The sequence below is a fragment of the Nicotiana tabacum genome, chromosome 11 (genome assembly GCF_000715075.1).
Source record: "Nicotiana tabacum cultivar K326 chromosome 11, ASM71507v2, whole genome shotgun sequence".
In the NCBI taxonomy this organism is placed as follows: Eukaryota; Viridiplantae; Streptophyta; class Magnoliopsida; order Solanales; family Solanaceae; genus Nicotiana; species Nicotiana tabacum.
The window spans coordinates 157,828,616-157,900,704 of record NC_134090.1 but is presented as its reverse complement, the minus strand read 5'-3'; the positions used below and the strand labels follow the sequence as shown (position 1 = coordinate 157,900,704).

At 41.7% G+C, this 72,089-nt stretch overlaps 1 long non-coding RNA gene and 1 other non-coding gene across 8 annotated transcripts; both read right to left on the bottom strand.

Moving 5' to 3' along the window:
• Positions 1-53,012: 53,012 nt before the first annotated feature.
• Positions 53,013-58,406, bottom strand: LOC107775649 (uncharacterized). 7 transcript variants are annotated; one of them, XR_012696826.1, is made up of 6 exons: positions 57,975-58,376; positions 57,656-57,688; positions 56,624-56,757; positions 56,185-56,325; positions 54,007-55,026; positions 53,013-53,187 (listed from the first exon to the last, which is right to left on the bottom strand). It is a non-coding gene; the product is annotated as an uncharacterized LOC107775649 (long non-coding RNA). The 7 variants fall into 7 exon arrangements; XR_012696828.1 differs by lacking the exon at positions 53,013-53,187 and having other exon boundaries at positions 53,271-54,084; positions 54,949-55,026; positions 57,975-58,385; XR_012696827.1 differs by lacking the exon at positions 53,013-53,187 and adding an exon at positions 53,271-53,927 and having other exon boundaries at positions 57,975-58,377.
• A 256-nt stretch (positions 58,407-58,662) lies between these two features.
• On the bottom strand, positions 58,663-58,735 carry TRNAK-CUU (transfer RNA lysine (anticodon CUU)). Its single transcript has one exon. It is a non-coding gene; the product is annotated as a tRNA-Lys (tRNA).
• Positions 58,736-72,089: the final 13,354 nt, after the last annotated feature.

Genomic DNA, 72,089 nt, shown 5'->3' with positions numbered 1-72,089 from the left:
TAGTGGGGAGAAATACTTTTCTAATTAGCTAAGTGCTTCTTAGAGCTGGAAAGGGGCTGAGGTTTGGGTATAAATAGGGGTCTGGACAGAATTAGTGGGGGCTGGTTTTTTGGAGAAGAAAAAATCAGTATTCTTTCAGTTTTTTCAGAGAGTCTAGGCTGGATTTTGACATCAGAAATTCAGAGTTTAAGAGTGAAATACAAGTTGAGTTTTTACCCTAAAGAGTTCAATAGGTTGAGAGTTAAATACTGAAAAAGTGAGGTCTTCTTTACTACTGAAAATCAGAATCAGTTTGTTCCTGTTTAATTGAGATTCTGAGTATCTTTATGTGAGAATCTGAAGAACAGAAATCAGAAAATCTACTCTCCTGTCCCATTTCTGAATACATTCTGTTCCTGTCTGTCAATTGCTTGGTATTTTCTGGTTTCACTCCTGAGTTTTTGGAGTGTTGGTGCTGGGTGTTATTTCTGCTGTGTGTTCTGGGCTGAACTGGTTGTGTTCGTGGCTGTTTGAACTCCAAATCTGTTGTTATGCCTGCTGTTTGCTACTACTGACTGCTCCTTCTTCATTGTTGTAAATCCCAGGTACACGTCTCAATACTGCCTTGATGTAGCTGTTGAAATAGAAATGAGATCAGCATGTTCATGTTCTCTATGTGTCGTACACTGATGGCTAGATAAATGTTAGTTAGTGTGTATATTGTTTGAGGCAAATAAGATTTGATGTGTAATAATCTAGACTTTGAACGATATTGGACTGTTAATTTTGAATTAGAATTTGTTCATTCTGAATAGTAGTTTTAGTGTAGTGTATCTTGAATTCATGTGATAATTATTTATTACAGCCTAAAATTGGCTTTGAAATCAGAATGTAGATCATGATAATGTTAAAATCGGGCCTAGTAATTGATTTAGTAGGTGCAACACTTTAGTTTTGACACCAGTGATTTGAGCTTAAGATCAGGGAATAGGCACTTAAATTGGTGAAGTGTGTTTGATAGCTCAACTCAGTCGTTAATCACTCCATTGCCTTCGGAATATTGTGGTAATACATTAGTTAGGCATAACCCAAGCTTAAAATTGGAATCAAAATGATCAGTGTTTGCTAATTTGAGTAGGTGTACCTTGTTCTTACTTATTACAAATTATAGAGGGCACATGGAATAGCTTGAAGCAACTTCAGTAGTATTCGTTTTAATTGAATTAAGCTTGCTTGATACAAAGATCAAGGCCCAACGGCCTATTTCCGGCAGTTTGAGCTTCAGCTCCTCTGATGCGGGCCCCGACCCAATTTTAATTCCCTTCACGTTTGGACCTGGGCTAAGGTCTGTGACTGGCCAATTCTGGGTTACAAACCTGGATGTAATCTCTCTTTGTTGGGCTTATCCTGGAGCCCGATGGATAGACTGTGGTGCAAAATTATCATTTGGTCTAGTAACAAATTAATTAGGACTTTTTCTTTTATTATTAGAGACAAATAGAAATAGCAAATCATAGTCGGTTGTAGGTTTGCCTTTTAAATAATAAATGAGATGAGCCTCGCCGAACAAAAAATACATAAATTGCGGGGCCCTTAATAAATGGTTAAAAATGAGACATTTAGAATTCGGGAGGGGCCGCTTAGTGAGTTTCATGGCCCTCCCCAAAGATAACAACGCGCTAGTCATTTTAGACACGCTTTTAATAATTTACTTTCTTAAACTCGGGTGCACATTTATGTGACCCAAATCCAAATCTCAACGGAGTCGAAATGTGTCAATAAATCACGGGTGCATTGATGTGACGTGGTTCGAGATGTGTTTTCACGACGTTGCAATTCTCGTTTAAAATAATAGTAATAAAAGCGGTAAAAGAGTAAAAATCTACATATAGGTTCAGCATGTATAAAATTAGATAAATAAGCCGAATATGATAGTTGAGCGACCATGCCAGAACCACGGAACCCGGGAATGCCTAACTCCTTCTCTCGGGTTAACAGAATTCCTTATCCGAATTTCTGGTTCGCGGACTATAATACAGAGTCAATATTCTCATCGATTTGGGATTCAACCGGTGACTAGGGACACCATAAATCTCCCAAGTGGCGACTCTGAATTAAACAACAAATCTCGTTTCGATTGTCCTTTAATTGAAAAAACTCCATCTGTGCCCCTGCGGGCGCGGGCCAAAAGGAGGTGTGACAGCTCTGGCGACTCTGCTGGGGATCATAACCCAGAATCTCTAGTTCAGGGTTCAAGAATTCGAGCCTGGAATAATTGTTATTATTTGGTTTCATTTATTATTTGATCTTATTACATGTTTTGGCCTAAATGTGCAAAATGTTGCTTTTATCACTTTGATATTATCTGAACTGTATATAAACTGCTACGAAACCCTTCTCTTCTCACCTCCGGGGATGTGCTTACTGGTTGAGACTCCCTATTCTGTTAGTGTCATACCCTGAAATAAGAAAGAGGCCGGACAAGTTACAAAGCCGGACGATCTCGCGGGTCCCTGGTACATAGCCCCCTCCTCGACTCGAGTTGTCCGCTCGGGTACACAGTCTAGAACAAATACCCAGGTTACGAACCTAGAATAACTCAGCTTCATGCCGGATCCCTAGTAGGAACGTTTGTTTGCATCATGTGTATTTGACTTTGGAGGCTCAACACAGGGGTTGGGTCTGTCTAGGACAAGTGTACCAAAACGACAAAAGACCATCTTGATGCATCCAACTTGCTACCTGTGCATTTGTTTGCTTCGGACTTGCATGCTGACCGGCTTTTGAATACTTTGAGGAAAGAGAGATAGAGGTAGTTGATCGCCTGTTTTGAAAAAAATCAATGTCCAAATAGCGTCGAAACTCTGTCGGATTTTTGAGAAAATGAAAAAAAGGGGGGGTTTGTTTATGAAAAATGGTTTTATTTGCCATTAAAAAGAGGCTTGTTTTCAAAAGAAGTTTATTTTATCTACCCGAACTACGCCGGTTTGATTCTCACAGGGTGTGGGATACGTAGGCAACCCTCATCGGATCCAACATCCCCTTTACAAAAATGTCAAAATTTTAATTTTCGTCATAAATAAGTCGGGTGACGCCGTTTTTGTCAAAATAGCCGAATGTTCCCAAAAGGGACGCCGGAAGGCTGACTTTGCATAAACGACCGCTTGTAGTCATTTTTTGGATTTTTGATCGGTTGACTCACCCAGCCTCAAAATCTTCATTCCCGAAGTGCTAAAAGGCCGTGTTCAGAATCGGATCTTTCTTTTAATCTGTGAAAAATTAAAAAAAAAAGCCAATTGGTTGAGTCAAATAATTTTTTTTGCTTAATCACCTTAAAAATGTGCAGGATGAGCACGATGCAAAATGAACCTTTTTCAATAATGACTAAAATCCCTTTCAAGTTGCGGCTATGGTGGGATGATTTAGGTGGTGTAGGGCAAGATGAGGTCAAGAAATATATAAAAGGTCTTACGGGTTTATTGGAAATCCATCCTCGGGGGATATCATAAGAGCTTTGGTCACCTGCTGGGACCCGGCACACAATATCTTCCACTTCTCCGATTTTGAACTCACTCCAACTTTGGAGGAAATAGCCGGGTACATCGGAAATGCTGAAGTTCCGTTGAGGCAAAAATACTTGGTTGCTCCAAGAGCTGTCACTGTGCATCGGTTTTTAGATTCATTAAAGATACCCAGGACGGTCCATAACCCAGATTTGGCCGCAGGTTTTTGTAATCCGCGCTTCATATACGATAGATACGGTCATGTCGGAGGATTCAACAACCCGGGAAACAAGTTATGCAGCAAAAGTAACCATCAGAAATGGGACGAGCATAGACGAGTGGCTTTTATGATAACCTTTTTGGAACTTTTGGTATTTCCAAGGAAAGACGGAAACATTGATCTGAAAATAGCCGGGGTCGTCAGTACCTTGCTCATTCAAGATGAAAGCACTCTTGCTCCTATGATAGTATCTGATATCTTCCGAGCTCTCACAGCCTGCAAAGCCAGAGGGAACTTTTTCGAGGGGTGTAACTTGTTGCTACAAATATGGATGACTGAGCATCTCTGCCACCGTTCCCAGCTCTTGAGTTATGGTTCCTCGAAGAAAACTTGCATAGAAAAGTTCTACACAAGAATCAAGGGGGTCAGTCTACCCGAAGAAGTTACGGCGTGGACATCATTCTTTCGGACCCTCACCGCCAGCCAAATACAGTGGACACTAGGATGGTTGCCCATTAACGAGGTCATCCATATACCGGCAGCTAGGACCCACTTTATATTGATGGGGCTCAGGAGCATTCAGCCTTACGCGCCATATCGGGTTTTGAGACAACTCGGGAGATGCCAAACAGTGCCACAGGAGGAAGATCTTAGTGCTCAAGTGATTGAGATTAGCCCTGACGGACAGTTCCCTGAAGCAAGAGTCCGTCAGATCTGGAGTGAATGCCAATATTTAAAAGCAGATACTTGCGTACAGGATCAGGCCAAAGGCGAAGTGGCTCCAGGATACCTTGCTTGGTACATGAGAGAACTTGAGCACGAAAGACCGGCTAAAAGACCCCATCTCCAGGAATTCGTCAAGGCATCGCAAGAACAGTGGGATTGGTTGGCTAAAGAGCACGAGTACAGGGTTACAATTGGCAAGTTGGAGAAGCAAGTTATAGATTTGAAATTTGAGAAAGATTTGCATATCGCTGCAGATGAGGGAGAAAAGAGAAAACTAGCTCAGGAAAACGAGGTCCTCAAAAGTCAAATCCAGGAAATGAAAATAGCTACCAGAAACCCGAAGAGAAGTCGGGTTGATGAAAGGCTCATAAACGGTCTAAAGAAGAAAGTCCTCGAGTATCAAGAAGACCGGGAAAAATTTAAAGCTGGTCTAGCGAGAATCCAGGTGAAATGGATAAAGAAGGCAGAAGAGAGAGCACGGTCTATGCAACAAATGAAGGGGGACTACCAAAGGAACATCGCTATATTGAGAGAAACAATATCCACTCTTAAAGAGCGGATCTTCAGACAAGCCCGAGATGCCAGAGCAGATAGGAAGCGCTACTATGATCTAATGGCCCGAATGGAGAAACAGATGAATGAGTTTCAGGATCAACTCCTTTACAACGCTCAAATGCTAGGGACGCGGAATCAACAAATAGAGCGATTGCTTATGGAAAGGGATAGAATCAAGGGAAGAATCGACGATATCAGGCACTACATCACCATAAAGTGCCTAGCTTGTGAGGATATGTCCCGTACCACCTTCTGTGCTTCAATAATAATTTATGTCCACCAGATCATGGAAGATTTGAAAGATCTGCAAAGAGGCCTTGCACCAAAGCCCACGGCGAGGCCGAATGATGCCCCGCGGGCGCCAAAATTCAAAACTCTGAAACATTCATAGTTTGAGTCTGTATTTTCCTCATAGTTTGAGTCTGTTGTCCGTCGGAGTTTGTATTTTCCTTTTTGGCATAAAGTCTGTAGTCTGTATCAAGTCTGTCAATTTCCTTTCAAAAATGTTTTGCCTTGTAATAAAACGTTTTGCTAGTAAAGGTTGAAAAATCCAAAAATGGTGTCTTTATTCTCCGCACTTGTCGCAGAACTACGCACGGTCTGATTCATGCGGGGACATGATACGTAAGCAATCCACATAAGATTCGACCACCATTAAAAAGAAAAAGAGAAAGGCAAAGTGAATAAAAGAAAGGAAAAGAAAGAAATAAAAAGAGAGATAATGAAAGTTTCAGAAACACTTAAACGAGGCACAAACAAAGTAAGCCGGAATGACGCATGCGGTCGAAGCAAAGACATGTTAGAAATGGTTAAACTGTCTAGGAACATTGCATCCCCCAACGTAAAATTGCGATATGTGTTAAACTCTAACGCTAACAAGTTTGTTGTCCTTCTAGAGATTTCAAACTAGTTAGTTTGTTAGAACGTTCTGGCAGATTACCATTACCAAACAAGATCCAAAGGGCCCATACTAAAAAGAATGACTAGTTCAGACCAAAGTGTCGAGGATGAAAGGATGGAGAATCAAATGCTAAAGGAGGAAATGGATAAGATGAGACAGGAGATGAAAGAAATGCAGTTGGCCTTAGCTAGGGTACAAAAAGTGCCTAACCCTCCCGTTACTCCCACTCTCCCACCAGGACACTCGCAGGAATACCCTCCCCCGGCCCTTCGACAAGCTTCCCCAGTCACCAATACTATCAGGGAAGAAATGCCTATGATCCCCAAGCTTCACAACCCAATCAGAACCCTCCTCCACCAAATGTTCCTGTTTTCATGGCACCCCCACCAGCCACGCTGCAAAGATCATCCAGCGAGCCGTTGTTTCAGGCTCACGATAACCAATATTACCCCCCCTGAACCAACCTTCAAAGCACCCGAGCCTCATACTTATAATACTCACTTCAAGATCCCGGTAGAGACTGAAAAGCCAGCTAAGAGCCCAGAGCAAGACGAAGTGCTTCGAAAGTTTAAAAGCCTGGAGCAGTCCTTCAGGAATATCCATGGGTTAGGCAACCAAGTCAGTGTGGCCTAAAAATATCTGTGCCCATTCCCCGACATTCAATTGCCGGCAGGGTTCAAGATGCCAAAGTTTGATCTATACGATAGGCACGGTGATCCAATGGCACATCTGCGAGGTTTTTGCAGTAAGATGAGAGGGCCGGGGGAAAAGACGAGCTGTTGATAGCTCATTTTGGTCAAAGTCTAAGCGGGTCTGCACTGGAATGGTACACAAGACAGGATCCTAGTAGGTGGTACACCTGGGACGATCTGGCACAAACCTTTGCAGTCCACTTCCAATACAACCTTGAGATCGTCCCTGACCGTCTCACATTGCTGAAACTTGAGAAGAAGCCCGGGGAAAGCTTCCGAGAATTTGGGTTCCGCTGGAGAGAGCAGGCGGCAAGAGTTGATCCTCCGATGAGAGAGGGGGAAATGGTGGACTACTTTCTGCAGACTCTGGAGCCAACTTACTTCGGTCACCTGGTGACGTCAGTTGGCAAATCTTTCAACGAAGTAGTAAAAATGGGCGGTATGATTGAAGAGGGACTTAAGTCCAACAAAATCCTGAGCTATTCGGCGATTAAAGCAACCACTCAGGCCATCCAGAGTGGCACGGGAGGAGCGCTCGAAAAGAAGAAAAGGGAAGATGTCGCAACAGTCGAGGCAGGTACTTGGTCCAGATCCAGAGGTCCCCCCTCACTACCAACCTATACCCCATCACTCAAATTACCCACACATTCCATACGCCTTCCACAGCCCTACTACCTACCACAAGAGCCACGTTTCTCTGTCCATCACGCCCAAACTTACACCCAGCCTCCGGCTCGCCCACAATGACGTGCGCTGGCTCCCCAGAATACATATACACCTCCACAAAATATATATCCACTTCCACAAAACACATATCCACCTCCACAAAACACATATCCACCACCAAGGGCCTACAGGAATCCTTTAGGACTAGGTTTCTGTGGGAATCAGACTTTTAGGAATGAAAGGGTGCAGAGGCAGAGAACATTCACTCTGTTGGGAGAAACCTATAATACTTTGTTCCACAAATTGAGGCAGTTAGGCCTATCGAGACCTGTGGAGCCCAAATTGCCAAATCCCCTTCCCAAAAATCTGGACCACTCGGTAAGCTGTGAATATTGTTCGGGGGCTCCCGGGCATGATACTGAGAAGTGTTGGAAGTTGAAGACTGCCGTACAAGATCTTATTGACACAAATAGGATCGAGGTCCAAGAGCCAGAGGCACCTAACATCAATCAGAACCCGTTTCCGGCACACCATGAAGCCCACATGATCGAACTAGTGCACGAAGGAGGGAAGCTCAAGAAGCCCTCACAAACGGTAATGATGATCCGTGCCAGTCCGAAAGAAAAGGCGAACAGTGGAAAAGCGGTAGTGTAGTCGGAAAGGGTAGAAGTCAAGCCAGTGGTGCTGATGGGGAAGAGTTCGTCTGATGTTGCCAAGAATCCAGAGCCGGTCAAAGTAACGGTGCAAGGGATATCAAGCAAGCCAGTAGCCGTGAAGGGGGCATGCATAGGACCAGTTGTTATCAGGCCAGTAATGCAGTTGCCGATAATCAGCGAGAAAGCTGTGCCATGGAGCTACAGTCAAGTAATGGTAATGCATAAGGGGAAGGAAGTTGTAGAGGAAATATGTGAGGCATAGGGGTTAACTCATTCGGGAAGGTGTTTTGCTCCCGCAGAGTTAAGAAGGGCCAATCCAGTAGCGACAAAGAATCTAGTTACCGAGGAAGAGGCGGAAGAATTTTTAAAGAAAATGAAGGCGTAAGATTACTCCATTGTGGAGCAGTTGAGGAAGACCCCGACACAAATCTCATTGTTATCGTTGTTGATCCATTCATACGAGCACCGCCGGATATTGATGAAAATTCTGAACGAAGCCCATGTTCCGGTTAAGATGTCTGTGAACCATCTGGAGAAAATAGCAAACAAGATTTTCGAGGTCAACAAGGTCACTTTTTCAGACGACGAGTTGCCCGTGGAGGGTACAGAACATAATAGAGCCCTTTATTTGACCGTGAAGTGTGAAGACTCGGTAGTCACTCAAGTACTGATTGATAATGGGTCTAGTGTTAATATCTGTCCTTTGACCACGTTGAACAAACTGAAGGTCGATGGTGACAGGATTCACAAGAACATCACCTATGTTCGAGGGTTTGATGGTGGTGGTACAGACACAGTGGGTGACATCATACTTGAATTAACAATTGGTCCAGTCGAGTTCACCATGGAGTTTCAAGTGTTAGATGTGGCAATGTCATATAATCTTTTGTTGGGGCGACCCTGGATCCACGCCGCCAAAGCAGTGCCTTCTACATTACATCAGATGGTCAAATTCGAGTGGGATAGGCAAGAGATCGTAGTACATGGGGAAGACAATGCAAGCGCCGTAAGTGATGCCATCGTACCCTTCATAGAGACTGATGATGATAAGGGACCGTGGGTTTACCAGGTTTTCGATACGGTTTTAGTGGACAAAGTTCCCGAAGGTGAAAGCATCCCACTTCCCAAAATAGCAGCTGCAACTGTCATGGTAGCCTCGGAGATGTTGAAGAACGGGTTTGTGCCAGGCAAAGGTTTAGGGGCTGATCTTCAGGGTATTGTTCAGCCGGTTTCTTTGCCCAAAAATCTGGATACCTTTGGGTTGGGGTTCAAGCCTACATCAGCGGATGTGAGACGGGCCCGCAAGTTGAAGAAAAGAGTCTGGGTCCTTCCCAAGCCAATCTCGCGCCTATCCAGATCATTTGTCAGAGCGGGTATCAGAAAGTTGCCGGTCCCGAAAGTTCTCGGACCATTGATTGGGCCAGATGGAGATTTGAATGAGGGCTTTGAAAGACTGTTCGCCGATGTCAACATGATAGAAGCTGGAGAAGGGTCCAGTAGGTTAGATGTATAGTTTGTGGGCCTAGGGCAAATATCAACAATTGGATGGCTACTCCCCTTCCTACCCGGAGAGAGTCTTGGTAGTGGGCTCTGATTTTTCTTTCTTGTTTTTTTTGGATTATTCCAGGGTTGTAATCCAGTTTTGTTTGTATTCGGCAAAGTGTGAAACTCTGTTATCCCGTATTTTTAAAAAAGTGAAAGCTTTTCTCTTCTTATTTTGTTTTAATTTTGTTTTCTTTTTTTCTCTTTCTGAACAGTTCTCTTTATATTGGTTCTAATGACATGACATGCACAACGGATCTTCAACCTAGTCTAAAAAATCAATCTGATTTTGAATTAATTGTACAAGAGGTCGATTATGATGATGAATCGGAATACGATAAGGATGAAGCCTTCGAAGAGATAAACAGAGAGTTAAGCCAGTTTGAAGAGAAATCCAAGCCCAACTTAAATGACACAGAAGCCATCAATTTAGGGGATGCAGATGATATTAGGGAAACTAAAATAAGCATCCACATTGCACCGAATATCAGGGAAGAACAAATCAAAGCACTTATTGAGTTCAAAGACGCTTTTGCATGGTCGTATGATGACATGCCGGGGTTAAGCACGGATTTAGTGGTTCACAAATTGCCCATTAACCCGGCATACCCTCCCGTCAAGCAGAAATTGAGGAAGTTCAAAACAGACATGAGTGTGAAGATTAAAGAGGAAGTAACCAAGCAGCTGCAAGCAAAGGTTATTTGGGTCACTCGATATCCTGATTGGTTGGCTAATGTGGTGCCAGTGCCGAAGAAAAATGGGAAGATCAGGGTGTGTGTCGATGACCGCAATCTGAACATGGCAAGCCTAAAGGATAACTTTCTATTACCCAATATCCATATCTTGATCGATAATTGTGCCAGACGTGAGATCGGGTCTTTTGTGGATTGCTATGTTGGGTATCATCAGATTCAGATGGATGAAGAAGATGCGGAGAAGAAGGCTTTTATTACGCCGTGGGGGACTTATTGCTACCGGGTAATGCCATTTAGTTTGAAGAATGCTGGGGCAACGTACATGAGACCAATGACTACTGTGTTTCATGACATGATACACAAAGAGATTGAGGTATACGTGGACGATGTGATCATAAAGTCCAAGCATCAGGAAGACCACGTAGCAGACCTAAGAAAGTTTTTCCAAAGACTTCGAAGGTACTATATTAAGCTCAACTCGGCCAAATATGCATTTGGTGTTCCATCTGGAAAGCTGTTGGGATTCATCGTCAGTCGGCGAGGCATTGAGTTGGACCAATCAAAGATCAAATCCATCCAGTATTTGCCACCGCCGAAGAACAAGACAGAAGTAATGAGTCTGTTGGGAAGGTTGAATTATATCAGTAGGTTTATTGCTCAACTCACAGCAACTTGTGAACCCATTTTTCGGCTACTGAAGAAAGATGATACGGTAGAATGGACGGCAGAATGTCAGGAAGCATTTGACCAAATCAAAGGATATTTATCAAATCCACCTGTGTTGGTTCCACCTGAGCCGGGAAGACCGTTAATTCTTTATCTAACGGTCCTGGAAAATTCGTTTGGCTGCGTACTGGGGCAACACGACATTACAGGAAGGAAGGAGCAAGCCATCTATTATCTCAGCAAGAAGTTTATAGGCTATGAGGTTAAGTACACTCAACTCGAGAAGACATGTTGCGCCCTAATTTGGGTGGCCCAAAAATTGAAGCATTATCTGTCATCATATGCTACTTATCTCATTTCACGCTTGGATCCACTGAAGTATATTTTCTAGAAGCCTATGCCCACAGGGAGATTGGCAAAATGGCAGATATTACTCACAGAATTCGACATCGTCTATGTGACGAGGACGGCCATGAAGGCCCAAGCATTGGATGATCACTTGGCTGAGAATCCTGTTGATGAAGAATGCGAGCCCTTGAGGACATATTTTCCTGATAAAGAAGTGATGCATATAGATGAGTTGGAAATGACCAAGGAACCAAGATGGATGCTTATTTCGATGGAGCCGCAAATGCGAATGGAGTTGGAATATGAGCGGTACTTATTTCTGAAACAGGGCATCATTATCCTGTTACGGCTCAGCTGCGTTTCTATTGTACCAACAACATGGCTGAGTATGAGGCATGCATTTTGGGTCTACGGCTAGCTGCAGACATGGATGTCCAGGATTGGTCTTGGGAGACTCGGACCTCCTAGTGCATCAGATTCAGGGTGAATGGGAAACAAGGGATTTGAAGCTCATACCATATCGACAATGTTTGCACGACCTGAGCAAGCGATTTCGATCAGTGGAGTTCAGACACATCCCAAGAGTTCATAATGAGATTGCCGATGCTTTGGCCACCTTAGCATCAATGTTGCACCACCCAGACAAAATTCATGTTGACCCGTTGCATATTCAGGTTCGTGATCAGCATGCTTATTGCAACATGTTAGAGGAAGAACTGGATGGCGAACCATGGTTCTATGATGTCAAGGAATACCTCAGGATGGGGATATACCCTGAGCAGGACACCGGAGATCAAAAGAGAGCCATTCGGCGACTGGCAAATGGATTTTTCCTCAGTGGAGGAGTGTTGTACAAAAGAACACCAGATTTGGGATTGCTGAGATGTGTAGATGTTAGTCAAGCCATGACAGTTATGACAAAGGTACATGCTGGAGTTTGTGGGCCACACATGAGCGGATATGTGTTGGCGAAGAAGATTCTTCGAGCAGGGTACTATTGGCTCACTATGGAGCGTGATTGTATCAATTTCGTGCGAAAATGCCATCAGTGTCAGATACACGGAGATTTGATTCATTCTCCGCCGACAGAATTGCATACAATGTCAGCACCATGGCCATTTGTTGCCTGGGGCATGGATGTCATTGGACCTATTGAGCCGGCAGCTACCAACGGTCATAGGTTCATTCTGGTGACCATCGATTATTTCACTAAGTGGGTTGAAGCTAAAACTTACAAGTCGGTAACCAAGAAGGCAGTGGTAGATTTTGTTCATTCCCATATCATCTGTAGATTTGGGATCCCGAAAGTGATCATCATGGATAATGGTGCTAATCTTAACAGCGGTTTGATGAAAGAAGTATGTCAACAGTTCAAGATTACACACCGTAATTCCACACCATATCGTCCCAAGGCGAATGGAGTGGTCGAGGCGGCCAACAAGAACATAAAGAAGATACTGAGGAAGATGGTAGAAGGGTACAGACAATGGCATGAGAAGTTACCATTGGCATTGTTGGGTTATCGCACTATTGTTCATACTTCAGTAGGTGCAACTCCTTATTTGTTGGTATACGGAACTGAAGTAGTGATACCGGCAGAAGTTGAAATTCTATCCCTTCGGATTGTCGCTGAGGCTAAGATTGATGATGACGAGTGGGTCAAAACCCGTTTGGAGCAGTTGAACTTGATTGATGAAAAGAGATTGGCAGTTGTGTGTCATGGCCATTTATATCAAAAGAGAATGGCTAGAGCATACAACAAAAGGTGCGTCCCCGGAAGTTTGAAGTGGGCCAGCAAGTGCTGAAACGCATCCTCCCACATTAGGCTGAGGCAAAGGGCAAGTTCGCCCCGAATTGGCAAGGGCCATTCATTGTAACCAGAGTGTTGTCCAATGGCGCTTTATGTTTAACAAATATCGAAGGGAAATGTGTCGACATGGCTATCAATTCTGACGCAGTTAAGAGATATTATGTGTGATTTCTTTTAATTGTAATTGTTGTTTGTTTGCATTTGGCATGGTATCGAAGAATGAAATGACGGAGGCAATTTGTTCTTCCATCCAAACACTTCAACCTTTGCTTCCCCTTTTGAGCTTTATTTATTCTTTCATACCCCTCTTTTGGAATCAGTAATGAAAATGAAAGAAAAAGAGAAGAGAAAAATAATGATAATAAAGACAAAAGAAAGTCACAAGAAAAACAAAGGAATTGGGAACTACGTTTGACCTGATTCCTCAAAAAGGATACGTAGGCTCCTCACGGCTCGGTCATAGTGTAACAAAAATAAAAATCACCAAGCAAGAAACTGGGGTAGAAGTTGTGTTTGTAATTTTGGGAAGGAAGTTTGATTCCAAGAGTTGTACTGTTTTACCCATCAAAATTATTTTGAACCTTTTGATACCCCTTTTCTTTTAGCCATACACAAAAACCCATATTGATGTCCAAAAAAGACCTCTCGATCAGTATCCGAGAAGTGCCAAGTCATGCAAATGGAAGTCGGAAATAACACTCTGATCCCCAGCAGAGAAGAGGATCATAAGCTGGAAATGAATTGATAGCCGAAAGAATCCCCAGCAGAGAGAGTCATATCGGTAACACTCCAATCTCCAGCTGAAAAAATAAAATAAAATGAGAGAGTCTTATCGGTGAAAACCTCCACAGGCACCATAAGGCGACGGTTTGAGAGAAATAAAACGAGAGAGTCTTATCGGTGAAAGCCTTCACAGGCACCATAAGGCGACGGGAGTTGAGGAAAATGAGAGAGTCTTATTAGTGAAAACCCCTCGAAGGGCACTATGAGGCGACAAGAGATCAAAAGAGGCAAACAAGATAAGATTGACGGAAAGGATCCGTCGAGGCGTCAAGCAGTGCAAAGATGTTGAGTCGACAAAAGAATTGGGCGCTTACATATCCCCAACAAAGTAAGGCCATCAGAAAGATCGATTGATATAAATAGACTGGGTTGGTTAATCCAAAATGCACGACGTGATCATTGGGATCGGTTGTACCATTCAGATAAGCTTTTTTCTTTTTCTTCTCCCCAACATTTTCCAGAAAACTATTCTTCTCTTACTTTCTTGAATTCATCATTTTTTGTTTTTAAAGACTTTATCTCCCCAGCAGTTTGTTTTGAAAAGGTTTTTCAGAGCTTATTACCAGTTGCCAAGATGGTGCAAAAACACAATGTGGATAGGACGGGCCAAAGATAATGCAATGGAACGAGAAAGACGTTCGTTGCAAGACCAAACGATGGATTGGTCTAGGATTTCAGGGAGAGTATGGAGAAAAGTGGGAAGCAACAATTGGTGAATAAAGAATTGTCAAGAAATAAGAGCATCCCTGGCAGATTATCGACCAAGTTCCAAGAGAGTCCGACAACACGGAGCAGGGAAAGAAGAGGGGGAAAACCATCCCCAGCAGGAATATGATCGCCAGCAGGAATATCATCCCCAACAAATAATCTCATCCCCAGCTAGCTTTGGTGATGTAATGGAACACAAAGCTGGGAAAGGAGAAAGAGAAAACCATCCCCCAGCAGGAGTGGCACGACCATTCACCACGTTTTAAACTAACAAAATTTTTTTTTTGATTTGAAGCAGGGACAAGAAATGTTATAGATGATGAAAAGACATCATGATACAAGAAAGATTGTCAAACTGGGGCAGAAAATTTTCTTTCATTTTGAAAATTTTCTAGAAGTCCGGTACCCACTTGGGGAAGAAGCAAGATAACACAAGTTTGGGGAAAAATGGTATCCCCAGCAGTTTTCGGAAGAAGACCAAACAAGTTTTAAAGGAAGCAATTTCGGAAGAAAGATAACGCGAGGCTTAAGGGAAGTAGTTCCAGTGGAAGGAAAGCACCAGCTTTAAGGGAAGTAGTCTTCGAAGGAGGAAAATAACGTATTTTTAATGAAACACCGGTGTTATCCCCAACAGTGGCATGAAACACCAGTTTTGAGGGAAGTAGTTCTGAAAGAAGATAATTTCAAGTTAGAAGGAAAATGGTTCAGGAGGCAGGAAGGAACAACAGCAATAAAATGCATTTTTAAGAAGTAGTTGAAGTCAGGAGCCCGCCTGGAGAATGGAGGTATTATATTTTAAGAAATAGTTGAAGTCAGGAGCCCACCTGGAGAATGGAGGTATTATATTTTTAAGAAGTAGTTGAAGTCAGGAGCCCGCCTGGAGAATGGAAGTATTATATTTTTAAGAAGTAGTTGAAGTCAGGAGCCCGCCTGAAGAATAGAGGTGTTATTTTTTTAAGTTGTAGTCGAAGTCAGGAGCCCGCCTGGAGAATAGATGTGATATATTTTTAAGAAGTTGTTGAAGTCAGGAGCCCGCCTGGAAAATGGAGGTGTTATGTTTTTAAGAAATAGTCGAAGTCAAGAGCCCTCCTGAAAATGGAAGTGTTATATTTTTAAGAAGTTGTTGAAGTCAAGAGCCCGCCTGGAGAATGGAGGTGTTATATTTTAAGAAATAGTCGAAGTCAGGAGCCCGCCTGAAAAATGGAGGTGTTATATTTTGAGTTGTAGTCGAAGTCAGGAGCCCGCCTGGAGAATAGAGGTGTTATATTTTTAAGAAGTTGTTGAAGTCAGGAGCCCGCTTGGAGAATGGACGTGTTATGTTTTTAAGAAATAGTCGAAGTTAGGAGCCCGCCTGAAAAATGGAGATGTTATATTTTTAAGAAGTTGTTGAAGTCAGGAGCCCGCCTGGAGAATGGAGGTGTTATGTTTTAAGAAATAGTCGAAGTCAGGAGCCCGACTGAAAAATGGAGGTGTTATATTTTGAGTTGTAGTCGAAGTCAGGAGCCCGCTTGGAGAATAGAGGTGTTATATTTTTACGAAGTTGTTGAAGACAGGAGCCCGCCTGGAGAATGGAGGTGTTATGTTTTTAAGAAATAGACGAAGTCAGGAGCCCGCTTGAAAAATGGAGGTGTTATATTTTTAAGAAGTTGTTGAAGTCAGGAGCCCGCCTGGAGAATGGAGGTGTTATGTTTTAAGAAATAGTCGAAGTCAGGAGACCGCCTGAAAAATAGAGGTGTTATATTTTGAGTTGTAGTCGAAGTCAGGAGCCCGCCTGGAGAATAGAGGTGTTATATTTTTAAGAAGTTGTTGAAGTCAGGAGCCCGCTTGGAGAATGGAAGTGTTATGTTTTTAAGAAATTGTTGAGGTCAGGAGCCCGCCCGGAGAATGAAAGTGTTATATTCTGGAGAAATAGTTGTTGTTGAAGTCAGGAGCCCGCCTGGAGAATGGAGGCTGCATTATCTTTAAATTGATGTTGAAGTCAGGAGCCCGCCCGGAGAATGGAGGCCGTATTATCTTTTAAAGTCAAGTTGGAGTCAGGAGCCCGCCTGTAGAACAGAGGAATAAATTTCAAGTTTGAAGTCAGGAGCCCGCCTGTAGAACAGAGGACTACACTCAATATCAAGTCAGAAGTCAGTAAAGTGGAGGGTTACAACAAAATATCCCCAACATAAATTCCGCTGCAGAAATCAGAAAGAAGACTACAAGAGCAAGTCGAAGATAGATAAGATTTTGTAATTCCTAGTTTAAGTCAAGCTTCTTGTTTTCTTTTGGCACGGTGTAATAAGGAGATCGAAAAGCAGTAGTAACAGCATGCAACAGTAGTAACAGCAACATTGCAGTCTCTTGGTAGTCCCAGCTACCCAAAACTTCCCGAACTACATTAACCTGATTCCCTTTTAGCCAGGGATATGTAGGAAACCTTTGAAGCAAAGGTTCGGTTAAGCCTTTCAAAAATGCTTCACACGGAGTAGTCGAACGGGCAAAAATAGCTCGTATCCGCTCACTTTATCTTTGCACGGAAACTCTTCGTGTTTCCGGACAAAGAGGGGCAGCTGTGAGCACGTGATTTTTGCTTTACAAAGAACTACTCCAAAAGAAATCAAGATAAAATAATTTTTCCTTTATACGAAATTTTGAGAGTTTTTTTTGTGGCATGTTGTTAATTATCTGTATTTGTCTGTGCATGTTTGTTTTCATTTTATTAAAGAAAAAATACAAAATATATCTTGCATGCACATTTAGGATTTAATTTTGCAATTAGGAATTAATTGAACCATTTTTGGTTTTTAAAAGAGCGAAAATCACAAAATATGTATTGTAGTCCAATTGTGTGATTTTGTTTGTAATTGATGTTTAATTGTGTTAATAGTTGTAATAGAAGTTAATTTGTGTTTTTAACAAGTTAATTTAAGTTCTATAATTTAATTTAAGATTTTTTGGAATTTAATTTTTGGTAATTAGGAATTAAAAAGAAGTTAAAAGAAAAGGAAGAAGTGAAAAATTCAAAGAAATCGGAACTGGGCCGTTTTATTTTGACCAAAACCAGGCCCAAATTTCACCCATGTACCCGGTCCAATTGATCTGGAAAAACGATCTCTCAAACGACGTCGTTTCTGTCACGCTCAATCTGGACCGGTGATTTGTTTTGATCGAACGGTCCAGACCACTCCTCCCATAACCCGTTTTTGACCCAACCCGGACCGCCCCAGTACTACTCCAAACGACACCATGCCTATTAGTAAAATGATCCAGGCGTTGATCGTGATTGATCCAACGGTCAAGAACCCTAATCCCTTACCCCACGCCCTAAACCAAACCCCCCTCACCCCATCGTCTCTCTCAAGCTCAGAGACGGACCAAACCCAAACCCTAGCTGCCATTGTTACACCTCCACCTGAAACCCGGCGGCAACAATGCCGCCGGTCACCAAATTAACAACCCTAAGCCATCTGACCACCCTCGTTACGGATCCGTTAACCGTTTACCTCGAATCAACTTCCAGCTTCTTGAATCTTCAATCGAAGATTCGAGCAGAACCTAAACCTACCCCAACCAGTCCCAAACTCACACTACGACACCCCCTGACCTCCCTCATGCCCAAAATACCTTTGGCCTGGTTCGAATCAGACCAGAACCATTCGAACCCTAAATGGAACCAAGAACCCTAGAAAACCAAAGGTTGAAATCTATCCAAATTAAAGGATGATTTGGGGTCTAATCGACCTTAGTTGAGAACAGTCGATTAAGGTCCGTTCGACCTCAAAGAGTTAGAGTCTGAGTTCGAATCAGGGTCGTCCAGTTTCCGAGTTCTTGAGGTATTTTTCCTTTCCTGTTTGTTCCATTTTGTGTTTGTTTATATCTGTTTATTTGTATAGTGTAGTTTTATTGATTTTTCAATTTTTTGTTGATTGATTCTGTCCTTCTTCAAAGACCTTTTATTTGGTCGAACTTTTTCTGGTCATGATCGAGTATATAATAAACTATATAATCGATTCGAATGAGCTCCGTCGACTAGTTAAGTTTCATTATAAATCCATGTTTCTATCAATATGACTCGAATCACCTCTGTGCCTGTTCAATTTTGATTATTTTCTACTGATTGTATGTGTTGTAATTCGTGTAGTCGATTGGATAAGTGTCGTCGATTAGTTTTACATGCTTGAATGTTAGAATAACCTGATAATAATTTGATTCATATTGCTTCTATTCTGATTGAATCATTGTTTGAATTTGGTTGTGAATTGGTTATAGTTGTAGTACTTTAGTGATCAGTTAGAAATCAGTTGTTAAGGTTATAACTTATAGAGTTCTACCATCAGATTAAGAGGTTTAGGGCAGGGCAGTAATGTCAGGGACTTCAGGAGGGTATTTTGGGATTGAAATTGGTTTAAGTTGAATGTTCTGACAGTAGGGTACTAAAGTACCATTAAACTAATGAATTGTTTAAATGCTAATGGGGAACAAAACATAATGGTGGGGGAAGGTTGAAAGGAAATGGATTAAGAGCTGGAAAGGGGCTGAGATTTGGGTATAAATAGGGGTCTGGACAGAATTAGTGGGGGCTGGTTTTTTAGAGAAGAAAAAATCAGTTTTCTTTCAGTTTTTTCAGAGAGTCTAGGCTGGATTTTGACATCAGAAATTCAGAGTTTAAGAGTGAAATACAAGCTGAGTTTTTACCCTAAAGAGTTCAATAGGTTGAGAGCTAAATACTGAAAAAGTGAGGTCTTCTTTACTACTGAAAATCAGAATCAGTTTGTTACTGTTTAATTGAGATTCTGAATGTCTTTATGTGAGAATCTGAAGAACAGAAATCAGAAAATCTACTCTCTTATCCCATTTCTGAATACATTCTGTTCATGTCTGTCAATTGCTTGGTATTTTCTAGTTTCACTCCTGAGTTTTTGGACTGTTGGTGCTAGGTGTTATTTCTGCTGTGTGTTCTGGGCTGAACTGGTTGTGTTCGTGGCTGTTTGAACGCCAAATCTGCTGTTATGCCTGCTGTTTGCTACTACTGACTGCTCTTTCTTCATTGTTGTAAATCCCAGGTACACGTCTTAATATTGCCTTGATGTAGCTGTTGAAATAGAAATGAGATCAGCATGTTCATGTTCTCTATGTGTCGTACACTGATGGCTAGATAAATGTTAGTTAGTGTGTATATTGTTTGAGGCAAATAAGATTTGATGTGTAATAATCTAGACTTTGAACGATATTGGACTGTTAAATTTGAATTAGAATTTGTTCATTCTGAATAGTAGTTTTAGTGTAGTGTATCTTGAATTCATGTGATAATTATTTATTACAGCCTAAAATTGGCTTTGAAATCAGAATGTAGATCATGATAATGTTAAAATCGGGCCTAGTAATTGATTTAGTAAGTGCAACACTTTAGTTTTGACACCAGTGATTTGAGCTTAAGATCAGGGAATAGGCACTTAAATTGGTGAAGTGTGTTTGATAGCTCAACTCAGTCGTTAATCACTCCATTGCCTTCGGAATATTGTGGTAATACATTAGTTAGGCATAACCCAAGCTTAAAATTGGAATCAAAATGATCAGTGTTTGCTAATTTGAGTAGGTGTACCTTGTTCTTACTTATTACAAATTATAGAGGGCACATGGAATAGCTTGAAGCAACTTCAGTAGTATTCGTTTTAATTGAATTAAGCTTGCTTGGTACAAAGACCAAGGCCTAGCGGCCTGTTTCCGGCAATTTAAGCTTCAGCTCCTCTGACGTGGGCCCAGGCCCAGTTTTAATTCCCTTCAAGTTTGGACCTGGGCCAAGGTCTGCGACTGGCCAGTTCTGGGGTACAAACCTAGATGTAATCTCTCTTTGTTGGGCTAATCGTGGAGCCCGATGGCTAGACTGTGGTGCAGAATTATCATTTGGTCCAGTAACAAATTAATTAGGACTTTTTCTTTTATTATTAGAGACAAATAGAAATAGCAAATCATAGTCGCTTTTAGGTTTGCCTTTTAAATAATAAATGAGACGAGCCTCGCCGAACAAAAAATACATAAATTGCGGGGCCCTTAATAAATGGTTAAAAATGAGACATTTAGAATTCGGGAGGGGCCGCTTAGTGAGTTTCATGGCCCTCCCCAAAGATAACAACGCGCAAGTCATTTTAGACGCGCTTTTAATAATTTACTTTCTTAAACTCGGGTGCACATTTATGTGACCCAAATCCAAATCTCAACGGAGTCGAAATGTGTCAATAAAGCACCGGTGCATTGATGTGACGTGGTTCGAGATGTGTTTTCACGATGTTGCAATTCTCGTTTAAAATAATAGTAATAAAAGCGGTAAAAGAGTAAAAATCTGCATATAGGTTCAGCATGTATAAAATTAGATAAATAAGCCGAATATGACAGTTGAGCGACCGTGCCAGAACCACGGAACTCGGGAATGCCTAACACCTTCTCCCGAGTTAACAGAATTCCTTATCTGGATTTCTGGTTCGCGGACTATAATACAGAGTCAATATTCTCCTCGATTCGGGATTCAACCGGTAACTTGGGACACCATAAATCTCCCAAGTGGCGACTCTGAATTAAACAACAAATCCCGTTTCGATTGTCCTTTAATTGGAAAAACTCCCTCTGTGCCCATGCGGGCGCGAGCCAAAAGGAGGTGTGACAAGTATTTGAAGAATGGAAAACTTCCCTCAGATCCAAAGGAATCGAGGGCCCTACGCACGAAGGCAGCCCGATTTAGCTTGTCCGAAGATGGAACCTTACTCAGAAGGATGTTCGACGGTCCGCTAGCAATATGTCTAGGACCGAGAGATATCGAGTATGTTTTGATGGAAGTCCACGAAGGCACATGCGGGAACCACTCAGATGTTGAATAACTGGTTTGAAAGGTAATCAGAGTCGGATGCTACTAGGTTGATATTAATGCGAAGCAGTTTGTGAAAAAATGTGATAAATGTCAAAGACATGCTCCGATGATTCATCAACTCAGGGAGCTGCTGCATTCAATTTTATCCTCATGGCCGTTCATGAAGTGGGGAATGGACATCGTCGGCCCTCTTCCATCGGAACCAGTTAAAGCTCAATTTGTTTTATTTATGACTGAATATTTCTTTAAATGGGTTAAAGCACAGGCCTACCAGAAGGTCAGAGAGAAAGAAGTCATCGACTTCATTTGGGACCGCATCGTATGTCGATTCGGAATACCATCCGAAATTGCATATGACAACGGAAAATAATTTATCGGCAGCAAGGTGACCAAATTTCTTAAAGGTCTTAAGATTAAAAGGATCTTATCAACACCTTATCACCCTAGTGGAAATGGGTAGACTGAATCGACCAACAAAACCATAATACAAAACCTCAATAATGGTTAACCGATGCTCAAGGAAAATGGAGAGAAATCTTGCCCGAAGTCCGGGCGTATCGCACAACTTCGAAGTCAAGTACCGGGGCAACCCCATTCTCTTTTGTTTAAGCTTTAATACCGATCGAAATCGAGGAGCCAAGCATCAGATTCCGATATGCGATGAAGGAGCCGAATGACGAGGCCATGAATACGAGCCTAGAGATATTAGATGAACGATATGAAGCTGCCTTTGTTCGATTGACCGGCAACAGATTGAAAGGTATTACATCTGAAGAGCCAACCTTCGATATTTTAATGTCGAGGAGTTGGTACAGAGGAAGGTTACGTTAAACACACGAGATCCAAATAAAGAGAAATTGGGTCCGAACTGGAAAGGGCCGTACCAGATTCTCAAGATCACGGGAAAAGGATCTTACAAGATTGGAACGATGGATGGAGAACAACTATCGAACAATTGGAAAATAACTCATCTCAAACGGTATTACTATTGAGGTATGACTGTAGCAATCCCTTTGGGAGGGTGCTACATAGGAAGCAAATCTAATTTACTACTTATAAAATATTAAAAAAGTATTAGTTAAAAAATATTCAGAATAATTTAGTAGCGGAAATAGGCCCATGCGAAAAGGTTCAAAGTGCAATATTTTTTTTTGAAAATACACTTCATAATTTTATTTTAAATGAAATACAATGTCAAATATCAACATAAGGTGATATAACCCTTCTTGAACAATCAACAGATTAAAGCAACTTTCTAACAAACTTATACTTTCATTCAACATCATTGCAAGTTTGTATTGTACATAAATTTCAAACTATCGGGGTATATAAAAGAAAACTAGTTTTCTCCTTTGTACATATTTACAAGACAAAGTGTAAATTCAGCATATTACAAGACTTGAGTTATTAACACACATTAAAACAGCAAAACAAATTACCAAATTTAAGTTACAAGATTTTGGTCTTAAAATCCAACAAGCCTCCAAATAACATACATTAATGTGATATATATATTAATGTGACATATGTATATATATATATATATCATGTACATGTCCCAAAACTATGCAAAACCAAGGTGCATATGCAAATGTAATCTCCATAAGTTCTCTCAAAAGACTACTTCATAATGGTCATCTTCAGATTTTATCCGTACATTACCAACGATAGAAAACAACTATCGCTAAGCATAAAGCTTAGTGGCATATAAACTTTGGGCTTGGAGTCATTAAATTTTCCAATTCCCCTTTTTATTCATAGTTAGCTCAATTTAATATAACTTAAAATAAGTAAACAAATATATCAAACATATCAAATATCAAACTTTGAAGTGTTTCCAAATATCAATAACAATATTCAAGAGTCGAGAAAGCGTATACTATCGATCCAAGAGAGTTTACCAAATATTTATTTTTCGCCCAATATGTACGTCATGTCATCACACTAAGCATAATCAAATATCAAGATGGACCGAAGCCCCAAATCAAGTAGGGTCAAAATCCAATAGTCAAGAGAATCAAGAACCATATGAAAAATGGCTTCCTAGTGCGTACTTAACACGAACAAGTTCCATAATTTAAGACGAATTACAAATCCAAAGTCAAGATGGCAAAAGATCCAAATCAAGAGGCATGCCAAGATGAGTGACAAAGTCACTGCCACAAGAAGGACAAAGTCCCAAAAAGAATGCAAAATGATCAAACAATCCGTACGAATGGGCGACTTAGCAAATATCTAACAATACTTGATATAATACGAATATAACAATATAAATTGAAGACAAGAAAGATAAATATTAGGTTATTTCAAAATATTCCATCAAGCAAAAAGAGTACAAAGTTTATACACAAACCTTGGTGTTTCACCACAAAACAGTTCAATCACAACTTTGGGACGTTCAAATCATCTACGCCAAAAATAAACCAAATCCGTCCACTTCCTCAAACACTTTCCCTTTGATTTTTCAAGGTTTTATATACCTTAAATACATAATCAAATATCTAAATAAGTTCAGTGATTTAACAAGTCAAACTAAATATGATATTGGTTAAAATTTCCCAAAAATGTTTGAAATAGAAATTCGGGACAGTATCACTATTTCGTGTTGTGGCTCAGTTTTGGATCTGAATAAACAAACTAGACTGTATAGTCTTCATAAAAGTTGTAGATCTATGTCTTAAAGTTTCAGAATATCTTGAATTACCCCCATATCTATTTTGTACCGAAAGTTATGCTAAAATTACTAACAGTAGTACATGGAGTATTTCTAAAACTGAAAACCTGGGCAGCACCTGCCCTGCACTTTCTAATCCCTTTTTGGGTAAATACCAGCAAAACTAGATATCGGTTCCTTCATAAGAGTTATAGATATATGAAATACCCTTCTAGAAAGTCCTGGATCACTTAAATTGGAGCTCTGCACAAAGCAATATGTAGAAAACACTAATATCTATCTAGTGCAAAAACAAGCTTAGAAACTTACCACAAAAGAGAGGAGCAACTTGATCTTCACACAAAAAAACGAATTTTGCTGGTTGATTTAGTAGAAATTTATGGTGGTTTCATAAAGTTTTCAGAGGCTAAGAAGGAGAGAGGGTAGGTGGTTTTGTTTCTTTGTCTTGCAAGAATGAAACAAGAGAGAAAGATATGGAAAGGCAAATCTTCCAAAGTTATATCTAAACTTTGGATAAGTATGAAAAATGTGGCTGCCCAAATTATTAATATCTTTAAATAAATACAAAAGGTTGGCAGCCCAAAAACTTAATTATATAATGTATTAAATAACAATTCATCAAAATAATATTAAGTGTTACACATATCAACACCATGGAGCTTCTTTGTCAATATTAACAAAACCTAAAGTAAGAAATTTTCAAATATTATCAATTTCACGTTTAGGAAGTGCAAAGTAAAATATCTCCTCGTTATAAAAATGCTCAATCAAGAATGCAAATATTATTAAAATTTTGAGGTGTTACAATGATCCCATTTCAATTCTTTCTATTTTTTGACTAACACTTGCAGGTTATCGACAAGGAGCAGCACGAAGCCTTTAGGTCTGAAAGCACGCGTTGTACTCTTTTTTCCGTGAACCGTTTTTGTCCCAATTGAATTTTTTTGGAAAGGTTTTTAATGAGGAAATAATGGATCGTGCTAATTTAGAATTGAAGGCCGATCACAGATCAGTATCAAACACTGTGTTTATAGTATCCGAGATTTCTCTACAATCAACCTCGAATGCTGGGGGGGTTATCCTCGAATATTGAATTGTTCTAGCAACGAACTTATTTCGAAATGAAGGGGTCTCAATATATAGGATAAATTGTAAGGGACAAGGGTCAAAACGAACCGTGCCCACATAGATTGCTCGATCCCTGACATAAAATATGTGCGCATGTGTGACTATTTTTGACAAGAATAAAGAGAAGTACTTTTCTTGCAACTATCTAGTGTCTTTGAAAAATTTCCACTTTACAACCCCATACTATCAATCTATTATGGAAACAAGCCCAAGGGCCGATTGTAACCAGAGTTCGGATAATCAATCCCACACTCGGGGACTGCCATCCATAAAATAAACTCGAACAGATTGAACTATTGAACATCGAGGGCATAAAACCTCTTAGGCAACTCTCAAATTTTTAAAGGCCACGGCCATACCCATTCGGGGACTGTTATCTTAGGCAAGACTGGATAACTTGGGGAAACGAGCCCATTGGACTACACCCGAACTAAAAGGCTACATCCAATTTAACACGGTCCAGAGACGTCCGAAATCCGTAACAAATATAGGCCTTCGAAAAAAGAAAAAATTCTTTCACAACCATTTCTAAAGTCTACCCTCGGCAGAATCTTAAACTTAGGATATTTATCGAAAAAAACTTCCGTAACACCGAACCCCGATAACGCCTTAATCTAGAAGAGAAATAAAGGCATGGTTTGTTCGAACCCTCGAACATAACCTTATTATTTTGTGCCAAGGCACTCCAACTTTTGTGAATACAAGCAATAAAACAAAGGAAAAATTTTAGAGCCAAAAAGGGTAGAAAGCCTTATATATGTGTAAGCACGTGATTTTTGCTTCACGAAATTTACTCCAAAAAGGAAAATCAAAAATATATGCATGTGTGTTTTTGCCATTGAGTGATTTTATTTAATGTTAATTATTATAGGTGTTAAAATAATGTGTATAAATTTATTTTTTGATTTATTTAGGAGTTTTTGTTTAAATTTTGTCAATTAAAGTAGAAAAGAAAAAGAAAAAATGAGGATACTTGGTTTGGGCCCAGAAATTAAAACAACAGGCCCAAACCAGCTGCATGTATCCAGTCCAAACCCAGGCTGCCCAGGCACGACCCCAAAACGACGCCGTATCAGCGTCCCTATTTTGAGCCATTGATTTGATTCAAATGAACGGTCCCGATTGGGCCACTCATTTAACCCAAACGATGCCGTTTCAGGCGAGTTGATCTGAGCCGTCCAACCCCATTGATCCAACGGATCCAGGCCTTCCCCTTGACCCGTTCCTTTAACCCGATCCATTCCCCTACCCGGTCTCACCCACCATCACACCCAAACGACGTCGTCCCTTTTGAACGAATAGATCCTGGCCATCGATCTCACTTGATCCAACGGCCAGGATCTAAACCCTTAATCCGTATATAAACCTAATCCTTTTACCCCGCCCCCTATCCAAGCCCCCACCATGTTCCTTCGTCTCCCCCCAAAAGCAAACCCAAACACCCCAAACCCTAGCAGCCACCATAGCTCCCCTTTCACCTGAACCCGGCGGCAACAACGCCGATGACCACCAGACTAATACCCTTAAGACACAAGACCACCCTCAACCCCGATCTGGTAATGGTTTGGCTCGAATCTTCCCGGAACGTCTCGAATAATCATTCGAAGGTTTGAGCCAAAACCCTAAGTCACCGGATGAGTCCCAAATTCACCCTAGTCACTCCCCTAACATCCCTCATACCCTAATCAACTTTGGTTCCGGTCGAATATAAGTGGAACTCTTCGAACCCCAAATCTGAGCTCAAGAACCCTAAAAGCCAAGCCTGGTTCGTTTTGATGTAAGTTTCCGGTGTAATCTTCTTTTCTTTCCTTTTGTTTATATGTTATGCATATGTTCGTAGATTTGTTCCAGATTTTTGATTATTTTTCTGTCAATCCCCCCCCCCCATCTTCAAAGACCCTTTTTTTTGGTCGATTGTTCTTCTGTTTGTTGTTAAATACGTATGGTGAGATACATGTTCGATTAGATTATTCGTAGAATATATAATTCATATAGCCTCCCAATGTTGTGCAAAGTTGTCTGAAGCCATTTGGGACCCTGTTCGTGTTATTTAATTAATCGACTGATTATTCCATGTTATAATTAGTATAGTCGATTTGATAAACGTCGTCGATTAGTTTTCTATGACTGAATGTTCAAATATTCTGATAACTTCACATGATTGATTGAACCATTGTTGTTAATTGGATGCTTGACATTATTTGAAAATGGTTTGTAACTGCAATACAAACAATTAAAATTCAATCTAGGGCAGCTTGAAATTGAACTTTCAGAAGTTCAAATTTCCTGCTGTTGAAGCAGGGCAAGACAGTGATAACCAGGGGATAACAGGGGTAATTTGCGGGTGTGAAAAGAACAGAAAAGGTTAGTTTAAGTGAGCTGACAATAGGGTACTGAAATAGGATTAAACTAATGTAATAGTGGGGAACCAAACTTGGTAGCATGGGGCTGATTAAATAAAAAGGGGCTGCCCATACCTTTGGGCAGAAAAACACATGCTAGAAGGCTGTCAAATAGATGGGCATGGGGTATCCTTTGATTAGTTAAAAGGAGTTATGGGCAGGAAAGAAATGAGGAGATCAAGGCAGCCTGGTGCTTGCCATTTCTGCCTATAAATAGGACTGTTTAGGACAAAGAAAGGGGTTCGAAAAAATAGCTGAAGGTTCTGGAAAAAAAAGAAGAGTGTTAAGGTTTGCATTTTTAGGTTAAGCTTTACATAAAAGAGCCTTAACTTGTTTTTGCTCTTGAGTGTGTAACAAAAATCAGAAATCACTACTTCTCGTACTAGTCTGTGTACTGTTGGCACTGCTGGATTTTCAGTTTGGTAGTGTCCAGTTCTTTGTTGGCTGAATATTGTTCCATCAGTCTACTCCGGGAATACTGTTTTGGTTTTAAGCAACTGTCGCAACTGGTTATTCTTATTGATTTCTTTGGGCTGTTGCTGTTTGGTTTTCTGGAATCGCTGTCGGGTTTTCTCTTAAATTGCTGTTGAGCTTTGGTCTGTTTTTCTTGGACTGTCTCTTTTACTGTTACTGGTTTGGGGTTGTTCGACTGAGTGTGCTGCTGTTTATCTGTTGTTGTTGTGGTGTTGCATACTGCTTTGCTGATCATTCCCTTTCTTCTTTTGCTTTCCTATACTAGGTACACGACAGATACACTGTCAATGTAACTTGAAAGTTGAGCATGAATACAGAAGAGAGGAGTTGAAGTTGTTTATTTTCATACGTAGCCTGTATATTGAACATTATATGGTGTATAATAGCTTACATTTTTGCTTGGATAGTGGAGGTAGCCCTCCTACATAATGAATGTCGATGTATGGCAACTTGATATCATATTGTGTATATAGGCTGGTAGATAAAAGGATTGACAGTGTAGATAGGCTATACCTTAGACTTTAGCTATGTTTGTGATTAGCATATCCTTTAATGCATGTTAAGTATGAAACTATCCATTGTTAGTTAATCTCATTTCCTTTGATAAGCTGCCTCATTATAACTGGCAAACCATACCTTTTGGAACAAATAGCACAAATCTACATTTCAACCTTACGAATATCAAGCCCAAATCGAACGAACTAAACAGGCCTTCATCGGAAAAGCAGTGGCCCAGGTCCAGCCAATACTGTGTGGGATGGGTTTGGGCCCATAATATCCAGACGGCTGCCCATGTACGCGGTCGGGTTTCAGATTTTGCGAAAGTATTCGGATCCCCGCTATAAATAACCTGCAAGCATGTAACTAAGTAGGATCATTTTTGCTTTCATTAGTAGAGACAAACGTAACAAGAAACGTAGCCACTATAGGATATCCTTTAAAAAATAAAAATGAGACGAGCCTCGACAAACAAAAAATGCACAAGCTGCGGGGCCCTCTAAATGTATATATTAAAATACTTAGAACTCGGGATAGGCCGTTTAGCGAATTTTACGGCCTTCCCCAAAATAACAATACGCTAGTTGCTTTAGGCGCGCCTTTAATAATTTATTTCCCTTAATTCGGGTGCACATTTGTGTGACCCAAATCCAAATCTCAATGGAACCAAAATGTGTCTTTAATCACGGGTACATTGATTGTGACGTGGTCTGAGATGAACTTCCATGACGTTGCAAATCTTTTTTTTTTAAAATAAGGTATGAGACGAGCCTCGCCACATAAAACGCACAGATTGTGGGGCCCTCACAAAATGAACGTGTCAATTACTTAGAACTCGGGATAGGCCGCTTAGCGAACTCCACGGCCTTACCCAAAATAATAATACGCTAATCGTTTTAGGCGCGCATTTTAATAAATCTTACCTTCTTAAACTCGGGTGCACATTTATGTGACCCAAATCCAAATCTCAACGGAGTCAAAGTGTGTCGACGACCACGGGTACATTGATTGTAATGCGGTTCGAGATACATTTTCACAACGTTGCAACTCTTGATAAAAATAACAGTAAATGATAAAAGCGGTTAAAAGTTAAATTTCGCACATAGGTTCAACATGTATTAAATCAGATAATCAAACCAAATATGACAGTTGAGCGACCGCGCTAGAACCACGGAACTCGGGAATGCCTAACACCTTCTCCCGGGTTAACAGAATTCCTTATCCGGATTTCTGGTACGCAGACTGTAATATGGAGTCATTCTTTTCCTTGATTCGGGATTAAAATTGGTGACTTGGGACAACCTATCTCCCAAGTGGCGACTCTGAAATAAATAAACAAATCCCGTTTCGATTGTCCTTTAATTGGAAAAAACTCTCTTGTCCCCTCGCGGGTGCGGAAAAAGGAGGTGTGACAGCTCTGGCGACTCTGCTGGGGATCATGACCCAAAACCGCTGGTTCAGGGTTAAGAATTCGAGCTTAGAATAATTGTTATTATTTGGCTTTATTTATTATTTGATTTTATTATATGTTTTAGCCTAAATGTGCAAGATGTTGCTCTTACCGCTTTGATATTACTTGGACTGTATATATAAACTGTGCCGAAACCCCTCTCTTCTCTCTCTTGAGAAGTGCACGTTGGTCGTGACTTCTTTCTGTTAGTGTCATATACCAAAATAGAACGAGGATTCGGGAGTTGCAAAACCGGATGGCCTTTTGGTTACAGGTACACAGCTCCCATCCTCGGCTCGAGTTGTCCGCTCGGGTAAGCCAGGTCTAGAACAAACACCTAGGTTTTAAAAACTTAGTATAACAGAGACTCATGCCGGATCCCTAGTAGGAACGCTTATTTGCATCATGTGCATTTGACTTTGGGGACTCAACACAGGGGTTGAGTCCGTCTAGGACTAGCAACCTGAAAAGAAAAGATCATCCTGCTACATCCTGTTTGCTTTATGCATTTACTTGTTTCAGACTTGCATGCTGACCGGCTTTTTGAATATCAGGAATGTTGTGAAATTGGAAAAGAAAAAGAAAAAAAGAGAAATAGCGGTTAGGGAATTAATTGTTTATATTTTGCCCAAATACTGTCGAAACTCTGCCGAAATTTTGAGAAAATGAAAAACGTGTCTTATTAGTTTGTTTTATTAAAAGCAAAGGAAAAATAGAAAAAAAAGTAGTCTTATTTTCAAATAGAAAAGGAAAAATAGTCTGTCATGAGAAATATATTATTTCCAAAATTCGGTTTATGTTCTCTGCCCGAACTACGCCAGTTTGATTCTCGCAGGGTGTGAGATACGTAGGCAACCCCCATCGGGCCCAACTTACTTTTTCAAAATAATCCAAAAGAACAAAAGTTTTGAAATAGTCAAGGTGACGTTGTTCTTTTCAGAAATAGCCAAATGTCGTTTTTTAAGGAAAGAAAGGTGTGTCGATTTTGTATTTGAATCAAATGAGTCTGGATCTTTGCTTAATCGCCCCAATAAACATGCAGAATGAGCACAAGTCCAAGTTTGCCAGTAACAGTTAGGAGAAAAATCCCTTTGGAGCTGCGATTGTGGTGGGAGGATTTGGAAAAGTCAGAGCAAGGCAAAATCAAACTGCATCTGGGAGGTCTGACTAGTTTGTTGAAGGTCAGGCCCAGATGCGACATCATAAAGGCTTTGGTTACATTTTGGGACCCGGCCCACAACGTATTCCGCTTCTCGGATTTTGAACTCACCCCAACCGTAGAAGAAGTAGCAGGTTACATGGACGTTACTGAAGGTTTAAGACACAAATATCTGATCGCTCCAAGAGCTGTGAATTCACACAAATTCATGGATCTACTGAAAATAAGCAAGGGAGTCCCATACACTGAATTGGATAGGGGTTTTTCTACCTTGCAATTCACATACCATAGGTACGGGCATATAGGAGGATTCAATGATCCGGAAAGTGGTGTTTGCAACAGAGGGAATCTGGAAAAGTGGAGTGAACATAGGCGGTTCGCTTTCATGGTAGCATTCTTGGGCATTGTGGTGTTTCCCCGGAAAGATAGAAATATCGATCTGAAGGTGGCTGGAATCGTCAAGGTCCTGATTACCAATGATAAAAGCATTTTTGCTCCTATGATAGTGTCGGAGATATACCGAGCCCTCACAGCTTGTAAAGCCGGGGCAGATTTCTTCGAAGGGTGCAATTTGTTATTGCAGATGTGGATGATCGAACACTTATGTCGTCATCCTCAGTGTATGCGCTACATGTCTACAAACGAGGACTGCATCGAAGGTTATAACCTAAGGGTTTCAGGTCTCAGATTACCAGAAGGGTTTGAAGAATGGATATCCTATCTCCGTGCCATCACCGCAAAACAAATAAATTGGACATTGAGTTGGCTTCCTGTGGAAGAAATTGTGTATATGCCCGCCACTGGTCCTCATTTCCTCTTAATAGGACTCAGAGGTATTCAGCCTTATGCCCCTTACAGGGTGATGAGACAATTAGGAAGGTGTCAGGTGGTACACCCGGACTAAGATCTCAGTATTTATACAGTCGAGGTCAGCAATGACGGCCAATTTCCTGAAAAGACAGTTCGTTGCATATGGAGTGAATGCCAGTACTTGACGGTGAATACTCGAGTAGGTGACGTGTCTAGAGGTGAAGTCTCACCGGCCTATCTCGCTTGGCATAATAAGAAGAACACTGCGAGAGACGAACCAGAGCGGCCAACCAAAAGGCCTCACCTCCAAGATTTTGTTGAGTCATCGCAAGAACAATGGGGCTAGCTTGCAAAAGAAGAAGGCTACCGGGCTGAAATCGGGAAGTTAAAGCAACAAGTTGAAAGGCTTATATTTGAGAACAACGTGCAAGTCGCCTCCGAGCGGGGTGAAAAGAACAAGTTAGCCCAAGAGAACCAGACACTAAAGTCCCGCATTCACCAAGCCGGTAAGAGTAACCTTGACCGACAGAAACGTCGCTCTGACGAAAGATTGATAGCAGATTTGAGAAATCAGGTCAGCCAAAGCCGAGAAGAATTAGAACAGTCAGAAGCTTGCATAGCAAGGATGAAGGTCAGATGGGCAAAAGGCACAATGGCCCGGAGGCAGCGTCTGCAACAAGTCATAAGGGATTATGAAATGAGCATCGGGATATTAAGGAAAACGAACTCCACGCTTCAGGAGCGGATCTTCAAACAAGCACGAGATGCCCAAGCCGACAGAAGGCGCTGTTACGATGCAATGACCAGAATGGAAAGGCAAATGGAGATGTTCCAGGACCAACTTGCCGACAATGCTCAAGCACTGGGATTAAAGAACCGACAAATAAGGCAATTGTCCGTTGAAAGGGACAACATTCGAGGAAGGATCGACGAGATTGGGCACTACATCTACATGAGATGCCTAGCATGTGAGCAAATACCTCGGAAAACCCTCCTTGTTTCCATCATGGGCTGCGTCCACCGGGTCATGAATGAGTTGAAAAGCGTGCAGAGAGACCTTACACCAAGGGCCGCGGAAAGGCCGAATGATGCCTCGCGGGCCCCTAAGTTGGAAAATTAATCTTTGGTCGAGTCCTGTTTATTTGGCTCTGTTGCTTTCCCATATGTTGTTTTCTTTCTTTTAATCAAGTCAGGTTAAGAACTTTGGAGTCTGTACTATTGTTGTTCCGTGTTTGAAGTAATGCGTAATAGCAAATTTTGATGATGAATTAATTGACTTCGAAAGAATTTTTGTGTGTCTTTACTTTATGGCAGAACTACGCCCGGTCTGATTCGCGCGGGGACATGATACATAGGCAATCCACATAAGATTCGACCGCCATTAATAAAGAAAGAAAAAAAAGAGAGAAGAAAATACAAAAAAAAATAAAATACAGGGTTTCCCAAAGTACTTTAAAAGGACAAATGAGCAAGCTGGGATGACGCATGTTGTTTGAAGTAAAGCATGTTAGAAACGGTTAACTGCCTAGGAGCATTGCATCCTCAATGTATTATCAAATCTGTTAAACTCTAACGCTAACAAAGTTTGTTGTTATCTGAATCCAGACAGTTAGTTGTTAAAACATTCTGGCAACACACCCATACCAAACCAGATCCAAAGGACCGGTAGCAACAAGCATGACTACTTCATAGAATAGTACCGAGGAAGAAAGGCTGTTGAGCCAGTTGTTAAAAGAAGCGATGGAAAAGATAGAAAGGATGGGATTAGAGATGAATGCAATGCAGCTAGCTCTAGCCAAAGCACAAAAGAGCCCTGAGCCATTGGGGCACATGCCGGAATACCCTCACTCCGGCCCTTCAACAAGCCTCCCGAATCACCGTTATCATCAGGAGAGAAGCCCCCATGATTCCCAAGCTCCACCACCCCATCAACCTCTCCCAACACCAAATGTTCCCACTTTTGTGGGACCCACATCAGCCACCCTGCAAAGATCAACCAGCGAGCCATTGTTTCAGGCTCACGATACGTAGTACTATCCCCCTGAACCCACATTCCATGCCCCCGAACCACATACCTACAGTCCGCACTTGGAGGTACCGGTAGAGATTGAAAAGCCGGTTAAAGTCCCAGAACAAGATGAGGTATTGAGGAAGTTCAAAAGCCCGGAGCAGTCCTTCAGGAACCTGCACGGATTGGGCAACCAGGTCAGCGTGTCCTACAAGGATCTATGCCCTTTCCCGGACGTCCAACTCCCGGCTGGGTTCAAGATGCCTAAGTTTGATTTATATGAAGGGCACGGTGACCCCATGGCACATTTGCGGGGTTTCTGTAGCAAAATGAGAGGGGCAGGCGGCAAAGATGAGCTGCTGATAGCTTATTTCGGCCAAAGTCTGAGCGGATCAGCACTAGAATGGTATACCAGGCAGGATTCCAGCAAATGGTACACTTGGGATGACCTGGCGCAGGCTTTCGCAGGTCATTTTCAATACAATCTCGAGATAGTCCCTGACCGTCTCACATTGTTGAGGACCGGAAAGAAGCCCGGGGAAAGTTTTCGCGAGTTCGGGTTCTGCTGGAGGGAGCAAGCGGCCAGAGTTGATCCTCCCATGAGAGAGGGAGAAATGGTGGACTACTTCTTGCAAACACTGGATCCAACCTACTTTGGTCACTTGGTGACGACGGTTGGAAAGTCCTTCAACGAGGTAGTGAAGATAGGGGTCATGATAGAAGAGGGTCTGAGGTCTGACAAAATCCTGAATTACTCGGCACTCAAGGCAACGACCCAGGCTATTCAGAGCGGTACGGGAGGTGCGCTGGGAAGAAGGAAGAAAGAAGAAATTGCCACGATTGAGGCAAGCAATTGGGCCAGGTCTGGCAAACCACAGTACAATCAACCCAGACCTCACAGGCCAAACTACCCATACAGCCCACCACATCACTACTACCCACCTCAAGAACCACATTTCACCGTCCATCAAGCCTAGACATACACCCAACCTCTGGTTCACCCACAATGGCATATGCCATCTCCCCACAATACATACCCAGCTCCACATAATACCTACCCACCACCACAAAACGCCTTTCCTCTACCAAGAGCATACAGGAACCCTCCGGGGGCAGGTTTTCGAGCGAGTCAAGCTGCTAAAAATGATAGGCTGCAGAAACATAGTGCCTCTACTGAGTTGGGAGAGACCTACACCGCCGTATTCCACAAATTGAGACGGTTGGGTTTGGTGAGTCCTGTCGAACCTAGAGAGCAAAACCCCCCACCCCAAAATGTGAACGGTCAATAAGCTGTGAGTACTGCTCAGGAATGCTGGGACATGATACTGAAAAATGTTGGAGGCTGAAGCAGGCGATACAAGATCTCATTGATGATAACAAAATCGAGGTCCAAACGCCGGAGGCACCTGACATCAACCAGAACCCACTGCCAGCGTACCACGAAACTCACATGATCGAGTTGGTGTATGAGGGAGAAGAGCTGAGGAAGCCCTCACAGACAGTGATGATGATCCAGGCCGCTCCGAAAGAAGGATCGACCGGTGGAAGAACGGGGGTACAATTGCAGGGAGAAGGCGTCAAGCCAGTAGTGAATTGGGAAAGAGCCCGTCCACCGTAACAAGCAAACCCGAGCCAGACAAGTTGGTAATACCAGGGACTCCACCCACACCTGCAGTTGTGTTGAAAGGGGTATACAGGGAACTGGTCACCATAGAGCCTGTAGTCCAGCTGCCGATGATTGATAGCAAGGCCGTGCCTTGGAAATACGAGAAGGCAGTGGTGATGTACAAAGGAAAACAAGTAGAGGAAGTTAGTTGTGAAGCGCAAGGGCTGACTCGATCAGGACGGTGTTTTGCTCCGGTGGAGCTGAGAAGACCTAACCCAGCTGCAACCAAGAAACCTGTGTCCGAAGAAGAGGCTGAGGAGTTCTTAAGGAAGATGAAAGTGCAGGACTACTCCGTGGTCGAACAACTGAGGAAAACACCGGCCCAGATCTCGCTGCTATCGTTACTAATCCATTCTGAGGAACATCGTTGGGCCCTGATGAAGATATTGAACGAAGCTCATGTGCCCAACGAGATTTCTGTAAACCACCTGGAAACAATTGCCAACAAAATTTTCGAGGTGAACAGGGTAACATTCTCAGATGATGATCTGCCAGTGGAAGGTACGGAGCATAATAAAGCTCTCTACCTAACTGTCAAATGTGAAAATTCGATAGTTACTTGGGCATTGGTGGATAACGGTTTAAGTGCCAATATTTGTCCATTATCCACCCTGAACCAGTTAAAGATCGACCACGGAAGAATCTACAAGAATAGCATTTGCGTCCGAGGATATGACGGAAATGGAACAACCACCGTGGGGGACATTGTACTCGAATTGACCATCGGTCCAGTCCAATTTACCATGGAGTTCCAGGTTTTAGATGCCACAGTATCTAATAACCTTCTGTTAGGACGACCGTGGATCCACGCGGCCAAAGCAGTGCCTTCCACCCTACATCAGATGGTCAAGTTCGAGTGGTATAGACAAGAGATCGTACTGCACGGCGAGGACACGGCGTGCACCATGGGTGGCGCCATTGTGCCCTTCATAGAGACCGATGATGACAAAGGTCCTTGGGTCTACCAGATCTTCGATACAATGTCGGCAAACAAGATTTCTGAGGGTGAGATCCTCCAACACCCTAGGGTAGCTTCCGCAACGATCATGATGGTCTCGGAAATGCTGGGTAATGGATTTGTGCCGGGAAAAGGCCTGGGAGTTGAGCTTCAGGGGATTGTCCAACCTTTCTCCCTGCCCAAGAATTTGGAAACCTTCGGGTTGGGGTTCAAACCAACCGCAGCAGATGTAAAGCAAGCGCGGAAAATAAAGAAGAAAGTCTGGTATTTTCCCAAACATGTGCCACGTCTCTCAAGATCTTTTGTTAGAGCAAGTGCCAAGGGGTCACCGGTCCCAAAAATTCTCGGACCATTGATTGGGATGGACGGGGACCTGAATCAGAGTTTCGAGAAGCTATTCGCTGATGTCAATATGGTAGAAGCTGGAGAGAGTTCCAGCAGAGCGGATATACAGTTTGTGGGGCATGAGGCCAAAACCAACAATTGGACGGCTACTCCTCTTCCTGTCCGGGGGGAGTCTTGGTAGTAGGCTTTGATTTATGCTTTTCTTGTTTGGATTATTCCAGGGTGTAATCCAAATTTTATTTTTGTTTTGTAAAAGTGTGAACCCTGTTATCCCGCAAGTTTAATAAAGTTCTCTTCTTTTGTCTCATTTTAATTTTGTTTTGTTCTTTTTCTTTCTGAATAGTTCTCTTTTTACTGGTTCTAATGACATGGCATGCACATAGGATCTTCGACCTAGTCTAATAAATCAATTCGAGTCGGACTTAATGATACAAGAGGTCGTTTGTGACAATGAGTCTGAATATGACGAAGATGAAGCCTTCGAAGAGATAAACTGAGAACTGTGCCAATTTGAAGAGAAACCCAAGCCTAACCTAAATGACATTGAGGCTGTAAACCTAGGAGACGCGGATAATGTCAGAGAAACCAAAATCAGCATCCACATTGAGCCAAATGTCAGGGAAGAATTGATCAAAACCCTCGTGGAATTCAAAGACGTTTTTGCATGGTCATATGACGATATGCCGGGATTAAGTACCAATCTAGTGGTTCACAAATTGACCACTGACCCAGCATACCCTCCGGTCAAGAAAAAGCTAAGGAAATTTAAAACAGAAATGAGTGTAAAGATCAAAGAAGAGGTGATTAAGCAGCTGCAGGCGAAGGTCATTCGGGTCACTCGATATCCCGAGTGGTTGGCCAATGTGGTACTAGTTCCGAAGAAAAATGGGAAAATCAGGGTATGCGTTGACTACCGCAACCTCAACAAAGCAAGTCCCAAGGACAATTTTCCACTGCCCAACATCCATATCCTGATCGATAATTGCGCTGGGCGCGAGATCGGATCCTTTGCGGATTGCTATGCGGGATATCATCAGATCCTAATGGACGAGGAAGATGCGGAAAAGACAGCATTTATCACTCCATGGGGAACTTACTGCTATCGGGTAATGCCGTTCGGATTGAAAAATGCCGGGGCAACATACATGCGAGCAATGACTACTGTGTTTCACGACATGATACACAAAGAAATTGAGGTGTACGTAGATGATGTGATCATAAAGTCTTGGCGACAGGAAGACCATGTAGCGGACCTAAGGAGATTTTTTCAAAGACTCCGAAGGTATGATATCAAGCTCAACCCGGCCAAATGCGCATTTGGGGTTCCATCAGGAAAGCTGTTAGGATTCATCGTCAGTCGACGGGGTATTGAGTTAGACCCATCCAAGATCAAATCCATCGGAGATTTGCCACCGCCAAGGAACAAAACAGAGGTAATAAGTCTGTTGGGGAGACTCAATTACATCAGCAGGTTCATCGCTCAACTCACGGCGACTTGTGAACCCATATTTCGGCTGTTGAAAAAAGATGCTGCGGTAAGTTGGATGGCAGAGTGTCAAGAGGCTTTCGACCAAATCAAAGGGTATCTGTCCAATCCATCCGTGTTGGTTCCACCTAAGCCGGGGAAGCCCTTAATTCTTTATCTGACGGTCCTGGAAAATTCATTTGGTTGTGTACTGGGGCAACATGATAACACAGGAAGGAAGGAGCATGCCATTTATTATCTTAGCAAGAAATTCACAGTATATGAGGTCAAGTAAACTCAACTCGAGAAAACATGTTGCGCCCTAACTTGGGTAGCTCAGAAGTTGAAACACTACCTGTCCTCGTATACTACTTATCTCATATCCCGTTTGGACCAATTGAAGTACATCTTTCAGAAACCTATGCCCACAGGGAGGTTGGCAAAATGACAAATTCTGCTCACAGAGTTCGATATCGTCTATGTGACGAGGATAGCCATGAAAGCCCAAGCGCTGGCCGACCATTTGGCAGAGAATCCCGTTGATGAAAAATACGAGCCTTTAAGAACGTATTTTCCCGACGAAGAAGTGATGTATACGGGTGAGCTGGAATTACCCGAGGAACCGGGTTGGAAGCTTTTCTTCGATGGAGCCGCGAACGCGAAAGGGGTGGGAATAGGAGCAGTACTCATTTCTGAAACAGGACGTCACTATCCTGTTATAGCTCAACTACGCTTCTATTGCACCAATAATATGGCCGAGTATGAAGCTTGCATTTTGGGTGTGCGATTACTGCGGACATGGATGTCCAAAACGTTTTGGTCTTGGGAGACTCGGACCTCTTGGTACACCAGATTCAGGGTGAATGGGAAACACGGGATTTGAAACTCATACCATATCGACAATGTTTGCACGATCTGAGCAAGCGATTTCGATCAGTGAAATTCAAACATATCCCGAGAGTTCATAACGAGGTTGCGGATGCATTAGCCACCTTAGCATCAATGTTACACCACCTTGACAAAATGTATATTGACCCTCTGCACATCCAGGTTCGTGATCAGCATGCTTATTGCAACGCGATAGAAGAGGAAGTAGATGGCGAGCCTTGGTTTCATGATATAAAGGAATACCTCAAATGGGGATATATCCGGAACAGGCCACTAGAGACCAAAAAAGAGCCCTTCGGCGTTTGTCGAACGGTTTCTTACTCAGTGGAGAAGTGCTGTACAGAAGAACCCCGGACATGGGATTGTTAAGATGTATAGACGCCGGTCAAGCCACGACGGTTATGGCAGAAGTACATGCTGGAGTTTGTAGGCCACATATGAGCGGGTATGTGTTGGCAAGGAAGATCCTTCGAGCAGGGTATTATTGGCTCAACATGGAGCATGACTGTATCACTTTCGTGAGGAAATGCCATCGGTGTCAGATACATGGGGATCTGATTCATTCTCCGCCAACAGAGTTACATACGATGTCAGCACCCTGGCCGTTTGTTGCATGGGGCATGGATGTCATTGGGCCTATCGAGCCGGCAGTATCCAACGGTCATAGGTTCATTCTGGTGACCATTGACTACTTCACCAAATGGGTCGAGGCTAAAACCTTCAAGTCGGTAACTAAAAGTCAGTGGTGGATTTTGTTCACTCCCATATCATCTGCAGATTTGGGATCCCAAAAGTGATCATTACGGACAACGGTGCAAATCTTAATAGCAGCCTGATGAGAGAGGTATGCCAACAATTCAAGATTACACACTGCAATTCCACCCCATATCGTCCCAAGGCGAATGGAGCGGTCGAAGTAGCCAATAAGAACATCAAGAAGATACTGCGGAAGATGGTGGAAGGATCTAGACAATGGCACGAGAGATTACCCTTTGCTTTGTTGGGTTATCGCAGTACCGTCCGGACTTCCATAGGTGCAACTCCTTATTTATTGGTGTACGGAACTGAGGCAGTAATACCAGCGGAGGTCGAAATTCCGTCCCTCTGGATTGTTGCGGAAGCCGAGATTGATGATGATGAATGGGTCAAAGCTCGATTGGAACAGTTGAGCTTGATAGACGAGAAAAGATTGGCAGCAGTGTGCCATGGTCAGCTGTATCAGAAGAGAATGGCAAGGGCATACAATAAGAAGGTACGCCCCAGGAAGTTTGAAGTAGGGCAGCAGGTAGTGAAGCGGATCCTCCCGCATCAGGTCGAGGCAAAAGGCAAGTTCGCCCCAAATTGGCAAGGGCCTTATATCGTGACCAGAGTGTTGTCCAACTGTGCATTGTATCTAACAGATATCGAGGGAAGATGTGTCGACATGGCTATCAATTCTGATGCAGTCAAAAGATATTATGCGTAATTTCTTTGATTATGGTAGTTATTGGTTCGTTTGTTTGTATTTGGTACTTATTGGATAATGAAATGACGGAGGCAATTCTTTCTTCTATCCAAACACTTTTAACCCTTGTTTCCCCCTTTTGAACCTTAAGTTATTCTTTCATACCCCTCTTTTGGAATCACTAATGGAAAAGATATGAAAAAGAAGAAGAAGAAAAAAAGAAATTACAAGAAAAATGAAAAAGAGAAAGATAAAGATCACAAGAAAAACAAAAGCGTAGGAACTACGTTTGACCTGATTCCTCATAGAGGATACGTAGGCGCCTCACGGCTCAGTCACAGTGTGCGTAACGTACATAGCTCAACATAGTGTAAAAATAAAATCCCCCAAGCAAGAAAACTGGGGCAGAGGTTATGTTTTAAAGTTTCAACAAAGGTTTGATTCCAAGAGTTGTAGCGGCTCACCTGTCAAAGTTATTTCGAATTCTCGATAGCTTTTCTTTTAGCCCCACACCAAAACCAACATCGATGTCCATAAAAGACCTCCCGATCAACCTCCGAAAGGTGCCAAGTCAGGCAAATAGAGCCGAGAATAGCACATTGATCCCCAGCAAAGAAGAGGATCATAAAACTGGAAATGAATTGATAGTCGAAAGAATCTCCAGAAGAGAGGGTCATATCGGCAGCACTCCAATTCCCTGCTGAAGAAATAAAATGAGAGAGTCTTATCGGTGAAAACCTTCGCAGGCACCATAAGGCGACGAAAGATGAGAGATATAAAATGAGAGAGTCTTATCGGTGAAAACCTTCACAGGCACCATAAGGCGCCGGGAGCTGAGAGAAAAGAGAGAGTCTCATTAGTGAAAACCCCTCGAAGGGCACTATAAGGCGACAAGACAGATTGACAAAAGGGTCCATGTTCGCGAAGAAATGGACACCCATTTATCCCCAGCAAGTAAGGCCATCAGGCAGGTTGATTGATACGAATAGACTGGGTCGGGAATCTATGGTGCACGTCATGATCGTAAGGACCAGTCAGGTCACCCAGATAAGTTCTTCTCTTTTCCTTTTTCCACCAGTATTGGTTCAGAAAGATTTTTCTCCTTTTCTATCTTTTTCGTTTCTTTCTAGAAATTCGTTTTGAAAAGGATTTTTCAGAGTTTACTACCAGAGGCCGAAGGGGTACAAAAGAAAAATACGAAAGGGACAGGCCAAAAGCCGAGGCAATAAGACAAAAGGCGTTGGTTGCAGAACCAAAGGACGAATTGTGTAGAAAGTTAAGGGAGACGTGAAGAGAGCGGAAAATGACGGGTAAAGGACTTGTGGACCGAGTTCCGAGAAGGTTTCCCCGCAGAATGTCGATAAATCACGGACCCAAGTCCGAAGTGGTCAGACACCACAGGAAAGGGAAATTAATCCGATGCAAGATAACCCTAACAATCCTAAAGGTTATCCCCAGGCGATAAAATTCTATGCCCTGCAGTTCTGGGAGGAAATAAACTCCTAAGGGAGTGGTTTCGGGATTGAAGAGGACTCTCACAACTTGTTCTGTAAAGAGAAAGCAGGGAGGGGATAAATGGAGAACCATCCCCAGCAGGCAGGTCACCCCCAGCAAGCAACTTTATCCACCAACCAGTTGTGGGAGCACAGAGCAAGAAATAGAAAAGAAAAAACCATACCCCAGCGGGAAGGACACCGCTGCCCACCATGATTAAAACTAACAAAATCCTCTTTGTCTGCTGCAGGAAAATAAAGTTTGATGATGGCAGAAGGACGCAATGCCAGAAAGGTCACCAAAACTGGGGCAGAAAATTTTCTGCCATTTTCAACATTTTCCCGGGAAAACGGGGAAACATACTCAAATATTTCATGTCTTAGTTTAAATAGGCGCCCACCTGTATAATGAGAGGAATATTTTCATGTCTTAGTTTAAATAGGTGCCCACCTGTATAATGAGAGGAATATTTTCAGTCTTCGTTTAAATAGGCGCCCACCTGTATAATGAGAGGAATATTATCAATCTTAGTTTAAATAGGCGCCCACCTGTGTAATGAGAGGAATATTTTCAGTCTTAGTTTAAATAGGCGCCCACCTGTATAACGAGAGGAATACTTTTCATGTCTTAGTTTAACTAGGCGCCCACCTGTATAATGAGAGGAATATTTTCAGTCTTAGTTTAAATAGGCGCCCACCTGTATAACGAGAGGAATACTTTTCATGTCTTAGTTTAAATAGGCGCCCACCTGTATAATGAGAGGAATATTTTCAGTCTTAGTTTAAATAGGCGCCCACCTGTATAATGATAGAGAATAAATTTCATGTCTTAGTTTAAATAGGCGCCCACCTGTATAATGAGAGGAATATTTTCATGTCTTAGTTTAAATAGGCGTCCACCTGTATAACGAGAGGAATATTTTCATGTCTTGGCTTAAATAGGCGCCCACCTGTTTAATGAGAGGAATATTTTAAGTCTTAGTTTAAATAGACGCCCACATGTATAATGAGAGGAATATTTTCATGTCTTAGTTTAAATAGGCGCCCACCTGTATAACGGGAGGAATAATTTTCAGTCTTAGTTTAAATAGGCGCCCACCTGTATAATGAGAGAAATATTTTCAGTCTTAGTTTAAATAGGCGCCCACCTGTATAATGAGAGGAATATTTTCAGTCTTAGTTTAAATAGGCGCCCACCTGTATAACGAGAGGAATACTTTTCAGTCTTAGTTTAAATAGGCGCCCACCTGTATAATGAGAGGAATATTTTCAGTCTTAGTTTAAATAGGCGCCCACCTGTATAATGAGAGGAATATTTTCAGTCTTAGTTTAAATAGGCGCCCACCTGTATAATGAGAGGAATATTTTCAGTCTTAGTTTAAATAGGCGCCCACCTGTATAATGAGAGGAATATTTTTCATATCTTAGTTTAAATAGGCGCCCACCTGTATAATGAGAGGAATATTTTCAGTCTTAGTTTAAATAGGCGTCCACCTGTATAACGAGAGGAATACTTTTCATGTCTTAGTTTAAATAGGCGCCCACCTGTATAATGAGAGGAATATTTTCAGTCTTAGTTTAAATAGGCGCCCACCTGTATAATGAGAGGAATATTTTTTATGTCTTAGTCTAAATATTTCAGATTTTTGAGATCAGTAGCCCACCAAAAGGCAGAAGGTTACAAAAGGAACCCCCAGCAGGAAACAATAAAAATCCCCAGCCTCGGGAAACGGAATGTTGCAACAAGAGGTCCCAGCATAAATTCAAGCGCTTGAGTCTAAAGGAAGAAGAGACGCGTCTTGAAAGAAGCGGCTTGTGAACATTAAAATTATGCCCAGCATAACAAATCTGATGAAGAAAGCCGTATCCCTGGAGGAACCGCCGACAAACTTGATGAAGAAAGCCATGTCCCCAGCGGACCAAGCAAAATGATGAAAACTGGCACTCAGAAAAGCAAAGGGCCAGTGTCATCCCCCAAGTTCACAAAATAAAAGCATCGGAGGAAAACGCAAGCCGACAAGAAAGTAAGGCAACAAGGAACAAGTTGCAGTATAGTCTAGCTTCTTGTTTTTATTTTAAGCGCAATGTAATAAGGGGACCGTTAGAGCAGCACTAACAGCATACATCAGCATGTAACAACACACAACAACAGCGAACATTACAGTCACACGGTAGTCCCAGCTACCAAAACTTCCCAAACTACATTGACCTGATTCCTGTTCAGCCCAGGATATGTAGGAAACCTCTGAAGCAAAGGTTCGGTCAAATCTTTTTCACAAATGCTTCACACGGAGCACTCGGATGAGCAAAAATCGCTAACCTTATCTTTGCACGAAAACCCTTCGTGTATTCGGGCAAAGAGGGGCAGTTGTAAGCACGTGATTTTTGCTTCACGAAATTTACTCCAAAAAGGAAAATCAAAAATATATGCATGTGTGTTTTTGCCATTGAGTGATTTTATTTAATGTTAATTATTATAGGTGTTAAAATAATGTGTATAAATTTATTTTTTGATTTATTTAGGAGTTTTTGTTTAAATTTTGTCAATTAAAGTAGAAAAGAAAAAGAAAAAATGAGGATACTCGGTTTGGGCCCAGAAATTAAAACAACAGGCCCAAACCAGCTGCATGTATCCAGTCCAAACCCAGGCTGCCCAGGCACGGCCCCAAAACGATGCCGTATCAGTGTCCCTGTTTTGAGCCATTGATTTGATTCAAATGAACGGTCCCGATCGGGCCACTCATTTAACCCAAACGATGCTGTTTCAGGTGAGTTGATCTGAGCCGTCCAACCCCATTGATCCAACAGATCCAGGCCTTCCCCTAGACCCATTCATTTAACCCGATCCATTCCCCTAACCGGTCTCACCCACCATCACACCCAAACGACGTCGTCCCTTTTGAACGAATAGATCCTGGCCATCGATCTCACTTGATCCAACGACCAGGATCTAAACCCTTAATCCGTATATAAACCTAACCCTTTTACCCCACCCCCCTATCCAAGCCCCCACCCTGTTCCTTCGTCTCCCCCCAAAAGCAAACCCAAACACCCCAAACCCTAGCAGCCGCCATAGATCCCCTTTCACCTGAACCCGGTGGCAACAACGCCGATGACCACCAGACTAACACCCTTAAGACGCAAGACCACCCTCAACCCCGATCTGGTAATGGTTTGGCTCGAATCTTCCCGGAACGTCTCGAATAATCATTCGAAGGTTCGAGCCAAAATCCTAAGTCACCGGATGAGTCCCAAATTCACCGTAGTCACTCCCCTGACATCCCTCATACCCTAATCAACTTTGGTTCCAGTCGAATATAAGTGGAACTCTTCGAACCCCAAATCTGAGCTCAAGAACCCTAAAAGCCAAGCCTGGTTCGTTTTGATGTACGTTTCCGGTGTAATCTTCTTTTCTTTCCTTTTGTTTATATGTTATGCATATGTTCGTAGATTTGTTCCGGATTTTTGATTATTTTTCTGTCAATCCCAATTATTCTCCTTCTTCGTAAGACCTTTTATTTGGTCGATTGTTCTTCTGTTTGTTGTTAAATACGTATGGTGAGATAAATGTTCGATTAGATTATTCGTCGAATAGATAATTCATATAGCCTCCCAGTGTTGTGCAAAGTTGTCTGAAGCCATTTGGGACCCTGTTCGTGTTATTTGATTAATCGACTGATTATTCCATGTTATAATTAGTATAGTCTATTTGATAAACGTCGTCGATTAGTTTTCTATGACTGAATGTTCAAATATTCTGATAACTTCACATGATTGATTGAACCATTGTTGTTAATTGGATGCTTGACATTATTTGAAAATGGTTTGTAACTGCAATACAAACAATTAAAATTCAATCTAGGGCAGCTTGAAATTGAACTTTCAGAAGTTCAAATTTCCTGCTGTTGAAGCAGGGCAAGACAGTGATAACCAGGGGCTAACAGGGGTAATTTGGGGGTGTGAAAAGAACAGAAAAGGTTAGTTTAAGTGAGCTGACAATATGGTACTGAAATAGAATTAAACTAATGTAATAGTGGGGAACCAAACTTGGTAGCATGGGGCTGATTAAATAAAAAGGGGCTGCCCATACCTTTGGGCAGAAAAACACATGCTAGAAGGCTGTCAAATAGATGGGCATGGGGTATCCTTTGATTAGTTAAAAGGAGTTATGGGCAGGAAAGAAATGAGGAGATCAAGGCAGCCTGGTGCTTGCCATTTCTGCCTATAAATAGGACTGTTTAGGACAAAGAAAGGGGTTCAAAAAAATAGCTGAAGGTTCTGGAAAAAAAAAAAGAAGAGTGTTAAGGTTTGCATTTTTAGGTTAAGCTTTACATCAAAGAGCCTTAACTTGTCTTTGCTCTTGAGTGTGTAACAAAAATCAGAAATCACTACTTCTCGTACTAGTCTGTGTACTGTTGGCACTGCTGGATTTTCAGTTTGGTAGTGTCAAGTTCTTTGTTGGCTGAATATTGTTCCATCAGTCTACTCCGGGAATACTGTTTTGGTTTTAAGCAACTGTCGCAACTGGTTATTCTTATTGATTTCTTTGGGCTGTTGCTGTTTGGTTTTCTGGAATCGCTGTCGGGTTTTCTCTTAAATTGCTATTGAGCTTTGGTCTATTTTTCTTGGACTGTCTCTTTTACTGTTACTGGTTTGGGGCTGTTCGACTGAGTGTGCTGCTGTTTATCTACTGTTGTTGTGGTGTTGCATATTGCTTTGCTGATCATTCCCTTTCTTCTTTTGCTTTCCTATACCAGGTACACAACTGATACACTGTCAATGTAACTTGAAAGTTGAGCATGAATACAGAAGAGAGGAGTTGAAGTTGTTTATTTTCATACGTAGCCTGTATATTGAACATTATATGGTGTATAATAGCTTACATTTTTGCCTGGATAGTGGAGGTAGCCCTCCTACATAATGAATGTCGATGTATGGCAACTTGATATCATATTGTGTATATAGGCTGGTAGATAAAAGGATTGACAGTGTAGATAGGCTATACCTTAGACTTTAGCTATGTTTGTGATTAGCATATCCTTTAATGCATGTTAAGTATGAAACTATCCATTGTTAGTTAATCTCATTTCCTTTGATAAGCTGCCTCGATATAACTGGCAAACCATACCTTTTGGAACAAATAGCACAAGTCTACATTTCAACCTTACGAATATCAAGCCCAAATCGAACGAACTAAACAGGCCTTCATCGGAAAAGCAGTGGCCCAGGTCCAGCCAATACTGTGTGGGCTGGGTTTGGGCCCATAATATCCAGACGGCTGCCCATGTACGCGGTCGAGTTTCGGATTTTGCGAAAGCATTCGGATCCCCGCTATAAATAACCTGCAAGCATGTAACTAAGTAGGATCATTTTTGCTTTCATTAGTAGAGACAAACGTAACAAGAAACATAGCCACTATAGGATATCCTTTAAAAAATAAAGATGAGACGAGCCTCGACAAACAAAAAATGCACAAGTTGCGGGGCCCTCTAAATGTATATATTAAAATACTTAGAACTCGGGACAGGCCGTTTAGCGAATTTTACGGCCTTCCCCAAAATAACAATACGCTAGTTGCTTTAGGCGCGCCTTTAATAATTTATTTCCCTTAATTCGGGTGCACATTTGTGTGACCCAAATCCAAATCTCAATGGAATCGAAATGTGTCTCTAATCACGGGTACATTGATTGTGACGTGGTCTGAGATGCACTTCCATGACGTTTCAAATCTTTTTTTTAAATAAGGGATGAGACGAGCCTCGCCAAATAAAACGCACAGATTGCGGGGCCCTCACAAAATGAACGTGTCAATTACTTAGAACTCGGGATAGGCCGCTTAGCGAACTCCATGGCCTTACCCAAAATAATAATACGCTAATCGCTTTAGGCGCGCATTTTAATAAATCTTACCTTCTTAAACTCGGGTGCACATTTATGTGACCCAAATCCAAATCTCAACAGAGTCAAAGTGTGTCGACGACCACGGGTACATTGATTGTAACGCGGTTCGAGATACATTTTCACAACGTTGCAATTCTTGATAAAAATAACAGTAAATGATAAAAGCCGTTAAAAGTTAAATTTCGCACATAGGTTCAACATGTATTAAATCAGATAATCAAGCCAAATATGACAGTTGAGCGACCGCGCTAGAACCACGGAACTCGGGAATGCCTAACACCTTCTCCCGGGTTAACAGAATTCCTTATCCGGATTTCTGGTACGCAGACTGTAATATGGAGTCATTCTTTTCCTTGATTCGGGATTAAAATTGGTGACTTGGGACACCCTAAATCTCCCAAGTGGCGACTCTGAAATAAATAAACAAATCCCGTTTCGATTGTCCTTTAATTGGAAAAAACTCTCTTGTCCCCTCGCGGGGGCGGAAAAAAGAGGTGTGACAATATGTACATAAACGATCTTTTTACAAAAGCCAGATCGGCCGAATACAAAATACAAAGGCCTAAGGGATACTTTTACTTCGAGTTCAAGAGATCATTCTCACTCGACTAGAAAGACTAAGGGCTACCCTATTTTCGAGTTCGAGCAAGTCCTCACTCGACCATAAAGCTTAAAGGCTACCTTAAATCGAGTTCAAGCAAATCCGCCTCGATTCAAGACCAAATTATTACTCTAAATCTCGGACTTTCAAATACAACATCGTAATTTTGTGACAACATCATAATTTTATACTAAGGCGTCCTGACCTTTGTATAAATTAAAAAGACAACAGACTCAAAAGACATTAAAGGGAAAAGTTTTATATATTCATCAAAAACTTTTTACAAGGGCCATGGGACCTGATCAAGAATTCTTTACAAAGGCTGATCGGCCTCAACATAAAAGCAAAAATTACAAAGCCTAAGCAACATGATCCTTACCGAAGGAAGCATCTTCACCCTCGGAGTCCTCCCCACTGGATTCTCTCAATTTTTCAAAGTCTTCCTCAGGAAAAGCCGGTTTTCTAGCCTTTGTTTCTTCTGCTTTGGCAATCTCGATTTCAGCGGATATATTGAAACCCTGAGCACGGGTTCCCTCAAAGGCTTCCCTTCGATCTTGCCACTTCGCGTGGTCCTCCATGCCCCTAGACTAGGTTCTCCCGAGCAGAAACTGTTGAACCCAACTGGACTGGAGATCCTCGGCTTTCTTGGCCTGCATCAAGATTTCCTCTTTCATACCTCGGAGCTGGTTCTCAACCGAGGCCAGTTGGGCCCGAGCAGTCTCCTTTTCTGTGGCCAGGTGGTCCATTTTCTCTTTCCATCCTTCGGCCTCAGTTTTTAGTGCATTTGGTTCTTCACGGAGTTGCCTGATCACATCAATCTTCTGTTGGACCTGGGGGTTCGAACCATTATCTACCACGCCTGAATCGCCGTCACTAACTTCAAATATTCTTCTTACCTGCTCAATCAGTTCGGCGTGTTCTTTATGAGACATTTCTAGCTCAGCACAGAGCCCTTTAGCTTCCCCTTCTCTTTGCTCACTAAGAAGCTTGACGGCATTTTTTCCTTAGTAAGCCCTCGGATCTCGGCCTCATACCAGCTCCGTTCCCCTTTGAATTGGAGGAAAGCCTCGTGATGAAGCACCGAAGCCTACAAACATAGAAAAAAAGTTATATAAAGGGAGAAAAGTCTAAGTATGAAAATTGACAGGGAAATCTGGGATTACCCGGTTTAGAGTTTGTTGGGTTTCATTGAAAAGACAAGGTGTTTCCACCTCATCCATCTTGGCTTGGTCTTCTTCGCTGACCAAACATCGGAAGTGGCTTGCCACCCCTATGGGGGCAGAGAGAACCTGAGCATCCTCTGGGACCGAGATGACAATTGATCGTTTATGCCTGGGATCGACGCTGGGGGTCGGGAACTGATCATTCAGTTTAAAGCTTGAGGGGGCTTCATTCGAGCTCTTCCTCGGTACTTCCAAGTCACCCATGCCGGTGACATCTTCCACTCCAACAAAGCAACCACGGAAAGGGTCTTCTGCCCCAGGGACCCCTTCACCGTGGCAAGTCTCCATCGCCTGGGCATCCTGGATCATCGAATCAGAGAAAGAAGGCAATGAAGGGGAGTCTCCGATCCCTATCGCCTTAGGTAAATATTTTGGGGCATCGCCTTCATCTCGGAGAGCCTCGGATATGGTTGATACATTAGCATCCCGCCTCTTCGATAGCCTTCTCACCTCGAGGGGAAGCGACTTCAGCTCTTTCTGGCTCGGGGACTTCGGTTGAGGCTTCCCCCTCGGGCTCATCAGGTCGAGGCAGATCAGCATTAGCTCCCACCAGCTCGGAGATTTTTTGAGTATCAACGCCAGTTCGCACACGGGCCACCAGCCTGGAGTCTTTTTCTTCCTCTTCTCCTTTAAGCTCATCCCTAAGCCGAAGAACTGACTCCAAAGTTAGAGGGATGATGTTCCCCTTAGGCTTATAGGACTTCCTCGCTAGTCTTTTCTTTTCCGGGGCTGGAGGGCTCGGAGCCCATTTTCTTTTCTTCTCCTTGGACTGCTTCGGGGCAGATAGAGAGGGAAGTGCCTCTTCCTCAACTGATGGGGGCCTCATTGCTACGTCTTTCTCGTGGCCTACAAGTGAAAAAAGATGAGTAAGCTCGATACAAGGCTCGAATGGTAACCATTCTAAGAAAGAAAATTACCAAGATTACGGGCCTCCCATTGACCATTTGATAACTCCGTCCAAGCACGCTCAGAGTTTAACTTCTACGACACCGAGCCCTCGACCCATTGCCTGAGATAGGGGATTACTTTTGGCATATGGGCCACAGCTGCAACCCAAAAAAAACATAGATGAGGAAAGAAGATGAGGAGTAAAACGGCAAAGTTAAATATTCAAGGCAAAGCAATACTTATGATTCATGTTCCATTTTTCAGGAAACGGCATATCTTCAGTAGGGATTAGGTCTGAAGTTCTTATTCGGACAAATTGACCCATCCAACCTCAGTCTCGGGTCTTGTCTATGCATGAGAACAGGGGTTAGGTAGCTCGGCGGTAAAGTTTGATCAGTCATCCTCGATAAAGCCCGGGACTATAGAGATGTATAAGGTGATCGAGGGTGAAAGGATACCCATCAATCTTGCTTACAAAAAATCGGAGGAGGATCACGATCCTCCAGAATGATGGATGGATCTTGCCAAGGGTCACATCGTACCTCTTGCAAAAGGTGACGATGATAGGATCTAAAGAACCCAATATGAAAGGATAATTGTGAACACTTAGAAACCCTTCCACATGGGTAGTGATTGATTCCTCAGGTGAGGGCACCATCACTTGCTTGTCAACCCAGTTGGAGTCTTCTTTAACTTGGTCGAGAAGATCATCGGTATTTGTGCATATGTACCTCGACATCGGTTCGTATCAACCTGGTACCGAAGGTGTATTCTCTACCTTAAAATCAGCAGCAGTGGGGCACTTTGCCAGAACGAAGTCCTCTATGGGAGGTTCTGCCACGGCTCCATCGCAGGCCGGCCGGGACGAAGAAGCAATTTCCTCGGAACAGTTTTGGAAGTTTTAGCCATTGATGAACAAGGGAAGAAAGAACGGAAGATGATACGTGATTCGCTTAGAGTTTAAGGAACGTGGATGCAGAGATTGAGAAGTAGATGGATTTGTTGAAGGAAAGCAAAAGTAATAAAGACTTCTAGTGTAAGAGTTTGAATGGGGAAGGGCTAAGGTTCATATAGGAAGACGACGACGGTTTAGAACCGGTAGTGATCAACAACAACTGAAAGACATTTAATTCCTCGGTATCATAACCGACGGGACGTTTGAGTATCGACTTGCTGCATACGTCATGATGCTTACGTCATGATATATCGAGGTGAAGATCAAGGGCTCAAATCATTTCTTGTCATTACTATCCAAAAAAGGAGGGGACTATCTGTATACGGTCAAAATCAGGCTTGCCCTTTTTTATGATTAATCGAGACCAGCGTGTGATAGGCCGAGGTTCGACCCCATGTCGTACCGGACTGTGGCATGGAGTTAGATTGACAAGCTCGTGACTTAAGGACCGATCGAAATCGAGATCAGCCAAGGCCGAGATCGAGCAAGATAAAGTTCGAGCGAGATCGAGGAAGGCTTACCGAGCCAAATAACGGAAAGCCAAAATATTTGCAATTGGGCGAGGATCACGGCGAAAATCTCAGCACGTATCAAGAAGAGGCCGGTTAATTAGCTAATCATGGGATTTCTTACTGTATTTAGAATTGTACCAAAAGTAGGAGTCCCCCACTATATAAAGGGGGTCTGATCATTTGTAAAGACATCATATTCATGTTACAAAAAGCAATACACCATCTTCTTAAGCTCTAAATACTTTGCTATTCTGTTCATATATTTCAGTAAAATACTTGTTTGATTCGAGGGTGACCCAGCTCGAGGATCAAAGCTAGACATCTCATTTGGTTTGCTTTATTTTTATTGAATTTCAATATCTATTTACGTTTTCTCTCAATTTGTGCCAAGTAAAATCTTATGTATTTAAAACCACAGTATAAATTCAATTGTTATCCGTTTTAAGGTAAACTTTATTCTCGAGTGAAATGACTTAAAATAAAACGAAATGCATATTAAAGATTTGTACATCCAACTCTAACTAGCTAATGGTTTGGGTGCAATAATTGTTGCTGAAAAGTGCATTATTTTACATTATCTTCACTTAATGGTAAACACGATTATACTATAATGTCATTAACGAGTAAGATAAGAAAGACTACTCAAACATTTAATTTATAAGAAATACTAGATAGCCCGTGCCCGTGCTGTGCACGGGCTATGCGTTACATCAGTGTACGAAAGTGGCCCGACACTGACAAAGTCATACTTATTCTAATAGTATAGTAGGATTATCCAAAAAAAAAAGGAATCAATACCATCAAGCTGACTAAATATTGATACAAAAACAGTTAGATTATTCATGTTTGTGGTGGTTCAACTAATACAAATATTGATGCTACAATTAAAAGAAAAAAAAAATAAATTTTAACAACTGCAGTTGACAGCACATGCTTTCATCTTGGTATCCACTGAATGAAAAGAAAATCAAGCATTAGAATCAAAACATATCGTACCAAGTCTAGCTAAATCTTAGATTATCAACGATGGAAAATTTTCAATAGTTAACCTAGTTGAAACACCCATATTGCTACAATATTGCTACATTCAAGCAAGAAAAAAGCCAAATGCCGTGAAAATTTTATACAGGACATGTAAAGAGCTGAAATATAACAGAATGTTGTTGCTCATCTCACCCCTAAAAGTTAGAAACTATTTACTAAGTGCAGCAAGAATAGTGGCAGCAAGAATAGCATTGGCAATTCACTGCAAAAATTTAATCTTGAATGATATCTACTTGTACTCCCACAAACATCATCAACCTTAATTGGTAGTTGTGTTGTCAAAGCCACAAGATGAGAGCTGGAAATTTTCGTTGCGCTTTTCAGCCAAAAAAAAAAATCGTTGTGCTTTTTCCTTCTCCGCCCCAGCAAAGTTAAGTGTTAGTTGAGAAATAACATAGTAGGAAAAATTATATTTATATGGTACATGGACCATATGCAAGTTACCTAAGCAATAATATAGTAGGAAAAAATCATTCCAGACAGAGCTAGTGGCAATAATCAGCATGAACTTCATCATGTAATATGCTATAATTTCTTTTTCTTTTTTAAGAAAGAAACATGCTAATACTTCTTCCTCCCATTATCCAATATCACTCATCGCCCGCATGAAGTGCACCATCTTAGAACATGCTATTAGCCCTTTTCACCTATACGATTCAACGTTATACCATAATCAAATATTCAATGGCATTTGAACCTACCAGAAAAACGGAAAAGGAACTTTACCAATAACAGTGGCCGTCAAATGAACTTGTGTTGAGGATAGTGGCTGAACTTCCAATAAAAAGCAGTCCACGGTAAAAACTATACAACAACAACAACAACAAACCCAGTATAATCCCAATAGTGGGGTCAACGGTAAAACTATAATACTGGATTAATATCACGATATAGTGTAGCTTAGCAATGGTACCTTCAACATGTAATTTACAACCTGAGGCTTTTCTACTTAATGAATCTTGACTTTCTGAAAGCTAGTAATCTCTTCAACCATTGTTTAATTGTGAATTTTTCTGTTAGATGCTTGAAGAGAACAGTGAGTATTGGTTTTAATAAATGTTAGCAGCTTATGTAGAGAGACGTTATGAAATAAGTGACATATTGACTCTTATTACTTTCTTTTAGCATGTCCTTCTTTCAAATGGTCTCTCCAGTTTATGGCTTGTACAGAAAGCCATTGAGGCTTGAATTTGTACAGCAAAGGGGACCCATTCCTAAGTCTGTGATTGCAGGATAAATAGATACCATCTTCGGAAGAAGCTACGATCTAGTGAAGAAAACTCTGAAGCAACTCAGATATGTTTTTTCTCCTTTTCCTTTTTCATCTACTGATAATATTCCCCTAGATTGACATAGTTTTTCACTTTCTTGTATAGGGTATTACATTCCACCATAAATTGTTGCTCTTCTTGACCACAAGGAACATTCAACAGGATGCTAGTACCATTAAGGGAGTCGCCATAATTAAACTGTGCTCTCTTATGTTTGCTAAAGCTACTTCTTTTGTTTTGCCACATTGGCTTCCTAGATAGTGCACTCATTCATGTGAGAGTATTTTTTTCAAAATAACTATGAGATATTCCAGTTAAATTCTAAATATCACCAAAAACATGTATTGTATGCAGTATGCAAAAGAATGTACATCGATGGTTGTTATACAGTGCTTACTTGTTTGGCAAAAGAAACTTCAAGTTATCCCAATTCCATGGTCACCTTCTCAAAAGTTTCAAACTCAACCCTCCCAACCTGGTATAAAATATGAAGCGGCAAAATAAGTAGATCACATCGAGTCAAAGTAAAGAGAGGGATGACTATGAAATACCTAGAGATTGAACATGCAATACTTAATTGTAGAGTAAAATCCTATCCAACTTGAACAAACATAAAATATCTTAATTAACGTCCACCAAAGCAGTACTATTTTGCTATCTTATCTGCCAAAGAACATAGATCACTACTATGTAAAATAATTCACCTATAATTACCCTGTGTACTTTATTATAATCCATAAAAGCCATATCTTGAACCTGGTGAGCTAAACAAAGAAATCAAGCATGACACATCTATAACAACGTTTAACCCCCCTGATGCTTTCCTTTGCAACAGAGAGGGCTATGCCAATAGAACACATAAAGATTGAAGTTCTCACCTCTACTCAATTCCTCCATCTGAGAGGTACACCCAACTCTATTTATTTTATTTCATTCATGTTCTACAATATTTTATCTAAATTACTTTTCTCGTTTAAGGAAAAATAAGTGAAAATTGATCAAGTATAAAATTTTAGAGTTTTGTTGAGTAAGTAAAGAGGAGCACAATTACAACCTCTTTTTTATTTACCATTTTTAGCATATACCCGTTTAAGTTTCACATTTATGTCATAGACTACTGAGGCGCTTCATGCACCTGCGTGAACATGCATGGCATAGGTAAGCCTACTTCCTATGAATCGTTCATCATGCAAAATAATCTGCTTAAAATTGACGCTAATCCATGTGTTCTCTGTCAAATATCCTCTTTCTCCATCAACATTCGACTTTAGCTGCAACTAAAAGGTTTCTAGACAATACATAAAACTTCCTCACACGCGTTCAAAGCTCAATGAAAGTTTGGATGCCTTTTTCCTTTTAACATTTTGAACTCCTAATATGAAGAAATAGAAAACCCAATTCTCATTGTTTGATGTCTATCTTGTCAAAACATCAAATTTTCAAATAAAAAACTGCATACCCCCAAGTAAAAATGCTTCAACAACCGCTGTAATTTTTTCCAAAGCTTACCAGTAAATGATCTACTCTCAAGTTGGCTCATAATCACATCATAAAGCATCAAAGTTGCCTTTATTGGACTCCTTAAATATCACAAGACTAATAGAGAATCTACATAACTTTAATAAGAACTTACTTGTCAAAAGCTAAGCTCTACAGAGCCATCCATTAACTTTTGGAGGTGGTTGATTTTGATATCACTTTGTATTCTTTGATGGCCAAATTTTCAGAAACAGTAAATTGTTCGCCGGCCAGTTCGATCAGCCAATTAAACAAACTGCACATAGAATTAGATAGTAAACCAAATGCTTAAAAGAAAGAGCAAAAAGTGTCATATAAAAACTAAAAGTATGGACCTAATTTAGAAGAATTACATGCCCACTTCACAGCCATAATCAACCTATTTTTATGCCAAAATTAATTATTTTTCTTCTTTTAATATAACAGGTATTTTACTGTTTGTTTTTCAGCTCAATGACAACGAAAGCAATATGTACCAGAAAGGACTCATATGTTAAATGCAAATTTAATTTTTCCTTGAAGACAACTTGAAAATTAGTAATTAGTGTGCAAACCTTTTGGACCATTTACTTGAAAGCATTATCCTTCTTTGAAGTTCTAGAACTTAACACTTCTAAAAGGGCAGGCCGGTGCACAAGGCTAGACGAAAAAAGAAAATCATCATTGGGAGGTTTGACATGTAACTCTCCTGTAACCATAATATATACAGTAAATTATCTAAAGATGCTACTTATTTGTTATAGCCAAGTTATAAAAGCAATAAATAAGAGGTAGTATTAATTTGCAACCAAAAGTAAAATCTTAAAACCATCACAGTACAAGATTCCATATTCTCTCAAAATATTATGATAACAAATTGACAACAGTCCACCAAAGAATCACTTTCGGCTATCATCATGTATATAAATTGTGGCTTGTTAACTGCATGGAGTTGTTGAGTAACCTAAGACTTTTAGAGAAAATGAGGAGGTATATATTTGTAACAGTATAATGTGTGACTCTAATTCTCATACGAATTTTTAGCATGGGAGATGTAATGTCTAGGCTTTTTTCAGTGAATAAAATGCCATTTGGAATAGTTCTAGTATATATGAAGAAAAACTCAGTGGAAGTTACAAGAGTAAAAAGTGGTGAGAATCTCAATAGGAAAAATATAAAGCCAATATAAGCAATCTTCCTTCACACAATTATCACAACTAAAGTTGGACATAAGTAATAGAAGCTCACCACTTATGTTTATCCGATTTTTACCTGTTAATCTCCAATGTATTTGATTTCAAGAAAAAGGGACAGAGTAACATTAGTTGATGCAACTCAAAGACTGATCAAGAAAAGAAGGAAAAACTAATAGGGGAGACATATACTACAACCATCCGAAAAATTGTTGAATACGTGAAAAATCAAACAAAACAACCAGCATTAAAATGGTATAGATACTGAACCAAGCTACAATCTGCAACAAAACAACAAATGAAAAAACCAAAAACTAAAAATCAAAAAGAGATTATATTTCCAGAATAATATACAACCAAGCTAACACATGCAGCACAAAGAGCAACTTGTTGAAAATAAGGGAAAATCATAACCTGAAATTTTTATGTGAAACAGGATTTGAACACCTGCAGCGCAAAAAATTTATTTAAATTAAATGCGGTATAAATTCACTGACTCCCTGCTAATTAGTAGGGAGGAAACAGAAAGTTCACAAGAAAATTTCAAAAGAAACCAAAAAAGAAGAGGACTAAGCAGAGAAGCAGAAGATTGAAAACAAAACCTGAGCGGAAACAGAAGTACAGAAAAGAAGAAAACTCAGAAGAAGAAAGAACGGCAGCGAGAGAAAGCAAATAATAGACGCATGCATGTAGGAAAGAACATCAGAACTATCGAAAAACAGAGATCAGTTACCAGAATTTCCTCTGATCTTCAGTAATGTGTTGAATCCTATGAAATATGTACATGGATCTTTAATTCTCTTAAAGAAAGGATAATCAGCAGGGTCAATTTGGACTCCAATTCGAAAATTTGAAAGAAAACCCTATGGAGGCACGAAAAAGAGCAAACCAGCAACGACATCAACGATACAGTATAATCCCGCAAATATGGGGTGGGGAGGATAATATATAGGCAGAATTTAATTCTATCCCGAAGAATAGAGTGACCGTTTCCAGGAGAGCCTCGACTCAAAAAAACAACAGGAGCCGATATATTAGTACCATAAAAATACATAATAAAATAAGATATGAAATACATAAACCAATTCAAGAAATTGGGTTTGTTGCTCCGGAAGAAGGAACATATGGATTTATCCATCAAACAACTTTTATTTACGGAGATACCCTTCGTCGTACCAGGGCACTTCCACTTATTATTATATAGTTAAATAACCCTAATATTTAAATTTTTATATTAAATCTTAAAAAGAAACATTATACAAAGAAGAGAGCAGAAAGGCCCAAGGCAATCAAGGTTTGGGCTCAGAAGAATGTTGTTGACATGACTAATAGAAGCCTAAAAATATAGATGGGCCTGAACTGCAGTTCGATATTGTTCAGAAAAAGAAAGAATTCCCTTTAAAAACCAGTAAGGCAAAATACGCCCACCGTGGGGCTCGAACCCACGACCACAAGGTTAAGAGCCTTGCGCTCTACCAACTGAGCTAGACGGGCTTTGTCTTCTGTTCAGTCTGCTTATCCATTTTGTTCCTATCTACACTACTTAGGCTCAAAACTTAGGCTCAAACAAGCCAAAATAATTCTTAGGTATTAGAAACAGATTTTATGAATAGACAGTTACATGTTTGGATAAAATTATTGAAATTGATAATAAGTTGTAAGTGTATTTTAGAAATATGCTACAGTCAAACCTCTCTATAACAACCTCGTTTGTTCCGATATTTTTTGGCTGCTATAGTGAAATGATGTTATAGAAAATATATATTAGAACAGAACATAAAAATAGGTTTCAAGAAAAATGTGACTTTTATAGTGAATGGTTGTTATATAAGGATGTTGTTATAGGCGGGTCTAAATGTATTAAGTACTTTTTTACAATTACTAATATATATACATAAAATTATTAAGCACAAATTGGAAAACGACAAAACGACAAATATTAGGGTGTTCATTGGTCGGTTTGGTACAGTTTTGACAGACTTCAGTTCAATATTTTCGATTTTCGACTTTGAAAAAGGTATACTAATAGCATATTAAAATAAATTATATATGGTTCAATTTTGTACTTTTTAATTTTAGTTTGTGCAGTTCGATAGCTTTGGTATTACTCTTTTGAAGTTGTATTCTATCAACCAAATGTATAATAGACAATTAAAACTTGTCATCATGATTCATGAAACTAATTTTTAGAGTCAAGCAAAAATAAAGGTGTCACGATCCCAAATACCCGATCGTGATGGTGCCTATCATATTACTAGGCAACCCAACCCAAACCATTAACTACAACGAATTCCTTTTATAAAACCATTTTCTAACACATGTTTAAATACCAATTTCCATAATAAGTGTTTAAAAATAACAAAATATAAGCGGAAGTCAAATAAACATGAACTACACAGCCCCAAATATCTGGTATCACGAGTCTAGAGCCTCTACTACATAACTGACTGTCTGATACAACAAAAGTCTAGAATACGCGGAAAAGAACAAGATAAGAAGGAGAAAACAGGGCTGCGGACGCCATGCGGCTGCCTTGAAATCTCCGGCAACCTCTGAATCAGCTGAGGACCCTCACTCTACCACTGGGGCACCTGGATCTGCACACAAGGTGCAGGAAGTAACGTGAGTACACCAACTCAGTAAGTAACTAAAGTAAATAAGGTCTGAAAGCAGTGACGAGCAGTTAAAAATCATATAACTAAATAAACAACAGGATAACAGATCAAATTCCACAGTTTAAAAACCAGTTTTTGTCGAAAACTCATCAATTCCAGTTTAAATGCTTGAAATCATATACTTAGCAATTTCTTACAACAGATGTTTATTTCAAAAGAAAAGTGAAATCAGTGAAAATAACATAACTGGGCCCCTCGGGCAATGTCTCACTCAGAATATGGCCCCTCGGGCAGCCTCTCTCACTCGTGACTCAACTTTCGTCACTCAATACTCACTCTCAGCACTCAGGCTCATTATTATCTCATAGTAATAAAAATCATAGTAACCACTACGGCGTGTAGCCCGATACATAATTTATAGTCGACTATGCTCACTAGGGGTGTACCGATGATAAGTTAGAATTTTAACATGTTTTATTCCCCTACTTGCATATGCTTTGATCATATATTGTTACAAAATAGTCCTAAAAGGCTCACAAATTGTGCTTGATCGCAAGTTCGATCGACAAAGTGACGAAATGTCAAAGATCGACTCAAAAAGGAGTGAAACATGCTCAAGTATCAAAGACCAAGAAATTTAAGAAAAGAAGGCCTAGTGCGGACCGCGCAAAGTGCAATCCGGCCGCACTAGGTGGTTCAGAGAATTGGTGAATCATGCTAGAAGAAGCGCGGCTGCGGTACACATTTCGCGGTCCGCGGTGAAGGCTCCGCGACCGCACTACTCTTTTGTGCGGTCCGCAGTCATGAGGTTCAGAGAGATGAAGTTTGCAAAGCCAGTGCCATGCGGTCCGCGGTCGTGGTTGCGCGGGCCGTGCCATCTCCCTCCGCGACCGTGGTCCGTTCTACGCGGTCTGCGGAGTCCAAGTTCAGAAAAGTAGGAGTGAGCCCAGTGCGCCGCGGTCCATTTAATGTGGCCCGCACTGACCTCGCATGGGTATTTTTGTCTAATTTTTCCAGCCTCGTAAAAATAGAACATTTTACCATTTTTTAGGTAATCAGATACATTAGTGGAAAGCTGCGCTCGTGAGAACATATTTTGTAGCCATTTTTGGCACTTTTGCTTTACATTTACAATAGATTCTTGTAATTTAGTTTTAGCAATTAATTAATATGCTTAGTTCTTCATCTATTTCTTCAATTTCTTTATCTAGCATGAGTAGCTAAACCCATTAGCTAGGGTTATGGCTCAACCCTAGTATGGGTAATTGATGGGTGTTGTCATCTAGTGATAGATTAAATATGGGTGTTTGTTATTTTGGTTGATAGATTAAATATGGGTGTTTGCTATTTGAGTTGATTTTATATTTTAATCTAGAATTGGTGGTTGCAAATACTGATTCAAGCTTTGTGGGTTTAACTCTTCTTGAGAGAGAAAGCCTATAACCCCAAAATTGACCCAACAAGGAATTGGGATGGACTCATGAGAAATGATAGTCCCAATTAACAGGTTAAACCTCAAGAGAGTAATTACCCCACTTGAACCCTAGTTGATTGGTCTAATTTGCCTATCCATTTGGTCTCGAGAGAGTCAATTGGGCAAAGTCACTTTCTCTACCGAGAGGTGTGAGAGTGGGTAAAATTGTGCAATGGTTATAGCATAAGCCCCAATTATGTCAATCGAACCTTAGTAACATCTACCCGTCAATTAGCCACCTAGGTAGTGTCACGACCCTAGTGCCCTTCTTCCCATTAGATACAATTTAGCAATATTCTCGTAGCATAATTTAGTGTTAATCGATAGTTTTATAAAAATAGTTATAGTTCGAAAACCCAAAAATATTTGAAGTGACATTAGGAGTACAAACACATCTCTAGGATAGACAGACAATCCAACTCCACTACTAGCTCCCTGAGGAATTCGATCCCGACTCACATATCGTGTAAAAGCTATTGCGACCCGCTCTACATACCTTAGTGTAGCATCGAGTTGGCAGCGATCACCTTTTTTTGGCGCCGTTGGCGGGGAGCTTACGGTGTTGACTATTTGTTTATTTAGTTTTGTGTTTTGCTTCTCTTTCCTTCTTGTTTACTAATTTTGTTTGTATAGATCAATGAGGTACAAATGGCTCTTAATGCAAATGACCCTCTCGGCAACGTGATAGCGGGGGAGGAGGTAGAGGATCTAGAACAAGATGAGGTCTTACCTCAAGTTCCACGGAGGGGCCGAAATGCCAATAGAAATGCAAATGAGAACAACAATATTCCAGACCCTCCTCCGCAACCGCCGAGAGTGGCTCCCAGAGTTTTACCAAATTAACGATACGCCAGTGCTATTGTGCCTCCCCGAATCCGGGTGGGGAACTTTCAAATCACAAATGTTATGTTGACCTTGCTCGAGCAAAGAGGGTATTTCACGAGGGCCTCCGATCAAAATGCCTACAGGCACTTGAAGGGGTTCATGGATACATGTTGGGGTAGCAAGCAGACAAACGTGTCCGAGGATGCATTGAGATTGAGGCTTTTCTCGTTCTCTCTTCGGGGTAAAGCATTGGATTGGTTAGAAAGGCTCCCCAATCATTCTATTACAATATGGGATGAATTGGCAGACAAATTTATTGCTAAGTTCTTTTCTCCAAGTCATATGGCGGCTCTTCGGGATGAAATTCTAGCCTTCAAGCAAGAGTCAACGGAACCTTTGCACGAGATATGGGAAAGATATAGAACAATGGTGACAGAGTTCCCTAATAACGACATGACTGAGGCTATGATTCAACAAACCTTTTATCGAGGCATCAACACCGCGAATCAATGTATTGTGAACCAATTGGCCGGAGGGAACTTTATGAAACTTTCTTACCAAGAGGCATGTGATGTACTTGATGATATGGACGACACCTCTTCGGCATGGCAAAGCCGAAAAAATGTGCCCCAAGGTGACCCTACGGTCATCCATTTGCACAAGGAATTGCACGATCATGGCCAAGCTACTGCCGAGCTTACACCAACTATGAATCAATTGACAAAGGCGCAATTGCAACAAGTCCAAAACCCGCACCAAGTCAATGCAATGGAAGGTGTTTCTATGTTGAAAAGGAGGCAAAGAGGGCAACATCCTCAAGGTAATTGTGAACAATATGACAACAACAATGATGGTGGTGGTTATTCAAATGAGTGCTATGATGACCAAAGCGAAGAGGTCCAATATGTCAATAACTACCAAGGGAATAGAGGCAACTCTTCGAATCAACAATGGCGTCCTCAAGGAAATTGGGGCAATCAACAACAAGGCGGAGGTAATTGGAATAACAATAATCAACAACAAGGTGGTGGCAATTGGAATAATAACAACCAAAATAACAATTGGGGTAATCAAAGCAACCAAGGGAATTAGAATGGTAATAAAAATAATTGGGGCAACAATAACAACCAAGGAGTGTGGAACAATAACAAGAACCAAGGCAACTGGGGGCAAGGCTTTCAAAAGCCCCCCATGTACCAATAACCGAACAATTTACCCCCTTTTCCTTCTCAAGGTCCGAGTTCCTCCGGGAGTGATATTGGGCAAATTGAAAGCATGTTCGAGCAAATGATGAAAAAGAACCAAGATTCCGATGCCCAATTAGCTTCTCATAATACATCTATCTGGAACTTGGAGGTGCAATTAGGCCAAATATATCAAGCGTTGAATACTCATCCCAAGGGTGCGCTACCAAGTGATACGGTAGTGAACCCGAAGGGTGGGAATAATAATCATGTGATGGCGGTTACAACAAGAAGTGGGAGAGGCGGTAATGTAAATGCCTCAAAGCAAAAGCAAGTTATGGATGAAGATGTTGAGTTACGGGATGATGATGTACCTTTGATTGTTGATGATGTGGTTAATCAAAATATGAACAATGATGTGCGGATTGATATTGATGATGAAGCCAAGGTAGAGACCCAAGATGCTGTGAACTCGTCTAGGGAACACACGATTGACACGCCCGAGCCAATTGTACCAAAGGCCAAGGCACCTTTGCCTAGGCCATCTCCACCTTATCCTCAATGGTTAGCAAAGCAAAAGAGTGACAATCAATTCAAAAAGTTCATTGACATGATGAGGAGCCTCACAATCAATGTGCCTTTGGTGGAGGAACTTGAGCAAATGCCGGGGTACGCTAAGTTCATGAAAGATTTGGTAACAAAGAAGAAGTCGATGGAGTGTGAAATAATTAAAATGACTCATCAAGTGAGTGCCATAGTGCATTCAATGGCACCCAAGCTTGAGGACCCCGGAGCTTTTACTATCCCTTGTACTATCGGAAGTGCGGATTTTGCCAAGGCCCTTTGTGACTTAGGGGCTAGCATAAATTTGATGTCATACTCGGCCTTCAAGACTTTGGGAATTGGACAACCTCGACCCACCTCATTGAGACTTTAAATGGCGGATCAATCGATGAAACGACCTTTGGGCATAATCGATGATGTACTTGTCCGGGTGGATAAGTTTATACTGTCAGACGACTTTGTCATATTGGATTGTGAGGTGGACTTTGAAGTGCCGATTATTCTTGGTAGACCTTTCCTAGCTACGGGGAAGGCATTGGTTGATATTGAAGCGGGTGAGTTGACTTTCCGAGTGGGGGATTAGAAGGTGGTATTCCATGTTTGCAAATCAATGAGACAACCCAATAGCACGGAGGTGTGTTCATTTGTGGACATTGTCACAGCTGTGATTGTGGATGACACAAGTTCCATGATCCATATTAAAGATCCCCTTGAGGCCGTGCTTCTTAATATGGATGTCAATGATGATGCTAGTAGAGTGGAGTGCGTGAATGCATTGCATGGTATGGGTTCATATTCATATGAGCCTAGGAGGCTATCTTTGGATCTTGAAAACCGCAAAACTCCACCAACAAAGCCATCGATTGAGGAGCCACCGGTGTTGGAGTTGAAGCCACTTCCTCTACACCTCAGGTATGAATTCTTGGGTTCAAATTCTACTTTACTTGTTATTCTTTCTTCTTGCCTTACTAACATGTAGGTTGAGGCCACCTTGACGGTTCTTCAAAAGCGGAAAAGGGCAATCGGATGGAATCTAGCTGATATTCGGGGAATAAGCCCCGCATTTTGCATGCACAAAATCATCTTGGAGGAGGATGCAAAGCCTTCCTTGGAGCATCAAAGAAGACTAAACGAGGCGATGCAAGAGGTGGTGAAGAAAGAGGTTATCAAGTGGTTAGATACTGGGGTGGTTTATCCTATTTCTGATAGTTCGTAGACTTCTCTGGTGCAATGTGTGCCGAAAAAGGGTGGTATGACCATGGTGACCAATGAAAACAATGAGCTCATTCCCACTATATTGGTCACCGGGGGGAGAGCTTGTATGGATTACCGGAAGCTGAACAAGGTGACTAGAAAAGATCATTTCCCATTGTCATTCCTTGACCAAATACTTGATCGTCTTGCGGGTCGGGCTTTCTATTGTTTTCTGGATAGTTACTGGGGGTACAATCAAATTCTAATTGCCCCAGAGGACCAAGAGAAGACCACCTTTACATGTCCTTATGGCACATTCGCTTTTTCTAGAATGCCATTTGGATTATGTAATGCTCCGGCAACCTTCAAACGTTGCATGATGGCTATTTTCACCGACATGGTGGAGGATACCTTGGAGGGCTTCATGGATGATTTCAGCGTGGTTGGGGATTCTTTTGAGGAGTGCTTGGTAAACTTGGATAAAGTGTTGGCCCGATGTGAAGACACCAACCTTGTTCTCAATTGGGAAAAGTGTCATTTTATGGTAGAAGAAGGTATAGTGTTGGGTCACAAAATCTCGAAGCGAGGAAGTGAAGTTGATAAGGCCAAGATTGAGGTTATTTCGAGGATCCCTCCCCTACTTCTGTCAAAGGGGTAAGGAGTTTCCTTGGGCACACGGGTTTCTACCAGAGGTTCATAAAAGATTTTTCTAAAGTGGTATATCCGTTGTGCAAATTGCTAGAGAAAGATGCAAAGTTCTTGTTCGATGAGAGTTGTATGCAAGCATTCGAGCTTCTTAAACTCAAGTTGACTTCTACCCCCATCATTACCACACCAAATTGGAGCTTGCCTTTTGAGCTCATGTGTGATGCTAGTGACATTACAGTTGAGGCTGTTTTGGGCCAAAGAATCAACAAGATGTTTCATCCGGTGTACTACACAAGCAAGACCATGAATGAGGCTCAAAGAAACTATACAATCACCGAGAAAGAATTATTGGCTATTGTGTTTGCTATGAAAAAGTTTCGACCTTACCTTATGGGGGCCAAAGTTATAGTGCACACCGATCACGCCGTCCTTAGGTATTTGATAACCAAGAAGGACTCCAAGGCAATATTGATGAGATGGATGCTACTTTTTCAAGAGTTTGATCTAGAAATTGTTGGCCGGAAGGGTCGTGAGAATCAAGTGGCGGACCACTTGTCCCGTTTGGAAGAGGAGGGGAGGCCTTGTGACGGCCTTGAGATCAATGATTCATTTCCCGACGAACAACTCCTTGCGGTGTCAATGAAGTATATGTCATGGTTTGCCAATGTCGCCAATTACCTTATGACCGGAATAATCCTGTGTGAGCTCTCTTCTAACCAAAGGAATAAGCTCAAGCGGGATATTTTGGATTTCTATTGGGATGAACCATACTTGTTCAAGATTTGCACGGATGGTGTGATTCGACAATGTGTCCCGGAGGAGGAACAATTGGGTATTTTGGAGGCTTGCCATTCCTCTACCTATGGTGGCCATCATGGTGGGGCGAGAACGGCTTCTAAAGTGCTTAGTTACGGATTTTACTGGCCTACCCTATTTAAAGATGCGGGCGATTTGGTGAAGAGATGTGATGAGTGCCAAAGAGCCGGCGAAATTTCTAAAAGGGATGAGATGCCCCTCAATACAATTCTCGAAGTGGATATTTTCGATGTTTGGGGCATTGATTTCATGGGTCCTTTTGTGAGCTCTTGTGGGAACACTTACATTCTCGTGGCGGTGGACTATGTCTCAAAATGGGTTGAAGCCGTGGCTTTGCCCAACAATAAAGCCCGGAGTGTTGTGGCATTTTTGAAAAAGAGTATCTTCACAAGGTTTGACACTTCTCGTGCTATCATTAGTGATGGGGGGTCCCACTTTTGCAACAAGGCTTTCGACATGTTGTTTTCTAAGTACGATGTCAATCATAAGGTTTCGACCCCCTATCATCCTCAAGCTAGTGGCCAAGTGGAAGTCTCCAACAGAGAAATTAAGAGTATCTTGTCTAAAACTGTCAATGCTAATAGGGCCGATTGGTCAAAAAAGTTGGATGATGCTCTTTGGGCTTATTGGACGGCCTACAAAACTCTGATTGGTATGTTACCATACCGGTTAGTGTTTGGGAAAGCTTGTCATCTTCCGGTGGAATTAGAGCACAAGGCCATGTAGGCTTTGAGGAAGTTGAACTTAGAATGGGATGTTGCGGCAAATCTCCGGGTTGAACAACTTAATGAGCTTGATGAGTTTAGATTTCATGCCTACTCCAGCTCATCCTTGTACAAGGACAAAATGAAGTAACTTCACGATAAATATGCTGGGGTCAAGGAGTTCAAGGTTGGAGATATGGTTCTCTTGTTCAATTCCCGGTTCGTCTGTTTCCGGGTAAGCTCAAGTCAAAGTGGAGTGGGCCGTTTGAAGTTGTGTTCGTGACCCCATTTGGTGCTCTTGATCTAAGGAACAAGAATGGTGAAGTATTCAGAGTCAATGGACATCGGGTCAAGCATTATCTTGAGAAATTTGATGATAGCCACGTGGTGGCACTTCTCCATCTAAAGTGATGTGCTGGTAACATACGTCGTGCCGCGACGTTAAATCAGGCGCTGCTTGGGAGGCAACCCATGTCTTTTTTTTCCTTTTTGTTGTTTTCTGTGTTTTCTTGGTAGTGTAGGTTTGATTTTTGAGCTAACTGATTGTGAGATGTTGCAGGGATTGAGTTAATGTAGTGCAAAATAGTTTGAAAAAAAGAGTTGAACAGTCTCTGAAGATTGCCAGTGCGATCGCGGTTGCTTTTGTGCGGTCCGCACTGTTGATGGTCAAAAGTGGTAATCTCTGAAGTTTGCCACCACGGCCGCATTCCATTTAGTGCGGTCCGCGGTGGACCTCCACGGCCGCGGTCTGTTTTGTGCGGTCCGTGGAGGTTGCCTACTCGAGCTTCATTTTGAACAAACCCAGCACAGTCCGTGGTCGATTTTGTGCGGCCGCGCTGGTAGGTAAGGCTGGGTCCCATTGTTTTCTATAAATAGAACTCATGGGTCACTATTTACCTTTTTCGAACTTTTTACACTCAGAGAAATAAAAGTACTATTCATAACCTCTCTTGACCGTGATTCTTGCTTAAGATTGACTAATTACATTTTATTTTCTCATCTGGTAATGTTTCACTCAGTCCTTGTACATTTACTTGATTAATTTTGTTTTATTTTATTATCATTAGCTCATAACTTCTTTTCCTTCTCGTTAGTTTCTTCTTCTTTATTTTAGTTGTTAGTTTAAGGTAGTTTTAAATGCTGGATTTGTGTGTTAAATATGCATAATGGTTGGGCAAGTGAGTAGGGACAAAGTAGGTGAACAAATTTGAACAACTGTGCAAAAAAATGAAACCCTAACTTAGTGTCTGTGCAAATTACTCTCCGCGGCCCGCGGTCACCTTTGTGCGGTCCGCGGTGCCCTGACGCGGTCTGCATTACCATTTTGCGCGGACCGTGGTGCCCAAGTGATTGAAATTGAACCTATGCCCAGCGCGGCCGTATTGCACTTTATGCGGTCTGCGCTGGCCCACCGCGGCTGCGGTTCTACTTTGTGCAGGTCGCGGTGGTTGGATTCAGAGAGGTGGTGTTACAGTCCTTACATCAGTGCGAACCGTGGTCAATTTTATGTGGTCCGTGGTTCCCCAATGCGGCCACAATACTTTTTGTGTGGGCCGCGGTGGTGAGAATCAAAGAGATGTTGTCCAGGGCCTTGTCCCAATGCGAACAGCGGTTTCGGCATAACAAAGCTTGCACTGTCTTTTCGCATCGCCTTTGCGCGGTCCGCGGTGCCCCCAGTGCGGCCACACTCCTATTTGTGCGGGCTGTGGTGCCATGTTCTGCAACTATTTCTGCAACATTTAACCTGCTGTCTGCAATTCAATTTCAAGACTTGTTTCACTGCCTTTGTTGATACTAACCATGTTAGATGTGTATACTTGCAGATAATGGTCAAACAACGAGGTAAAGGTGCCAAACAACCCAGCCGAGGTAATTTCTCCCGGGGAGGGAAGCAACGGATGGTAAAACTCACTCCCCAAGCTAGACAAAACATAAAGGACATGAGGAAAGCAATCAAAGCGGCTGATAGAGCCCTTGACACCTCGGGGAGTGAGTACGAGCCCTCCCGGGAGATCTCTTCAGATTCAGTCCCTCTATACATCCCATATCCAGAGAACGCCATACATAGAGACACTTCCCCATCTTCCCCCGATGCTCGAGCCTCAATCAACATTTCTTCTAGGTCGTCTGAGGTCTCAGCGGCAGGTAGTGAGGATGAATGCTCTACCTCTCCCACAACATCAATTTTTGGAGAGGGTGCAAGAGGTGATGAGGGAGATGGGGAGTTATCGGGGGTGGTGTGCCACCGGTTGGGGTGTTGACCGGACTAGGAATCCCGCTGTTTGGGAGGATAGATTCGTCAGCCAGGTGGCATTCCACAAGTTTAGGGAATGGTGACCGGCACAGAAATTGATTCTTGAAAGGAGTTTCATTGACAAAGACCTCCTACCCCTACACCCCAATGTACATAGATAGTTTCAGGCTCGGGTGGGTTAGGAGTTCTTTAAAGATAATTATGTGAAGGCGAATGAGCATATGGTCAAGGAGTTCTATAGCAATGTGGCCCACATCTTAAAGGGCACTAAGGTGACAAAAGTGAGAAACAAAAATGTGGTATTTATCGAGAAGACACTAAATGAATACCCGGGGTTCAATGATGAAGATGAGTCCCTTTACAATGAAAAGTTGGTAATGGGATAGGAGGTTCGTCCGTGGTTAGCTTCATACCTGGCAATCCCGAGTACGGTTCCAGAGTGGTTGCAAGCAGGGGTCAAAATACTTCGGAGAACTTTCAACTTTGAGGCTAGAGGGTGGTTGACTTTTATGTGCAGTCGGCTCGACCCCACTACCCATGATCAAACTATTCCACTTGCCCGGGCTATTCTTGTTGCTTCTATTATGGCAGGATATCCTATCAACGTGGGCAATGTGATGTCCTGCGTCATTTCTGCAGTGGGGGTTGAGCATGACCAGAACTACCCTTTTCCCAGCACCCTCACTATGTATTTCCGGGACCTGGAGGTGGAGAAGAGACCTTTTGACATAAAGGTCAAACCTGTGACTCCGTTTTCATGGTATAGTTTGAAGGGGTCAGACAACCCCAATGACAAAAATTACAAGCCGCCTGCTTCTGCCCCAACCGGCTAGTCTGAAGAGCCAGTTGCGCTAGAGCCCTCCACTCATGCTGGTCCCTCGACTTCAGCTGGCCCGGGGATTCCATCTTCCCGGGCCCATCCTATCACCGCCCACCGGCTGAGCCAGACACTTCATAGCTTGAACAACTGGATGGCGACTGCTTCATCCAAGTTGTCCACCTTGACTTCTACCATTGCGGCTCAGTCGGCACCACAGCCAGTGCAGGTGCCCCAGTCTATCGAGGATTCACTTAAGGAGATTCTTGCCAACTAGCAAAAGATCCTCGATTCTCAAGCTGCCTTGGCTAAGGCAGTGGATTCACATGGCAAGGCCTTGAAGGAGCTTGCTAGGGAGCACAAGAAGCTGCGCAAAACACGAGCTTCCAAGGAGTCTGTGAAGGTGCTGAGGGAGGGTGTTGACAAACTAAAGGTAGACCAGCTGCCTTTAGACTTGCTATTTGAGGATCCAGCCCCAGCAGCAGCACCAGTAGCATAGCCACAGCAGGAGCAGACACAGAGGCTTCCAAAGAAGAAGAGCAAGCTCCCTAGTGCAGATGAGGCGATCATCCAGTTGGTGGACCCACCGGAGGTTTCCCCCAGTCAGCCACAGGATGTTCCAGATATTCAGCCTATACAGGTCCAGGCCCCAGTCCCAGCAGCTGAGCAGCAGGAGATCGGGAACCAGTCTGAGGTACCCGTACATACAGAGGACCAGGGGACCACTCATGTTCCCATGTAGACAGACGAGGCTTAGGGAGCTCCTATATCCTTTCCTTTTGATTCTTGATGCTTATTTGTGTAGTGGCATTGGGGACAATGCCAGCTTTTATTTGTGGGGGTGTGCCCTACTTTTTATCTGGATGATTGTATATATTAGTTGACTTAGTTTATGCTTCTGTTGATTTTTTTATTTGGTCTGTATATAACTTTACATTTAGTTACTTTTATCGCACTTTTTATCTTCTCTTTGGTCTGTATATACAGTTACATTTTTGTATACATATTCATCCCCCGTTGTATATTCTAATCCCCTATTGTAAATATTCATTCTATTTTCTATTTTCGTACAAATTTTTCATTCTTATCTTAGTAGATAGGCTCATAGCCTTTTTGTTCGGTTTTTGGCGCTTTTAATAAACCTTTAATTTTCTTAATGCCATGGTTCTTCCCAAGGGTGGAGTATTGTGCGAACCGGGTGGCTCTTCCCGATGATGGATGGAGTGACAACCTTCTTAAGGGTTTGAGTCCATTTTTTATTTTTCTCCCATTTTTTAGTAGTTTATAGTTAAGGGTACCTCAAGTAAAGTTTCACTTGGGCCTAACACATTTGTCTTTGATCCCATGGTCAAAGACAAGGGGCTGTATTTAGGATGGTGAAAGTAGTAGCCTTGAGACTCTTGTTTTGACCAAACAAACATCATGTGGTCTTTCAGGACTATTGTGTACTCAATCGTGTCTAAGGTTATTGTGGGCCCCCGACTCTATGTCTTTAGCAATTCTTGAGTGTGTGTGGTGAGAAATCGAATTGTGAGTCCAAGTCCCGAGCCAATGGTCTAGAACTTGTCCTGAATGTTTTTTGAGGCGAAATTTTGAGTGAAATTCGATTTGAGAAGTGATTATAGGCTCTTCTTGATCCAAATAATAGTCGAACAATTCCATAGCCTACCAATGATATAATCCTTAGCTAACCCTTTTGAGCCTTAACCCTTTTTCTTTCAAGAACCAATGGTACAAGCCTATACCCGATCTA